A 72,089-nucleotide genomic window follows, 5' to 3' on the forward strand; every position below is an offset into this window, starting at 1 on the left:
CAGGTCACAAAAGAACGCCTACATCACGTATGTACTGTCGGGATATGAGAACTGTATGTGGTAAGGCAGTGTCCTGCTGGAAAATTGCGTTTGGGAGAGAGCGAGAAAAGGCTGAAGCAGTGATCTTAGAATGGATTCAGTAGAATATCTTGTCTTCAAAATGCCATTGGTAACCAACAGAGGTGAACGGCTGCTTTAACCAATGGATCACAATACCAGAATTTCGCGTATTAGAGTGGGATGTAGATTGTATTACCTTTTTCCCTGCGTGTCTCCAGAAGTACATACAGACGTGTCGTTGGATTTCAACCCGAAATGCATTTCATTACTACAGACGTCACAACACCATTTTTGTCCCAGGCAGCTCTCTCCTTGCACTACTGTAGACACATGATGATGGCATGGTGTGGGACAGAGACGAGGAGGTGGACTTCAAGATTAGTCCATTTCTTTCAGTTGTCCGGTAATCGAACTCCGCATAGACGGAGATGGTTGCGGTGTTGGAAATCTGGTGGATTGTGAGGGATTTGTTATCTATTGTTAGAGGGCGGATACATCAGTACTCATGTTCTGACGTTGTAATGTCACCATGCTAGCTTTTATGTGAACTCTACATTCAGTCAGTAGAAATATTAGTATTCTACTCAATGATATCAAAACTGCTGTAAGAAATTTCTCTAACTGCTTATCCACTTTAATAATCCACAAGCAATAATTCACTGCTGTTCAAAACAGCCCTGGTAAATGTGATTAACCTTTTTATTGGCCAAGGGTTTTTCCTCATGAAAAAAGATGGTTTGAATATAGATAGCTTGTAAGACTAGTAGTCTTACAAGCTATCTACCCAGCTCTACTTGGAGAATTGAAAAGTTAAATTTTCTTTCAGTGTTCCTATTACAAAACAGGGTCTAGATACTTTGAGTGGGGCAGACAGAAAGTAGATATTAAATCTACATAAAGCTATGGTAATTACAATCAAAATTATTTAGAGAATGGGTTCTGCAATTAGACCATTCTTCAGGATCACCTAGATAGAAGAGATTTGCAGAAAGAAGATGGCTTGAAGGGAAAAATATGGGTTTCCTGAGTCATTTACAGTGGAGTATTGTGAAATAAGTGAGAGAATAGGTTTTTGAATCCTGAATCCTGAAACTGAGAGCAAAACAATTTTGGTTTGCTTGGATACTTGTGATTAAAAATATGAGCGCAATTGCGAATGGTTTTCAGCACGATTGCGATATTAAAAGGAATCATTTTGAACGTATTGTGGACATCTTTTATATTTTGTCTGATTATTGTCACTGTCTTCTAGCTGAAGGACTGGAAAGTCCAGACACGGGCAGTCATAATAGTCTCATCTTTCAAGTATTTCTCTGATTAATAATATAGGATTACAGGGATACCTGATGCAGTAATGCGCTATAAGATCTGTCTAGAATCTGTCAGAATGCTTTTTTGGAGATCCAATTTGTTTGACAGTAGTGCAATATCAGGGCAATCGCTGAAAAAGCAAAGTTTGTTCATTAAGAACATTGATCTAATGAGAATGGTTGCACAGCGTAGTCTGTAATCAAGTCACAAAGGATGTTAGGCAAGCTAAGGCAGATCATAAGAAGTCTTTGCCAAAAAATCGCATTGGTCCACTTGATATCGATGATTTAACTGTTGATGATCCTGCTCGGGTTGCTGACAGATTGAATGAGTATCTTGCATCTAAATTCATAAATGAGGAATTCTTTAGGAATTGAATGCCAGAAGTTTATTAAACTCCAACGGGCAGACAAATGATTTTGTAATAACTGAGAGGAAAGTGGAGAGAAAATTGATGAAATAAAGTGCAAGAAAGGCACCTGAAGTGGGTGGATTTATCCAATTACATTAAGGGAGGCAGCAAACGAGATAAGCGAACCCTTAGCCATAATTATGAGAGCATCCTTGGATTATGGGGCAGTACCAGTGGGCTGGAGATGTCCTAATGTAATCCCAATTCACAAAGGTCAAAAATTGACATAAGTAATTTCAGACCTGTTAGCTTAACTTTCTGTTCTAGGGAAAATAATGGAGTCTTAAAGAAGTAATGGAGAACCATCTAGACAGGAGTGCAGTTTTACTTCAATCGTAGCATGAGTTTGTGAAGAGGACGATTTTGTCTGGCCAGTTTAATTGGATACTATTGTTTAATTGATACTTTTGCACATAGCAGGTTGCTGCACAGACTGGAGCAATGTAGCATCAAGGGCAAGTTACTGCTATCGATAAAGGGTTGGTTGAATGGGAGAAGACAGTTGTTATGAATGGACATTGCTCTTCGTTGACTAATGTTATTAGTGGAGTCTCCCAGGGTTTGGTGCTGGGCACATTGTTTATTAAACGATAACTTATTAAAGGTATATCAGGCTTAATGTTGGATGATACGAAGGTTGGTAGGGTGGTTAATGATTCTATGCTAATACAAAAAGATGTAGAAGAGTTAGGCAGTTGGGTTGAGAAATAGCAATTGATGTTTAACGTTGAGAAGTGTAACATACTGTACTACATTTGGGTAGCAGTAATCCAACACAGTTAATGTGGGTACTCTCAGGGTAGTGGAAAATGAAAAACACCTGGGGTAATTGTGCAATCAGATGTAAAGTTCTCTGAGCAGTGCACAAAGGCTGCCAGACAGTGCATGGGGTTTTGCCAATGATATACAGAAATTTTTCTGGTCAGACAACATCCTGAGCACCCATACAGATCTGGAGGTCTCATTTTAAGAAGGCTGTAGAGCTGCTGGAACCGGTACGGAGAAGGGTAACGAGATTGGTGAGGGAGAAGAAAAGAGGTGCTCTTATCAAGAAAGTCTGAAAATTGCACCGTCAGTAGAGGTGATTTGTTTGAGGTGTTTAAGGCTTTGAATGGTCATGGGATTCTTCCTCTTGCTCAGACAACATACATGAGGAGACAAATTCAAATTGAGGAAGGACGGTTGGAGAATAGAAGGTGTGCGGAAGTTTGCCTTTAGCCAGGGAGCGGTTGATTGTTGGTGCAAATTTCCATCTGATATTCTGGAAGTTGATATCCTGAATTCAAGGAAGAATTGGAAAAACCTTTTTGTAATGGGTGGATAGGTGAAATGGAAGATTTTTCATCTTTTTTTTTTTTTTTTTTTTTTTTTTGGCTGATGCCGTATAATTTGCATCATATTCCTGCATCATATGCCATTATTTATACTAATTGCAGAAGTTTAATTTTTTAAACGAATTTATACGCATAACATTAATGAACTTTCCATATAAAATATACCTCGATTCAGATTTATTTGTTTTTTAATAAAGAATATTTGTAAAAAAAAAATATTGAAGTTCATTCAGTATTCATCTATTAAAATTAGAACGTAACCAGGATGGTGATAAATGAGATACAAACTTCATTCTCTCCCTCCAGACAATATTCCTCAATATATCTTACGATTTTTCATCCACGTTCTGGGATTAAATAATGGGTATTTAGGGTTGTTGTCTCTTTATATCTATGTAAAGCATACAGAAAAAAAATGTTGTCCCTTCAATGATTCTCAATACCAAATAAAACCCATCCAAGTAATAATTCCTCATTACAAACAGTAACCCTAAATTTCCATTTAAAAACTTCATCAGTAGCGTGTCCCAGCTCATTGACTAAACAGAATAAACACATGATTGAGTCTGTTGTGGTGGTGGAGATTAAGAAGTTATCATATTACCAGTACATTATGTATTAAGCGCCAAAGTAACTAAGGCCATGAGAACTCAGCATATTGTGTCTGTAAATTGCACGAATTCTGTGGTCGAGGTTTTGGTCTGTTTGCTGGACGAAAAAACCAACGCAATTCTGAGACCGATTAACTTATCTACACCGTGCAAAAAAGCCCATAAACATTCCTCTTGCCATTGACTGGATTCGAATCCAGGCCTGGGTTCGAATTAATTAATTATATGAACTGTGAGGACTTAGCAGTACAAACTACTCTAACGTAGAGGAGTGATAACTGTTTGGTATCTTAAGAGTACTCCTACTTATGTGATCGAATCGATATTTAAGAATTATTTATGGCCAGAACACATTTTTTGGCAGAGAAGCCGATTTTTCAAGATGTGAATTCGATTAGATTTCAATTTGTTTGCTTATAAGGTTGTGACGAATGCAGTCTTTCAACAATGTTTCCAGTGTCTATCCTATATCTTTAAGAATTTATAATGTACAGAACACAGCCTGTTATCCACAAGAACTGGATAAATTCGGCATAAAAAAGCTGGCGCCTCCGTAGCCAGGTGGGAAGGAGCAGCAGTGCGTAGCACACGCTTCTTGATTAGACCGGTGTTCGAGCCCGTCACCACCAAATACGGAAGATGCGGAAAGGTCAGGGAATGGCCACCGCATTTCCAGGAGCAATATGGCCTTAGTTGCTAATGCTCCTATAAAAAAAAAAAAAAAAAAAAAAAAAAAAAAAGCTAGAGTTAAACACTATCTCGAAGTATTACTGGATTATAAGTTAATCCCTGTAGCCTCTCTCCGAAAGAAAGTGGCATTCACTTTTTTTTAAGAAGGGAATTTAAGAAGTTACTCGGTGAGTACATTAAGGATTCTGTCTAATACTCGTCCATCGTGATCGCTATAAACTATATAAGTTTTCCCACAACTTGCTAAGCCTGGAAGTTTTTATTGACTTTGAATCAGATAAATTAAATTACAGCTCTGGTTTTAGGAACCAAGAAACACATGTGGTGAGGTTAGCATTCTTTTTTAAGTACCTCGCCTTTGATCCTCTCTCTCTTTACTTTTCCACGTCTACGTTTTCATTTCTAAAGCTAACATACTGTACCATCGATCCATCTATTAAAGTTTTACCATTGGGTTGAAGATGAAGTGTCAGGATTCTGTCAATTCTCATGGAACCATGATTGATTACAAATAAAACATCGACAAACAGTCCCCTCGTTATCTGCCAGATAATGATGCATCATCTTATACCTTCTTATTTCATTAATCCTATCAACATAATACAGCATCACCAAGAAACCATGCTAGCTTTTATGTGAACTCTACATTCAGTCAGTAGAAATATTAGTATTCTACTCAATGATATCAAAACTGCTGTAAGAAATTTCTCTAACTGCATATCCACTTTAATAATCCACAAGCAATAATTCACTGCTGTTCAAAACAGCCCTGGTAAATGTGATTAACCTTTTTATTGGCCAAGGGTTTTTCCTCATGAAAAAATACGGTTTGAATGTAGATAGCTTGTAAGACCTCTAGTCTTATCTATCTCTACTTGGAGAATTGAAAAGTTGAGTATTCTTTCAGTGTTCCTATTACAAGACATGGTCTAGAAGCTTGGAGTAGAGCAGACAGATAGTAGACATTAAATCTACATAAAGCTATGGTAATTACACTCAAAATTATTTAGAGAATGATTTCTGCAATTAGACTATTCTTTAGTGTCACCTAGATAGAAGAGTTTCTTGAATTAGATGGAAGAAGAGATTTGCAGAAAGAAGATGGCTTAAAGGGAAAAATATGGGTTTCCTGAGTCATTCACAGTGGAGTATTGTGAAATAAGTGAGAGAATAGGTTAATGAATGAATAATACTTTAGAGTATTTCAAAGCTAATATTAAGTAGAGTGTATCATTTATTGGTTGGCTGAAATTTCAGGCTGCATACACTCGCTTGTCATAAAATTCGAAACCTTTATTCGATATGACGCAGATTCCACCAGGTGTTTTGAAGAAGTCGAGTTCCAGATTTGATTATTTGACAGCTGCAGCATTTTGTGGCCTTTAGAGCTGCGAAGCCGAACTGTCCCATTCGATATATTGCAGACAATTCTCAATTCGATTCAGATCTGGAGCATTAGGCGGCCAGAGTAGACATTGGAAATCTTGGGGATGTTCCTTGAACCATTCAGACACAACAATTGCATGATGGATGGTTGCGTTGTCGTCTTGAAAGAAAAGAATCCATCAAAATCAGAGTGGAAATGAAGCACTGTTGATCTGATAAGACAGAAGGATGTTCGCTGGAGGTAATACTACCTTCTCTTGGTATGAGCAGTCCGTATTGACAGAACATGCCCCATACCATGATGCTTGAGTGGTGGACACGATGCTAACTGGCTGCATGGCTTTGAGGTTCACGCCACACTTTCGCCATGCCGTTGGTGCAAAAATAAAAAAAAACTATACATCGAGACTCGTCAGACCACATCACCTTTTTCCACTCTTCTACAGTCCAGTCTTGGCTTTAGTGGCAGGACTCCAAAAGAATGGCTTTCGTTTGGGTACACGACTAACAATACATTTCTGAAAATTGGAAACATCACCTGTTTTATCAATCACCGATTGATGAAGAAGTCCCGGCAAAGCGTACAGTGTTTATCAGATATCAAGGCACCTGTGATCATACCATGAAACAACTTGCATTTGTATACCGTACGTTTAGCTATCTGTTTAACTATTTATCTTTATTTAACTATCTGTTAACTATCAGACATCTAGTGACACCAATTGCAATAGGTTTCCATTTTTTTCCCCTCCAGTGAGTATTTCGCTTTTGTTTTCAATACATACTAATGAATGTATGTTTTGTTTTCAAAACAATTTCTAACCTATTTTTCCTATTAGAATAAAATCGTGGCCTTCTGATGACTAATACTGGAACTGTTTTCTTTTACGAATCATTAGATTTATGTTGACTTCTAAAAAGTTTTTTTTTTTTTTTTTTTTTTTTTTACTATGAGAGTCTGCAGTCTCTAATGAAGAGGATTTCAAACATTCCTCCATTCGTGGACAGGAATCGAACCCAAAATGAGATTTCATTTTATAGTTTTTATTTTTTTTAAATAATTAAGGACTACAATTATGCTAGACATCGTATGGGTTTCCTCATCAGATGAACAAAGAGACGTCCTTTCCTCACCGCTGATCATCGTCGACGGCGAATGCTGTGGTGTCAACAACACGCTGGTTGGACGCTGGAGGGCTGCAAACAAATGTGCTGGTCTGATGAGTCCAAGCACCTGGTGCAACACACCGACGGACACCTTCGTGTGTGACTCAAGACGAGTCCATGGACCCACAGACCCATCGTGCAAGGTGCCCACTATTCAGACAGATAATGGTGGTTGCTTACCATGAGGCATGTTTTGCTGGCCAGAACTAGGACCCCTCGTGCATACGGGCCAATATTTCACTGGTGAGATCTACTTGCAGCTCTTAGGAGACTATATGCACCATGCCATGTTGCATTTTTTTCCCGGACAGGAACGGGAATGCAACCTGTCATCGGGACCACACTGTGCAGGAGTGGTTCAAGGAACACAATGAAGATGTCACCCATCTTGATTGACCTGCAATTCGCTTAACCTCATTCCGAAACATCCTACAGGATGTTTTGGAATGGGAAGTGAGGCGTATGGACGCTCAACTGTAATCTCTTCCAATACTGTGAAAAGTTTTGCAGGCAGTATGGCTGCAGATACTTATAGACATCTTCAGATCATTTAAGATCGGTTGCGAAGCTGTTGCTCAGGGAAATTCTGGAGGAGTTTTGATATTGGCTCATAAACAGTTTATCATATGGATAAACAAACTATTACTCTAATTCTTATAAAAGAGTGTTTCTGCTGTAAAAGAAATACAGCAGAAAGTTCGTTTCTCTAAGAACGAGACCGCAGGAATTATAGCAAATTGTGCACCAGAATAGAACAGGTCCAGTGTGCTGGAAATGTCAATGATTCAAAGCAACGAAAGAAATTTCCAACCAAGCTATGCGGGAGGAGTCGAAGAATCTGATGTGGTGGCCGTGTGCCAATACGAAAGCCACTTATTTCTGAAAAAAATTGAAAGATTTGGCTTTCGATATCTACAGACATTTAGACCTCATGAACCCTTGTACCGAAACTCTCGTGCTCACCATTCAAGCGGCTGGAGGTGGTATCATGGTATGGGGTATAATGAACTGGGTTCGCTCATACCGTTATTAGGTAGGTCGACTTACCTTCTAGGAATATCTTTTTGCCGTATTGGACCAACTTTACCTTGCAGTACTTAATTTTTACCCGGATTGAGATGGATTTACTTGAAGAACAACGAAACTATCCACCGTGCAAAAATTGTATCTGAATGGTTAGAGGAAAATTTCCAACATCTTCCCTAATTCTCCAGATATGAATCCAATTAAGAATATCTGGGATATTCTTAATTGGATTGGTATTAATTGATATTCTTAGTTGTTAAGCGCCATTCTTTTCTTTGCAGTTTTCTACTGACCAGAAAACCTCCGATGACAAATATCCTATTGGAAGAATGGTCAGATCTGTTGCTAGACTCTCTCAAACAACTAGTAGAATCCATGCCATAACATGCAAGGGATGTAATTTGGGAAAAAGGTGGATTATCTTGAATTAAGGTTTCGAATTTTTTGGTCACTGAGTTTAATAACATTATAGGATCTTCGGAAGTACTGAATTGGTCTAACTGCGTATATATGAAACTCTTTGGAGCTGGGTTAAACTTAATTTTGGCACATTGCCTGTATGATTTTTCAAATAAGGCTTTCTTAGTAGCTCATGGATATGACTTGCGTCAGACCTTGGACCTAGGATTGGACTTAGGACCTAGGATTTATGATTTGCGTCATGGACCTTGCGTCAGAGAGAAACATCTATGGAAGCTCACTTTTAGTATTAAAATATACATAAAAAAAAATTTAACCACACATTACATTGCACAACGGAGAATTTATTGATTTTTTTTTCCCGTGACTGTACATAATCTACAATTAATAAACATAGAACACATTATACAAAACGTAAGAACTAATTGAGACTATCAACATTGATTCTAAAATTAAACAAATCATGACTGAACGCTATAATTGAGGATTTTTGAATCACTGATTTGATCACTACTTTGTATAAAGTTTTCCAGACATCGACTTAGACTGCATTTACATTATTGGAGAAATCAATATTTTTGAAATTAATTGCAGGAGGAAAATTCAGTTGGAATTCAAATCCCGGCGCCTCCTACCAGGCCCATTAGCAAAACTGGCAGCTGTCAATCCCATCAGATGTTTGGCAGCTTGACTTCCAGAAAATCCTCTAGAGAGACCAAGATCTAGACCTCTTTTCTCACTAAAAAAATTAAAATAAACAAACCATTAAAAAATAAACAAATAATAATAAAAAAAATATATCAATTTATGAGTAAAAAAATTTAATTATAAAAAAATATGTATTTTATTTAAATTAAAAACACCATTTTGTATAACCACATGCTGTATAATTTTTATATTACAGGATTATAATTATAAAACTCTAAGCTATCTATAGAATAAAATATTTAAATGGGGTAAAGAAGCAATAAAAAAATGGATTCAAAGCAAAAAAAAAAAAAAAAACGCCCAACGTGGGGCTCGAACCCACGACCCCGAGATTAAGAGTCTCGTGCTCTACCGACTGAGCTAGCCGGGCAACTGCTTTGAAACCTCCATTAACAATTTACATAATTATCTATTTTTCTTAGTGTTTATGCATATTAGGCAAAAATGTTTATAAAAACTACATAACGAAAATTGTATTCAATATAAATAACAGATTTATTTTTATCATAATGTAAAAAAAAAATTATATTTCTTAATCTGACTAATAATTATAAGAATATAATTCAATATGATATGAATGAAACGCTATAATAGCTAAATACTATACAGACAGTTTTTAAATACATTTAAAATAATATTTATTTAAAGATATTGCCTATCTTAAATTCAAATCCTTCAGAAGTCTATCTGAAGATTTTTAATACGAAGAGAAAGCTATCCAATACAGGCTCGTTTGAAATTCTCCTCAGTTCTATCGATAATGTAGTTTGAATATAATTCCAGTCTTGAATATTCTTTCAAAATTGTATTTGGAAATTGGTTCGTGACTAACGACCATCACATTCTGTAATACCAAAATGAGATGTTGGTAATTTTAGTCTCAAATCACCAATATTCTAGAGATTCGCTGTGACATAATAAACATGGTTTGTAATTTCAATCTTGGAGCACGCTTTATGATCATTTGAATATTGAGATAATGGAAATTTTCTTGGGATAAAGAACCGGGTACTATTATTCATTTAAATATTAATCTTAAGGACGAGATATTTTAAAATAAATAAATGAAAAATGCAATACTGAGAGCTCTTCGAAATTTCAAAAGGTAATCGGTTTACGAGTGACCTTTTCATATTTTATCGAAATTAAGAATAGAATTAAAGTAATCCTCGAAGATCTGACGCAGTTTTGATAAAAATATTACGATTTAGTCAAAACTTTTAAACTCCGATTAGCAGTGATGGAAAGGTTAAAATGTATTCAAACGTAAATAGTCTAATGGTAATTCCTTAAATCCGCGTCATCTCTTGTGCACCAACACCTGCGAGACTCTGGAACCGAAAGATAAATAAAAGGAATGTTGATGCTCCTTCAAGCGCATCCGGGAAGTGCCCAAGGTAAGTTTGCACTGCTGAAATAATTTACCAAGACTTAATTTACCATGCACATTAGTAAGGTGCTCTTGTCAGTCACATTCAGCGAATGAATCAAGGGAAATTAAACCCAGATTTCTTCTTCCACGTGACAATAAGTTTTATTCCGCGATATGGAAATATGGTTAGCTGAAAATACGCATCGTTGAATATTTGGACAAATTACTGGCTTAAAAGAGATTGCAACAGTTCGAAAACTAAGTAATTGAAAAGGCGGATTCATATACTTATAATGGACAAGCCATTAGCTGTAATAACCAAAACGGCTGGAAGTAAAGAGAAGAAAAAATTTGGGATGGACAGCATTCAGGAAATATAGTCACATAATGAGGAACAATAACCAAATTTGTCTGAAACATAAAATAATAAACCAATATTCTCTTCAGCATGACTTATGGAAGTGAAACTTGGCACTCACCAAAAGAATGGAAGAGAAGCGGAGAACTACACAGCGAAGAATGGAAAGAATTATACTAGGAATCAGACTGTTAGATAAGAAGAGAAACACATGGATTAGGCAGCAAACACAAATAAAGGACATTCTTATCAAAACTAAAGAACTGAGATGGACTTGGGCAGGACACATAGCTCGAAGATATGATGACAGATGAACTAAGAAAATAACATAATGGTACCCAAGAGGAGCTAAAAGAAAACCAGGAAGACAACAACGGAGATGGGCAGATGAAATTCATGAGTTGCTGGGTAGTAAATGGATGGCAATTGCAGAAAACAGAAAGAACTGGAAAGTTGCTGGAGAGGCCTTCATCCTGTAGTGGATTGAAAATGGCTGATGATGAATAACAGATTTTATAGCAATTCTTTATTTTGGAAGGCAAAGTTTTTCTCATTTCGTAAACATCTTATCACCTTCTTGTTCAAGTATATTCCTATATAAGACTTATTTATTATCGAAGACTCGTAATGAATTTTAAATTAAAAATCATAATTTAAAAAGTCATTTGTTTAATTCCAAGCAAATGCCAAAAAGATATGCGTTAAAAAAAATAAAAAATAAAAAAAACCCCGAGATTTAAGTAATTTATTTTGATGTCTGTCCTGTTTTGAGAAGTCCTATGTAGTCAAGCCGTTAAGATATGTCCCCCACCCAGGGTTGGGATCGGGGAAATGAATTAGCTGATACCGTTGCCAAGTCAGCCATTCCCCTAGATAATTGCCTGTCAGTCCCCTATACAGACTTCTGGCAAATAGTACGTTTTAAATTATATTCCCAATCTTCCCTGTTCGTGCAAGATTCCTGGCACGAACAGGCCACAAATAAACTGCATCACATTAAGCCTGTTATTATGCAATGGCAGTCCAGTCTACGCACGGTTCGAAGAGAGGAAGTTGTTCTTGCTCTGCTCCGCATGGATCATAGTCATCTAACACATTCCTTTTTGCTGAGGGCGGATGACCCACCTATGTGTGAGATGTGTAACACTATTTGTCCTCTTTTTATAGAACCACGACGTTTATTTTTTTGAGATTTTAATAATCTGGCTGAACCATCTACACTCAGTCAGATTTTAGGTGACAGAGACAACATGTCTGACGTTTTTAACTTTTTACAGTCAATCAATTTATATAGAAAGATTTAAATTTATATTTTTTATTTACATTTATGGCAGAGTATATTATGTTTACCTTCTTGACGTGATAGCCAGTTTACAGGCTACCAAATTTTTTTGTATCGGCTTTAAAATAACCAAAAATAAAATAAAATTTGAAAGTTAACGAAACTTGTTCAGAAGGCGAATAGCAGTACTGAAAACATAGAAAGGAACTTAACACGACAGACAAGGTGAGAAAACTTAAAACTACTCTCTAATATTTACCTGTTCATAGTTTCAGCTTCCAGTATTCTGTGAGCAAGGCTACCCAGAATACGCAATGTTTCTTCAGGGTCATCAACTTCCACTAGCGACCTCTTTGTTCTATTAAATGAATTACAAAGATTAAAACAAGACTTTGACAGCGAATTTAATTTTCAAAAATCTGTATGAATTTGTCTTGATAAATTCTGTTTCTAGAAGATATATTGAATTTTTAAATTGGTCACATTTAAAACGAAACCTAAAATGCAAATATTTGGCTATTTGTACAGTCTACCTTTCTTACCTAAAGGTAAACATTTTAGGGTGTAAATTTCAATGTTTTTAAACCTCCTAACTACTGCAGTATTTAGGAGTTTTTCATCCCTGAAATCCTCTCATAACTTTAGTTTTATTTTCAGTTGAATTTATTAACTTAAAACTGTATAAAGTAGAAAATTAAATCGTATAATAAATAACATTATATAAATCAGTTATTGGATATTCGGAAAGATACTGTAAGTACACTGCCCTACCATTAATGTAAGGACATCACTCCATTGATAGCTGGTCACGTCTTACCCAATCACTACGAGCAGACAGTATTATAATTGTGAATTCAAGATGATGCTATCGATGGAGTTAACAAACCTCCAACAAGGAATGATAATAGGTGCCACATAGGCAATCTGTCTATACTCTACATTTCAACGGCACGGAAGGTCACTAAGTCAATGGTTGGTGATATGACCTGAAAATGGAAGCGGATTGGTGCTGAACCTCACAAAATGACTCGGAAAACCTCAAACTGATGGAACGTGGCAGGAGAGAGGAGAGCCCTTTGCAGGGCTTTCCTGTCTCTGTTCTGATCAAAAAGCAGGTCGACGTTATTGCAGCACACACAGGCCTTCAGTTAAGTGATTTGGACACATGTCAGCACCGGAAAAATGCGCGGATGCTGCATTATATTACCACCACTAATATCACAAACCTATGTAAGACCCAACATCCTTGGACTGTAGACTAATGGAAAGCTATGTTTTGGAGTGACGAGTCACAGATGGTCTACCAATCTGACAGTGGTCCTTAGGTATCATCCAGACAATGAAATTTGGGGCAGCCTGATGGTTTTCGTAGTTTTATCTGGGATTATTGGTTGTTTTAGACAAAACCATAAATGCTGAGGGATATCTGGACGATAATGAATTACCTATGCTATGGCAGCATGTCAGAGAAGGTCAATACCTATATCAGCAGGACAACATCATACTGCTAGCATTGTGATAGACTGGTGTGAGGACACCAGCTTTGAAAAGTTGGAGGGGCCACCCCAGATTACTGATTTCACTCCTATAGAGAACCTCTGGGATGAATTGGATTGCCGGATGCATGTGAGAAGAGACTATTCAAGAAATAGAGAAGATCTGGTAGTTGATTTTTAGGCTGTATGGTGGAAACTATCGGAGGACATTTACAAACAGCTGGTGAAGAGTGTTTGACAAAGACTGGAGGCTGTCATAAAGGTTTAAAGCACACATTATTAGCTTTCCTGTAAATAAAGGTTATTTGTTGTACGCAGGTGTCCGGATATCAATGATAGGGCAGTGTATATAAGTAATGGTAATGCAGCGTTTAAGATGTTTATCTTAGAAATCATACAAATCGATAAGTTCATCTGCAAAAAAAACCTTATTTTAAACGCTTTATTTAAAATTTCCGTTCCTATTCAAGAAGGTCAGAAAGAAAAGAAAAACTGACAGCGCTTTTACCGTTATTTCAGCTGTTAAACCTATGAAAGCCTTCACTAGACAGATAAAACTAGAACACCATTTATTCATCTACTAGCTTTCCACAACAAGAGTACAACAGTTACTCATACAAAACGGGCTGCATCCAAAATTCCACAATCCATCAGTCAGGAGCTGAGTTATTCGTTCGATAATTTAGGCAGGCGAATTAATTTTCTTCAGAGAGAAACGTTTAGGGTAAAAAAGAAGATTTTATGGAAATTTGTTATGAAACTCACTGTGGCAGCAGAGTAGAATATAAAACGAGAATTACGAGGTTCCGGTTATGTTCATATAATCCGAAAAAAAAAAAAAAGCAATAAACATAGAGTATTAAAATTGCTTTTTATGCTTTCCGCTTGTTTCGAACTTTAGGGTAGACGGCGGAAGATGAAATTTTCCATAAAATGCGGCCAATATCGATAAAAGAGCGTTAGATGCGAAGTGTTTTTCTTACTTATACCCGGCGTAAGAAATCCTTTTTTTTAATGTTTTGTTGACGGCTATGTGTCGACTTCGTGAGCATTATGGAATAGAACTGCAATTTTTACCGTGATAAGTGGCTTAGAAATGGTGTAATGTGGTATCGGTAATCGATAACAGGTATGGAGGGCACATGTACACAGAACCCTGATTGAACAAAACAGCAGAACAGATTTTCGATTTAAGTAATGCCAAAGTACACTACTTGGCCGCTTTATTAGGAGGCTGGAAGGTTGGGCTATATGTGTGACCCGGTGGAACAATTAACCTTTGAATTTAAATGAGGTTCATTACCACGCATTAGTATTCTCGCCATGGTGGAGAATCCTTAAAAAAAATGCACTACGAGAGAAAGAGACCTTCACGGAAGTGATCTCAGATGCTGGAAAATATGGCTGCTTTAGTGCCAGAAATACAGATTGCGCATATAAAGGAAGCAGGTGACATAGCGGAATAGTTCAAGCTGCTGGAGGATGTGTGATGGTATGGGGGCAAGTTGTTCTCCTGGCATATCCTTAGTCCATCTAATTCCACCAGAAGGCACCATGTATGCCAGAGCATATCCGAACATTGTGGAGGGCTAGGTACATCCTATGATGCTATATGTTTATTCACATGGACAGGAGTACTTTCAAGATGTCAACGCAACAATCACCAGCTGTCAAATGTGTGAAATTGTGATTTGAGGAACACAAGAAGATTTCAGGGGACCGTCTTGGCCAGCCCAATTTCTGAATTTCGGTCCCATTGAACATCTGTAGAGCGAATGGAAGGGTATGTTCATCAGGACAATCCCTTGCCCATTTCATTTCAGGTACTGACAGTTTTATTACACGACTAGTCCAATATTCCAAGTGTCACTTTTTATGCCTCATTGTCTTCATGATACATCGTGTATGTGTATACATGATTATCCCTTTGTATAAGGCAATGGTCAGGCCACGCCTTGAGTACTGCATACAGGGCTAGACGCCTCATTTTAGGGAGGATGTAGAGTTGCTTGAGCGAGTACAGAGAAGGGCCACATGATTTGCGAGGGGAACGAAGGGGTCCTTTACCCAAGAAAGGCTTAAGTTCTGAAAATTGGAGACTAGGCACCTGCGAGGTGATCTGATTGAGGTGTATAAGGCCTTGAATGGTTTGAACAAGCTCAATGCTAATGGGATTTTTCCTCTTGCTCAGATTAAGAACCTAAGGGAGCATAAATTCAAATTGAGGAAAGACAGTTTTTGAATAGATGTGCGGAAATTTGCCTTTAGCCAGCGGGTAGCTAATTGCTGGAACAAACTTCCATCTGTCGTTGTGGAAGTTGCTAGCTTAAATAAATTCAAGGAGGAACTGGGAATGGATATGTGAAATGGTATTCATTGTTTTTTTTTTTTTGTTGATGATACATAAGTTTGCTTTCTTGCATCATAGGCCTCTACTACGTATGTTAAGCGTCAAAAGATTGAGACATTAGTAAATTATATCTTTGAATTGCGTGTTCTCTTTTCCATTTGCTTGCTGGACGAAAAACAAGTTTCTGGGAGAAGAAACCCATATAACCCTCGCCTGAGACCCACTAACTCAGCCATGTTTTGAAAAAGGTCCATACAAATTCTTCACATTATTAACGGGATTCGAACCCTGGTCTTTTCCACCTGGTGTGGGGAGGAGGATGATTATATCCACCGCGCTACCGCGAAGGCGTGGCATGTCTTCGGGGGCCAACAGCATACAGCTATTAGCTTATGGTGTTAATAAACCGTCCAGGCAGTGTACTTCCAACATCTATATTTTAACTATCGATACAAAAAATTGGTGCATTTGTAAATAATTTTAAGCTTTTAAAATTATACTGTTGGTGATGGGCATATTCTTTAACTAGCTCCATATAAATTTTGTTCATGACCCTGGAAAAAAAAGTTAGAAAAACATTGAGAAATACAATATTACAAAACTATGAATTAAAACACTATGTGTAGAACTAGACAAAATATTAACATATTAAGCGTCTCTTCTTTTCTTTGTTTTCCAATATGAATATTAGGCATATATTTTTAAATAAAATTTATTTAAAAGCTTTGGCAACCTCTGAATTAGCTTAGCGATAGAAAGTTAATTAGTGCTATTTAAAGGCATTGCTGTAAAAATAGATGCTTCACTGGTGAGAATAGCAGATTTTCAAGGCGGTGGTAGTGGGGGGGGGGATCTAGTAACTGGGGAACAGAGAGGGTTGAATTTCGGGATGAAAACGAAACATTACAGGCGTACATGATTCGGTAAATTTCTTAACTAATCTATACCTTTTATCTTCTTTTTAAACTACCAGTGAAGCCAATCCATGCCATGAGAACATTCCCCGCACTTTCTATAGCAGGTACAGTGTAGGGTGGATCCTATGATCGTCAAAGAATGTTCTACAAAACCAATCAATAAATTAAACTTTGCAAGTTTCAATAAATACTGAATTCCTGTATTTCCCAAAATTCAACTTGGTTAACAAAATTTGCATCTGGGAGTAAGCAGCTTAGCGGCTAAGTGTCGGATCTTAGTCTCTTCTACAAGGATTGTTGAAATTCGTGTTGAGTCTGTTCACCATCCTCGTTGTCCTGTAGATAAAGCTATTTCTTGTGGTTTCCAAATAAGGCTTTGAGTTTAGAAAGTCTGGCGTTTTAAAGGGTATTCGTATGTTTTCGGTCATCACAAACGAACACAAGAATAGAAGTCATCTGATTGATGCTTATTATGGGTAGACCAGTCACTGCTGCTTCCTTGGCTAATATTGCTTATTATCCAGGACTGAAGTAGATCCACGATGCCATAACGTGTTAGTTTGTTTAGGACAATATATAGGACACAATGGGGCTTAGAGGGGAACAGGTATCCTGTGTGTTATCAGACACTCAGCCTAAAACACTGATGGATCCAATATCTCTCTATTACAGAAGATTTAGGAGAAGTCCGGTTGGCCTGCCTCCCTAAAATCCACTCATCCACACCTTCTCGATGGTAAGCCCTGTTACGTCACTTAGGTGGCAACGAACGTGTAGAGTGGTTCTCTTCAAGACGCCTGGTCAGCGTGAAGAGGAAAAGACCAAACCCTCCAGCAATGAGAGCACAACAATACAAATGGCCCTCAGTCCCCACCAGCTTTCACTCTCCCTCTTACGGCAGCGAGAGGATCAGAGTGGAAGCAGAGGGTGCTAAGAATCTCTGGGTACGACCAGGCTGCCATGCACGGAAATTGAACTTGGCCTGTTATAACGTACGATCACTCATCGGTGAAGACAGGATATTAGAGCTGGAAAAGGAATTAGAAAATGTGAATTGGAATATCATCGGTTTGGCCGAAACAACAAGAAGAAAGGAATCACTTATAAGTTTATCAAGTGGAAATCTGCTGTACACCAATGGAAACAGTGAAAGGAGTGAAGGTGGAGTTGGGTTTCTGGTCCATAAAGATTTTAAAAACAACATTTTGGAATTCAAAAGTACATCACCAAGGGTGTCAAGACTAATACTCAAGATTTCTAAGAGGTACAAGCTAAAGATTATAATGATTTATGCACCAACATCGAGCCATGATGATGAAGAGGTTGAAGAAATGTACACCGAAATTGAGAGTCTTCTAGATGAGCAGAAACCCCACTACACTATTATTATGGGGGACTTCAATGCTAAGGTTGGAAAAAGGCAAAACAGCGCAGAAAGAGGAACTATAGGAAATTTTGGAATTGGTGAAAGACATAAAAGAGGTGAAAGACTTGTGGAATTTGCAGAATCTCAAGGAATGTTAGTAATGAACACTTTTTTCAAGAAAAGGGTGAACAGAAAGTGGACATGGAAGAGTCCAAATGGATTAACAACTAATGAAATCGACTTCATCCTCACTAACAGAAGATATATTGTGAATGATGTTACCGTCCTGAATAAGGTAAATGTTGGAAGTGATCACAGAATGGTAAGATGTACACTTGATATAGATGTAGGAAAGGAAAAAACTGACTCGAGTAAATAATACAAAGGTCTTTGAGATAACAGAAGAGCAGAAAAAGCAGTATGTACTGGAACTTAAGAACAAGTATGAGCTTCTGCAAACTGCTGAGGACCAAGATATCGACGAAGAATATTACAACTTTTTGAAAGTGATAAAGCCCAAGAAACCTACAGGGAAACAGAAATCCAAAGAAGAAAAAATTAGTCAAGAAACACTTGTCATGATGAACCAAAGACGACAAATGAAGAGCAAGAAAAACACTGACAGGGAGAAAATTGAGTATACTGAGTTATGCAAAGCCATTAGAAAGAGACTCAGAGAGGACATAAGAAGATTTAACACAAGAAAAGTAGAACAAGCATTAAGGGAAAACAAAGGATTTAAATCAGCAGCCATGAGCAGTAATACAGAAAGACAAATGATACTGAAACCCAAGAATAGCGATGGTGTACTTATAAACAGCAGAGAAGGCATAATTCAAATAGCAGAAGACTACTATAGAGAATTATACAAGGAGAGAGGGAATGATACCAGCAGTGGGGAAGATGGATTGCAAAGTAGCAACACATACGACATACCCGATATTCTTCCTGATGAGGTAGAACATGCATTGAAGAAAATGAAGAATCGGAAAGCCCCGGGGGAAGATGAAGTTACTGTAGAGTTGTTAAAATTGGGAGGAAGAGACATAACACAAAAACTGGCAAGGCTCTTCACAAAGTTCATTAGAAAAGGTGCGATGCCTAAGCAGTGGAATAATGCAATCATAGTTTTGCTGCATAAAAAAGGAGATAAATCAGAAATTGGAAATTATAGACCAATTAGCTTGTTATCCCATATCTACAAGTTGTTCACAAGGGTCATTACTAACAGATTAGAAAGAATACTTGATGAGAATCAACCGAAAGAGCAAGCTGGCTTTAGGACAGGATTCTCAACTATGGATCACCTTCACGTAATATCACAGCTAATGGAGAAAGCAAATGAATATAAAACACCATTATGCCTGGCATTTGTGGATTATGAAAAGGCATTTGACTCCATACAGCATAAGGCAATGTTTCGGGCACTGGAAAGACAAGGCAAAATCATAATATACTCCATATATTATGATTTTGAAGAAAATATATGAGAGTGCTACATCCTTTATTAGACTAGACAAAGACAGTAGCAAATTTAAAATCGAGAAAGGAGTTCGACAAGGAGACACAATATCTCCGAAGCTGTTTACTGCTGCCCTTGAGGAAGCTTGAGGAAGCATTGAGGAAGCTCAATGTGAACGGAGAGTACCTAAACCATTTACGATTTGCAGATGACATTGTGGTCATAAGCCACGATCCCAAAGAATTAGAGGAAAATCTTAATCAGTTATGCACAGTTAGTAAGGATTTTGGACTAAAGATGAATATGGCTAAAACAAAAGTAATGATGAACAAGTATGCCACGGAAAGGGAAATAATGATTGAAGGAGCAGTAATTGAAAAGGTGGAGTCATATACTTATCTGGGACAAGTTATTAGCTGTAATAATGATAAATGGCTGGAAGTCAAGAGAAGAATAAATTTTGGATGGAGAGCATTCAGGAAATATAGTCACATACTGAAGAGCAATATCCCAGTTTGTCTGAAACGTAAAATAATGAACCAATGTATACTCCCCACCATGACTTATGGAAGTGAAACTTGGGCACTCACCAAAAGAATGGAAGAGAAGCTAAGAACTACACAGCGAAGAATGGAACGAATTATATTGGGAATCAGACTGTTAGATAAGAAGAGAAACATGTGGATTAGGCAGCAAACTCAAGTAAAGGACATTCTTATCAAAACTAAAGAACTAAAATGGTCTTGGGCAGGACACATAGCTCGAAGACATGATGACAGATGGACAAGAAAATAACAGAATGGTACCCAAGAGGAGCTAGAAGAAAACCTGGAAGACAAAGACGGAGATGGATAGATGAAATTCATGAGTTTGTGAGTAGTCAATGGATGGCCAGTGCTCAAAACAGAAGGAACTGGAAAGTTGCTGGAGAGGCCTTCATCCTGCAGTGGATTGAAAATGGCTGATGATGATGATGATGATAGGACACAAATGCCAATGTACTGCTGCTTTCGTGATAACCGATCTTTCCCTTGTAAAACCATGCTGACCGTTGGTTGTGAAACGATCAATGTCTGGGCTGTACTTCAGAAGATTATCTTTGGAGTCGCCTTTATATACGGGAACGTCGTCGACCTTGAAGTGAGTGGTATAAGTGTAGGTGCTCGACAAGTTGAAGGATATTGGGAATCAAAGTGTTGCACCATTTATTTCAGAATATCAGTGGAATCTAATATTAAAGTTTGATAAGGCATGTATGAAACGTCCATGCTAAGAAAATTGAGTCTATCATGTTAGTTGACTGAGAATAATGCTAGTTTGCCATATTGTTTTTAGAACAGTAGACACCTTAGAAGGGATTTGATTGAAGTGTATAATGCCTTGAGGGAATTAATAAAATGAATGAGGAGGAATATTCTCAGTGGATACTGAGGCCCGAACCAGAGGGTGCTGCCTGAAGGTGAACTTATGAAGTTCACCTTCGAGCAGCGTATTGCGGAATTTTGGAACAATTTTCTTGCAGTGGTTTGTTATCTAGTGGTATGAACTATTTTATTACTACAAAGTTTGTGAATGAATCTAAGGTTTTTAAATATATCTTCTGAAAAGAAAACGAAACCTTTAGAGATATAGTTGATGGATCTTATACCGAACTTGGATAAAAACTAATTTTACTAATGTTATTTTGCATCACACTGTTCCTAACATGCCTCGACTCTATTCGAAGCCATATTAGGGAACAGGTTCCCTTTCTTCCTAAGTAAATATTAATGTTTGTATTAGAATGACAAAATGATATAAAAACTCGAACTTTTGATCGAGCTGCCAAAAAAAAATAAAATAAAATGAAAAAATAATAAATAAATAAATAAATAAATACACAAAAAAATAAATGAAGTAAAATTCCAGTTGTTATCGTTTTCGGAAAATTAACGATACACTGTTCAAATTGGAAATTGTTTCCCACATGTCAGCTGACAATAAACACCTGCCCACTTCTTCCCTAAATTTCCTTAAGCCTTCTCGCATATTAGTTCATGGCTAATATGGTACTTCCCTTCAGTTTATACAAATCTCCCCAACTTCTCGTCCTTCTCCTCTTCTAGTAGATATATATATCACCCTCGTTCATTTTATTCATTCTCTTTTAGGGGCTTATACGCCTTAATCAGATCCCCTTCTTCCTTTCTCAGTTGCCTAATTTTAATCTTTGAAGACTACATCTTGAGCTTTTCCTCAGAGAAATATATCTTCTTACTAGTTTGACAGTTCTTTAGTACCTTTCAAGAGGTGTGTTCTTTTTCTAGGTGCGATCTAATACCAAGCCAGCTCTCCATGAGTTTGTAGAGCTCCTGTTGTAAGGTGCTTGAACACATCTGGAGCTAAGGATCCATGCCATCCATATGAAATACCATAATTTTTAAAGAATTTCTGAACATCGTTTGACCTCATCCCACAAATGTTAAATGGGATTTAAATCAGGGAAAATCTGGCCACTGGAGGAGGATAAGGTGAAGTCTTCAGAGGGTTCAGCAAAAACAGCATGAACATCGAAGCGTGTACAGTACGTGCTTGACAATGACGATACGATCAGTCTGCAAGATGCATTGCTTGCACACTACAGCTTCTTCCAGTTGTCTGTTCTCCAATCGCGGTACCAAGTTAGATGCACGTGACTGTGATGAGTTAGCAGGGGATGTCAAGTCGGCCTTCTGCTCTGATGCCCTATAGTACGATGGCGAGTATACGTCGAATAGGCCTGCTGCGAAGTGCTCTGCACTGTCCTACATTGTATTCTGTGGTCAGTTGTGCCACGTGGCCTTATAGTTTATTCGGAAGAGCCCCTGCCTCATCCAGCTCTTCCACACGTTTGAGCACACAGATTCGAACCTAGATCGAACCCAGACCTCTCCCAAGTAGCGAAACCACTATACCATCATGAGGATCTTGAAATTTTAAAATTTAGTTCTTCTTATAATTCACTAAATGTGAGAAAATCTTGGAGTTCACGATTATAGCAGATTTTAAATAAGATGTGGTAAATTTAACTTCAGAGTATTTGAACTAAGAACGGAAAATCCAACAGTTGCAAGTCACCCTAGCTATTCGATTAACAGTAAACTTAGGTGTGCTCAAGGGAGCGACAACTTGTGTAAGGAAAATGTAAATACGTGACAGTTTCCAAGCTTAAATCACCGGTAATTTCGTTACAGAATATTTTAAGAGTGACTATTCGATAAAGTTTTAACGATGCACTACTCAAGTGAGCAACTATGTTTTCCCCTAGCACACATTTTGTTAGCGTGTTTACATCAGACTTTCCAAAAGGCATGTATTGTGGGACATTAGAGTATGATGGAAGCCGCATGGATATGTAGCTTGGAATTTATGGTTAAGTTCCTTTATAAAATATGCAAGAAAATGTAAGATGCATATGTGTCGTAAGACTAGATTTACATTTTTTGCTTAAGTGTAGAAATTGTTAGCATTTAGTGAATTTGGTACAGCAGAATGAGACTTTTCTTGGCTTAGAAATTGTCCCTAAAAAGGAGAGGCTAAGCTTATAATTATTAGTATTTTTTAAAAATAGAATGATATACAGTAATTGTATATTCAACTTGAAAGTAGCGCCCTCTCTGGGTGGAAGTTAAAGTGTGTATATTTGGCAGAAGAATTGAAATCCATCTTAATTTAACGAATTCTTTCACAAAATGTAGTCCCATATGAAAATAAACTATTTTAACATTATAAACTTTACTGTTAGCGTAATTTATAGCTAAAATTTAAACGGAATTATTTATTTCGATAAAAATAAACAAGATCGAATAGGAATACATTTTTAAATAGCGTTTAGTAAAATGCCTTTCTGCGCATGCTTTGACTGCTTCACCAATGGCGATAGCTTTACCAACTGCTCCCACTACTTCAGTTACTAAAATATGACTTAAGAAAATTGCATCTGGAATGTATAAGACAATATTGAACTTAAGTTCTTTCTTAAAGAAACTCCTGTGCAAACTGTTGCTAAGATCGGCGTGTTCAAACACCGCACTCTTTGTACAGCGTATGAATACATTATAAGTGACGAGTTATTTTCCATTGTTTGAAAACAATGGCTAACTAGACAATTTTTTGAAGAAGTTTATCAATTATTTTACAAGTTAATTTGAGAGTAATAAATAATAAAATGCATACATAAAAAATAGAAAAATGTAGTATCAAATACCACAATATTACATATGATCCTAATGGTTAGTGACACTTTTAAATGAATTCGCAATTTAGCCATTTTGGCTTGAAAATAATCAAGAGAATTTTTATCAATAATACAAACAACTTTGATACCAAACTAGCTGACATATTTTTTAGAATATCTCCTTAGCCTAAGTAGTATTCGTCAGGCATATGCAACTTAATGAGCAATCTTCTCTAACCTTTAAGAGTGGAATGTGAAGTGATTCTCTTCCAATTCTGCATCCATTGCCTCCCATAAGGTTATATAATTACTTCTGTTTGCTATACTATCCATTCATTTGACCCATCTGTCCTTGTTTAATTGCATCGACCTCTCATCGAGCAGTAAATACACACCGGTGTAACTGTGTACTAACTTTGGTCGTTGCATTCTAGAATAAAGCTTCGTTTTCTCTATCCCCGATTAATGTAAAGTGTAATTAATACTGTCATTAGAGTATCTGAACTCATTATCAAATTCTGTGCGACTTATTGTAAGGTGAGCTGTATTCTGTTACTATTATTACAGTTAAATACATTATAGAGTGTTTATCATTCGTAGCTTGCCTAAGTATTTTGTTCTAAACAGTGATTATGATAAATTTTAATGAGTTTTAGGCTGTAAGTCAATTCGAGGTCAATATTTCTACACAAGCCCCGTTATCTTCTCCTCAAATGAAGTACGAAAATTGCAAATACAATGGAAAGTCACTAATAGAATTAAAAATATTGGAAATCAGATAATACAACAGGTGTGGATAAATCCATAAAATCCTAGACGCACATCCTTATAAAGGACTAACTCGTTATTAATTCCATTCTCTAATATTCTAATAAGGCATTAATGAAGTTCAATGATGAACTTCGTGATTGATGAAGAAAACAGTTGTTGTAGACAATATTAGCTCCATCTACTTTAATGTGCAGAAAGAGTTAAAAATAAATAGATCATTAATTTTTGAAAGTAATCGAATGATTTTAAATTAACGTTTATATTAACATGCAAATGAGCTCATCGAATATGTTAATAAAAATACGCTGATATAAGACAATGGAAGGATGAAGCGTATTATTTTGCATAATCTCCTATCTCTTTAAAAAGTGTCCTTTCTAATGACATTCAACAATCAAGACGATTAATTAATAGCTGATAGTGCTCATGACTTAACTGTTCCATATTATCATAATTCGTTCATTGTCAGATTTCTAATTAACCTTTCGGTCCTTGATAATCAACCGTATACGTAAGAAAAGGGCTGAAAATATACGATAACCAGGTAGGGTTAAATGCGACAATACAAGTGGGGATTCGATGGTGAAAGTTAAATGCAGATTAAGTGATCCCATAGGAGTTTGATGGTTCTTTCTAAATGGTACTTTCCACGCACTCTTTTATTTTCCTAATAAATCACGATATTAATTACTGTTAATTAACTCAAGATTGCTGCGATAATAATGAAAAATGGCCCATCAGGTCCAGGGTAAGTGACACTGCTTTTAAGTGATATCGTTAAGTAGGAAAAGGAGAGACAGAAAGTCGTCACCTATAATAATGGTGAGATTTTCTGCAATGGAAAATGTTCACCAGCTAGACCTGAAAAAGAAAAGTAGGATCAAAATCAACTTACTGTCTCGGATTGTTCATAAAAGTAGCGGACTTTTGTCTTCTTCTAAAACTTTGGCCATTCCGAAAGACATTTGAATTTTAAATTTGGAAAAGTAACAAATTTTTCAGCGAAGCATCCTTTGTAAATCTCATTTGAGCCCTCTGATTATTGTGAAAGAAACTCACCGAAACAAATTTCACTCCTGAAGCAACATCGACCCTAAATGGTATAAGTAATAAAATGTGAGTTAAGATGATTGTGTTTCTACTTACCTTTCGCTAGACTGGCTAACTGGAATGCCAGAGCAAACGACAAATAGTACGAGGAGATGAAGAACAAAAGCTATGCGGAGGGTCATAGAAGGTGTAGACTTGGACATCCTGGTACACTGAAACAAAAAAATATATATATACATTCGTAAAGCTGAATAATAATAATTAAATAAAAGGCTGGTTAAGTCTGTAAATTTCTGGAGGGAGGAGAAGTGACCCTCATTTGAGATTTAAGAGGCATATAAAAAATCAACGATTTCTGACATCATAATGGGTTCAAACCCATGCCGTTTCCAGATAGTGTGAAAGGACCGAGATCATGATCACAGTAATATTCGCAAGCTATTTAAAACAATGTTTCTCCATCTAGAATTTTTATAAATATTATTTATTCAAGTAAAGGAAAAGGAAAGGTTACATCTACCCCTAGACAGCAAACATTTGCTAGGAGGGTAAACGTAACCATAACAGATTAACAATATACACTGTGCTGCCACTTTATTAGTACACCCACCTAGTAGTGTGTTAAGCCTCCTTTAGCCTTCAAAACAGCCTGAATTCGTCTAGGCATGGATTGAACAAGATGCTGAAAACGCTGTCCAGGAATGGAGTACCGTGCGGACATGAGTGTGTTACGCAGTTCCTTGAGATTCGACGGAGGTGTAGGCCTGCAGCGAACAGCCCTTTCCAGCTCATCCCAAAGATGTTCAATAGGATTGAGATCCGTGGACTGAGCGGGCCACTGCAGCAAAGAAAAGGCATTGTCATGTTCCTGGAACCATTCCATAGTGATTCGGGCTTTGTGCACCGGCGCATTATCCTGCTGGAAGTTACCATCTGACTGAGGATAAATTGTCAACATGAACGGATGCATTTGGTCAGCAATGATGTTTAGGTACGATGTGGCATTCAGACGTGAATCTTTGAGTAACAATGGACCCAACGTGTGCCAAGAAAACATTCCCTACACCATAACACTGCCCCCACCACCTTGCACAGTAGTCGTCAGACATGACGGGTTCATGGATTCATGTTGTTTTCACCGAATTCTGAGCCTTCCGTCAATATGATGCACCGGGAACTTCGACTCGTCAGAGCAAGCAACTGTTTTGCAATCCTCGATAGTCCAGTGCTGGTGTTGCTGTGCCTACAGGAGGCGTGCTCTCTTGTCCTTCATTGATAACAAAGGTACGCGATGTGGCCGTCGGCTGTTGTAGCCCATTCGGAACAAAGTGCGACTAGTGGTCCGTTGCGATATTTTGTTCTGCGCACCAAGGTTGTATTCTGACGTGATGTGCAACATTGTGGCCCGTCTGTTTGCTTGCACAATTCTAGCCATCTTCCTCTGACCTCTCTCATCAACAAGCGATTTTTCCACACTCCCAGGAGTGCCGTTGAGAGGATGTTTTCTGTTCGTTGCACCCTTGAAACTGTGGTGCGTGAAAAGTTCAGGAGAACTGCCGTTTAAGAGATGCTTTGTCCAGCACGTCTTGCACCTACTGCCATGCCACGTTCGAAGTCCGTTAGATCACACCTTTTCCCAATTCTTTGTATGATTAACTGATACTAGAAAGGTTGTTTTGCTGCATTTATATCCATAACTGTGGTCATGTGACTTGCAACGTTGAGGGACAAACCATTTGTGTGCACAGCAGGGGTGTACCTAATAAAGTGGCAGTACAGTGTATAATAAAAGATTAGAATCGTACGAACATGTTATGAGAATGGGGGAAGAGACTACCTAAAAAAGCAATGGAATGGACACTCACCTAGAAGGAAAAGGAGAGGAAGACCTAGAAGCACATGGATATAGAAAGTGAAGGCAGCTGTGGAAAAGAAGAAAATGGAGACTGGGAGGACAGAAAAGAGTGGAGGAACAAAATTTAAATATAAAAATTAATAAATAAATAAAAGTTAGCTCGATGATTGATACCATGGAGAAATCCAAAGAAGACTTTAATTTTATGTTTCTAGCATTCTTTTTCTTAAAGTTATTCGCAATTTCGTGAGCTGCCATTTAAAATTACCAATCTGTATTAATACGATAGTAAACACATTAAGAATGGTTAAAATAGTAATAGTATTAAGAGTAGTTTTAATTTTGGCATTACCAATGTGCCCAAAAATGTAGAAGAAGATTAACAGTTTGGTTATTTCCAATAAATTTTTAATCTCATCATATGCTTTATCCACCATTCTTATACTACAAAGTTTTCACTTTTTGTCCAATAAAATATTCACTGCCAAAATTATGTTTCCCCTGAGCTCAAGAAAACGCCGTTGTCTGTAGCCAGCTGGCTGATTGAGTAGTTTCATCGAGACTCTTTCCTGCTTCTTGATGGGTTGAAAGTGGATTTTCTCTCTTAAGTGTTAAAAGCCACAAGAGCCAATGTCCATAAAGTACCAATGCATCTGGCTCCATAAAATTTATTGGTTAGCTATACCTTCCTCGACAATAGAGCCACGCGCTGATAAACTACCCATTACGACTTTATTAGAGGTCATCCAGCTTCAAAAGTGGTTTATGGAAACAGATAATATGTATTTCAGAAAAACATTTGAACCATGGATGTACGAGTGGATAGTAAAAGCGGATACTTTCGTTCCAGATATTGTAGAATAACTTCTTTGCACGCCCACTTGACTTATAGTGACGCGTGTAAACTGTACCCATAATGCATATTCCTTTCCCCAAAAATGTACAGGTGGCGCTCAGAGTGGCCAACTATTTTAGGACGCTACACACAAGATGCACTACTTTAACATTATTACTCCCAGAGGGCGAGAAATAAAGCTATTATATGCAGTTATCTGTCTCATAAAAAAGTTTTTTATTTTATTTTTTCATGTAACCAAAAAAAACAAGTCAGTGAGGATCTCATAAATCGTAACTGCTTGTACCAGGTTTCGCATCGAATATTATTCCCTAAAGCAAACTCAATGTTTTGAACAAGAGCAAATAATTGGCCCAAAAGGTCTGCAAGCTTCGAATCAGAATCCCAAGAGAAACGTATGAGATACGAGAGACTTTTTCCTGTGTTCGTATTTTACTATGCAAATTCAAGGAAGAAACACCATTAAGATATTGGTTACAACGCTTAGATCAGTGTTGTTTCTAACCGACCACAAATAAAGTTGTATTAAATAACATTAATATTTATTCATTAATATTTTAAAATAGCTTTAACATTAACTATAACTTTGTTTTTCTCAGATGCGAACTACTTTTGATTCTGAAATTTAAATTATATCAAAAACAACAAATGCAACCATAAAAAGAATATTTGATGGACCACCAGGTGATCTACATTTAATACTTGAGTTAAATATTGACAGGGCTTGTTTATTAATAACATGTTCGGGCCCCTACTTAATTAATGAAAATTTCAAAAAGAGGAGACAGCCAAAGAAACCAAAGACAGCCAAATCCAGGAACAAAATAAAACAAATAAATACTCTTTATTGCACAATGAGATAAATTGAACAGTATTATTATAGAAGCCTTTCGCAGCCACAAGACCTTAATAGTGCAAAGTAGGTTAACAGATTATAAGTTAAAGTTCATCATCAAACTCTAAAGGCTTCGCCTTGTCGCTGCAACCATCCATCTCTGTCTACTACTGAACGTTTCATTTCCTCATAAACCCTAAAGTTCATTTTCATCATTAGGTTTTCCAAAGTTTTCTTCCTTGGTCGTCCCCTTCCTTTCTTTCCCAATATTTTTCCTTCTGAGATATTCACTAAAAATTTGTTACGTCTTAGGGTGTGTCCTAAAAATTTAGATTGTCTTTTTGTCGCCGTCGTGAGTATCTGCCGCTTTTCTTGCATCTCGGTCAAGACATAGATTCATTGGATCGTCGCTCGGTCCAGCTAATCCTCAACGTCCTCCTCTAGACCCACATCTCCAATGCCTTCAGTCTCTTGATATCTTGCTTGCATAATGTCCAGGTTTCACTTCCATACAGCAGCACACTCCAAACGAATGACTTGGCAAACTTTTTCCTGGTCTTCCTGTCGATATGTCTGCTGGTTAGAATATTTGGTTGTTACTGAAAGCTTGCTTGGCAAGGGTGATTCTTCTTCTGATCTCTGTAGCGCAACGCTTGTCCTGGGTAATGAAATTCCCAAAATAACAAAACTGTTCCACTTTGTTGTTCCCCATTTTGATGTTTGTTTGAGGTTGTTCATCATTCTTGGTGACAACAAGTATTTTAGTCTTTTGTGCATTTATCTTTAGATGTGAATCTTGTAGCCTTAATGATAGCCTTTCAAACATCTTACACAGCTCCTGCTCTGAGTCAGCTAATTAAATGCTATGTCGTCCGCGAATCTGATGCAGTGAATCTGTTGTCGACTAATCTTGATACCCTTTGCTTCTTGCTTCATTTTTGTTATGGATTCCTAGATGAACATGTTGAAAAGGTACGGGGATAAAGAGCAACCCTGCCTCACACCTCTCCTGATCCTTGTCTCCTTTATGGTACCATTAATATCTGTTTCAGTATGTTGTGTCTTGTACAGATGAAGGATAAGCCTTCTGTTTCTTCAGTCCAGGCCAAAGTTTTTAATGACTCTGAACAACTTCGTAGATTGGAGTAGGAATAGAATAGTTTCACGATAATTTATTTCATCAATGAAAAATCTCTTGGGAACGCAGTTTAGCTCCAGAACTATGGGGAGAAGTTTTGATATGAACTTGACTATTATGCAGACTGTTGCTGTGACAGATAAATGCAGATTTTGACCTAAATCCAGGTGAGGGCACACACCATGTACGCTGCAGTCTACAGCTTCTATGACGCTCAGATTTCTAGACAAGGTCGCATATCTCTATTAGGGATTACCCTGACTTCTAATCTCTTTTAGCATAAGCATATCACAAATATTGCTGCTTCTGCATCTAAAAACTGGGTTTTCTCTTTCGCTCTCGGCGTTACTTTTCTTCCAGAGTTCACTCTGTACAAATCGAAATCCTCCCTACTATAGAATATTGTTACCAAATATGGGGCGGTGCCCCCAAAAGTTCTCTCAGGCTTATAATTCCGTTCAAAAGAGGGCAGTCAGGTTAATGAGCCTCTCCGTTCTGTTTCACAGACGTTCTGTTTCTTCTGCGTGCATTTTCTACAGATACTTCCATGGGCACTGTTCTTCTGAATTAGCTGCTATAATTCTCGCTCTCTCTCTCTCTCTCTCTTCCAAAGCAGTCCAGACACATGCCTCAATCAGTCAATATCCTTCTACCGTCCAAGTTCAAACTCACAGAGCCAATTTTTTTCCTTCCTCGTTTATTCATTCAACTTCCGTTTTTTGGAACAACCTTCATACGTATTTCATGAAAATTATAATCTGCAGAAGTTCAAGACTAATATCAACAAATATCTTTTTTCATTTTCTCTACCTTCAAACCATTCACGGTACTAAGTACTACAGGTTCTAATACCTTTCGTGTTTGGGGTTTTCTTAAGAAAAAGAAAAAAATTCAACAACAGCTGCCTGAAGGAAAATTTTTACACATCGATCCTACAACCATCCTTCCCTCAATTTACGTCCCCAACATGTGCGTATTATGAACAGGAGGAAGTAGTTTACCAGAATTGAGTTTACTCAATCCATTTAAGGCCTTCAGTACCTCAATGAGCTTTCGGTGACGCAAGACTCTGCAGAACTGAAGACTTTTCTGGTAAGATCATCATTTTGTTCTACTAACTAATATCGTTGCCCTTCTCTGCACATGTTCCAGCAGGTCCGTCCTTACCTAAAACGAGGCTTTCAGACCTATATGCAATATTGAAAATGTGGCATGACCATTGCCTTATACAACGGGATAATCACCTCGTTATTCCTGCTGGAAAAATTCCTCTATATCATTGACAAAAACTCCATGAGCTCTCCTAGCAGCCTGTCTGGTTCTGAGAACTAACTGACTGCACAATTATCTCTAGTTCTTTTTCATTCTGCCACTACCCTGAGCGTTACCACACAGTTGGTACATTAATCTGACGTTACTTCAGCTACCCATATGAAATACTTTGCATTTGTCAATTTAAACCTTAACTGCCATTTCTCAGTCCAACCGCATAATTTTTCTAGATCCAGTTGCAGTAGCTTACCGTCATTACTGTCATTAACACCCCCCCCACCCCACGTTATACCTTTATAAATCTCATCGATCCAAGGTGCTTTTTTGTTTTGCTTCAACAATTTCTGTTTCACTTATTACAAAATCATTCAGCTCCCTATTAGAGTTAGATAAACTTCTGGCATCTCATTCCCCGAGAATTCCCCATGTGTGAATGTAGATGCAAAATATCTCTTCAGTTTGTCAGCAGCCTGAGCCCATTCATCAACAGTTAAACCATCGACATCAAGTGAACCAATGTGATTCAATCCCTCTCTTTTATTATTAATATAAATAAAGAAGGCTTTCAGCTTTTCTTTTCCAGAGACCTCGTAATCTGCCTTAGCTTGCCTAAACTCCTTTGAGACCTGATTGCAGATTAACTTATATCTACTGCAAGTATCTGTATCAGGACGACATGACCAGTATTTCAAATTTATTTACTATACTTCTAGCATTAATGAACGCGCAAGTACTATACTTGCACCTGTTTTTCCTCTTACCAACCCTAACACAGTCCAAGAATTCGCTTATTCCATGATGATCTCCCAGCAGTCCTTGAAATCTCCGACAGCTTGCTCGCTGCATATTCCCATAGAAGCAGCAGAATTATTTACTCCTCTTCCTGCTGCTGCTTTTAATCTATTAGTTTGTGAATCCCCCCCCCCTCCCAGCTAGCAGTTTTCTGACCCATCTAACACTGCTTCGAGAGCATCAGCAAATATCTTGGCACTCCTGTTTAAATGTATCCCATCTCTGTAACAACGCTCTCTTGATAACAAGCACAGACCATTCTGTGAAAAAATTCTCCCCAATAAGCCTTGCACAATCAATCTAGGGATGAATTGATCGACTACACTCTCAACACGTACTCCCTCCTATCGTGTCTGTGCAGAATTACAAACACTTTCAAATTTTAATCCTAACTCGCGGCTTTTTCCCAACATTTCCCCGTACTTGTTAATTAACTCCTCAGATCTCCCACTCTTAATTGTTGTTAAGAGTTGCTCTCTTATTTTACTAATTTCAAACGAATGATGTCGCCAAATGACATTTGCCATTTATTTAAAAAGATGAGACAACGGCTAAATGACAGATTAACCTTTCGGCGATGTAATGACATCGGGATAAGACTAAAGTACTAATTGCACTTCTTTTACACAAATGTGTTTGAAAGTAATGCAACATCAGGGTTCAGATTTACTAATTGTGAAGGCTAGGTGTGTTCTGTGAGCATTAAGGCCATTGCATTAACTTTAAACAGTTTAACTTCTGGAACCAGGGATAAAAAAACAAACATTTTTATTATCCAAGGCAAATCTTTCACTGCCTTCAAAATGGATTATTTTTATTCCACCACGGTTGGACATTTATATTAAAGAGTCTTTACTTTCTCCACACTTGTACTATTCCAAATATTCACGATAATTGTTTTTATCCATCTATTTAGCTGTTTCCCATCACTAAAACAACAAACAGTAGTTAGACGCCATTACAGAAATTATCTGTATTCCAGTCCACTACAATCGATAAACACAGTTATTACGCATGCGTCACTTCTCTCCAATGTGCTGGCCACTACAGTTATAATTCTTAATATTTTATAAATTTAATTTTGTGGGATTCTCCTCGAAAGCCACGGTTGTAAACTAAGTTTACATCTTAAATTCTTAGCAGTGCTTGCTGTTAGTGCAATATTTTCGAATAAATTGAATTATCTATCAAATGAGGAAGTAAATTAAATTATCAAAGAAATCACGTAAGCTACTTGAAATGCAGGCACGGTCGCAAAATTATTTACGACTACAAATGGTGAATAATTATACATAAAAAAAATAATAAACTATTTCAATGATTTTAAATAATTAACTCATTACGATAATTTATTTATAATTTCCAGAAATATTATAAAAAAGATGCGAAAAATATTTCTTTTTTTGCAATTCTACTTCATCAGTAATATGATTTGTAATTTCTTTGAAAAACACTTTAATTTGACGTCATATCCGTTTTGGTATAATGACGTTAGAACAGTGAAATTATGCTTTTCTTGAACGTTGTTTTATTCGAAAACTGTAGCATAAAGGATTACTGTACATTGAAAAACTGCTCGTGTTGAGAGGATTAATTTACTTTGAAGCATCCCAAAATTCTTCAGGCAAATACGTCAACTTAATATGTAATATATAACGAATTTCTTTAGTTTTAGATATTCTGCCAATCCAGACAGCTTATTTGAAGGAAATGAAGATTCATCGATGTTGTGATAATGAACAAAAACCAGAACAGCAAAAACAGTTTCGAGGATGTTTTTTCTTACATTTTTCATCGTATATAAAACGAAGATGGATATTTCGTGCGGTGTCCTTTGAAAGAATTTATTTTTTTTTACGTCATCGAACGTTTGTTAACAGGAAAAAAAAATCTTTAATAGCATGAACAAAGAACAAAATCCAGGGTAGAATAATCTTAGATAACTTCATCAGATAACCGGAAGTGTGTTCTTTGTTTGTTGGTTGCCAAAGCAACAGGTATTAGGCGTGTCATGGAAAAGGCTTTAGATTTGGAGGAGATTGTTTTCCGATGCGGGAATGTGAAGATAATCTTCATTCTGTCCTTCTGTGGCTGATATCTGTTAAGAAGAAGAGGAAAGTAGAAATCGGAAAGAACATTTTCTCATTATTGGGGAAGATTATCCTCTCTAAAGTGAATCGATTTACTCTGGCTGTCTGCGCAATAAGCATGCGAAAGGATGGATCTGCGTGTGTAACGTCCATGAACTTTAAATTGCATGGGATTTATTAAAATCTGTACACTTTGATGAGGTAAACGTTGATATAGAAAGTAACTAAAAGATTTAGTTCGTTCTGGAAAATGCAACAAAGTGAATGCTGAAGTATTATATAGCTACAATGAATATAAATAAAAAAAAAAGTATGGCAAAGGCGAAATCCTGAGATTAACCAACCAAGAGATGTAAAACCATACATTTCTTTACAGGTTTTCTATCCTGGAAAAGAGGAATTTCATCTAGAAAAATAGGCAAAATAATCCACAGAAGGTACGTGCAATTTGCAGACACGATACACAGACTCCTCATGTCCATAGTTACCATGGCGAAATTGCTGAATTACAAACTGGAATGCAAATATTTGACAAATAGGAACCAAGGCTAAACATAAATTGAAAGGAGGATAATACGTAGTTTGTTATCTTAATTAATGAAAATAAATAGACACCATTATGCATCACTTGAAATTTATTTAAGAAATTTATAAAAATATTTATATATGCACAGATTGGCGTATTTCGAAGTTTGGTGTAACTAGTTAGCAGGTTGAGTTATTCTAATAATAATAATAATAATAAAAATGTTTCATTAACACGTAAATTGTGAATGAATGAGCAAATTTCCTTACCCTCGCAAATGACAAAAAAATATATATTGTGCAGATTCAGAAAATAAATAAAAATTAAAATTACTTTTTCACCAACGAATAAAATGCATTGAAACTGCACTGGTTTTCCATCTCACGTTTATATACAGAGATAGTAAGCCTATACTGCAGCAGCAGCATCAGTTTACTAACTTAGATTATAATTGGAATAATAATAGACGTGCATAAAATAAAATAATGAAATAAATAAAGATCATAGCAGGCAGAAGGGTAGTTTTGATTGTTTTTCTAGAATAATTCGGTTATTTGCTTCAGCCAAATGGAGATTTCACTACCTTTACTGTTATCCGAAGGTCCTATAGCACAAAAGTAGATCTTCTAAGAAAAATAAACACGTTTAAACGTAATCCAAGCTTGTATGAGACTTCGAATTATTCTGTTTATGCCTTGCTGCTGTCATTTCCAGTTGTCAAACACTAGTCTGATCTCTGGAACCTTACGCATTGTGACAGAAAACAGCCTCTGGTTCAACATGTAAAGGAATAATCTGCAGTACAAACATGTACAATGTTCTTAGCCCAAAATGATAATTAGTCCTTCGCAAGTATCTTCCTCTCTAAAGCCTCCAGACTTATTAGAATCTGTTGTCGAGAACATTTGTTGTAATTATGAAACAATTATTGTATTGGAGGAATTAACTAGAAAGGACAATATTTGATGGGCAGTTTTAGCAGGTTTTGTGAATGCTCGTGCTTATTATCAAATGAAAGTATTGCTTTTTTTTTTTTAGTATAAACATCAATGAATAACTCCTTTATCTCGAAGCCAAATTAAAAGCAAAAACAATAAAAAAATAATGATTTTGTAACATTATTTGACACAATAACTGGGGTAATGCAGCCAATCAGATACCACCCAACTTTAGTTTGATATTTGAAAGCCAAAAGAAATCATTTTTCTTTTCATGGATTGAAACAGAGTCCTTAAAGCATCTTAGATGTTCATAAATAAGCTGTTTATGTCACGTAGCGCCATGGAAACGGTTATATTGCCTTCATTAAAGTGAATTCCGATAGCACTATGGATAGGAATCGATTCTTTTGTTGGAATAAAGTTTTTCTTTGGAAACATTGGCAATAATTCTCAAAATACTGTTCTACTTTCACAGCAAATTTAAGTATTTATTATAGGAAGCATTAAAATAAATATATTTTGTTAAGTTCAGCCTTACTAACTCATTTCTGCGCAAAAATTCCCCTAAAAATAGAGCAATCGAGTTTATTAGCTTTCTCTCTAGAGAATAGAGACACTGCATATTTATGAGTATAAATAATTTTTTTTCTGCACTGTCACGTAAAGAATGTTTTCTCCATGCATTGCGTGCATATCTCTCTCTGATGACATCATTATCTTAATTCTCCTCTCTCAGTGCCATTCGTTCTTATATGAATAAACTCTCACGTAATGAACATAACTTCATCTCACGCATTCCAGCCATCCATTAATAGCATTCCTTTATTGTACGTGTGGGTTAAAATTAAGTTACTTATCCACTTCTTGGTATTTCTATATGAATCACCTAAGGAATGTTTTACATATTTGAATTACTCTAATATTAAACATTCAACGATATGTGCATGCAGTTAACATGCATAACAAATAGTGTATCTATTTAATAGCAAAGAAAAGGTACACTGACTGGACAAAAGTTTAGGAATACGTTTAGATATCTGATTATGTTTTCTCTTTCATTCATGGATGAGTGGGTAAGGGAAAAACGCCAATATTTATTGTCAGAAAGATCTCATTGATCTTCGGTTTATTGCGCCCTGTGAAATAATTGTCAACTCAAATTCCATGAGGTAGTCCGGTTGTTATTATCATCGTAATTTTCACTTAATCTAACGCTTGTGCATAATATTACGCAATGTTTGTAAATTCTAAGTAGTACTTGAAACGTTGGCTGGGAATATTCAGACCACGCAGCGAAGCATTCCGAGTTGTGTAATATCGCGTGGATCTTTGCAAAGCCCCTGTCGCTGTACACCTTCCCCGATCTGGTTCGTCACGTGGGAAACTGTGCACGTGCATTCGGAACAGGCATAGAAAATCATCGTGAAACAGAATTTACAAACAAGACGATTACTTTATATATGTATCTATCTATTTGCCTACACATGACGCCCATCTACCTCTCCTAATTCTCTAATTGTGTAAGTTTTACTCAATTCTAATGCCTCTCTTTCAGCCACATTAAACCTCATCAAATGAATACCTCCTACATCGTCAAGCCCCTAAAATAAAGAATTAAAAAAAAACAGGATTAAGCTTAAATTAGATAAATGTTAAGTGAAGCGGGGATTTATGGAGGAGAACCTTAAGATCCGAGAAGAATAATAATACAAAAAAAAAATCTTGATTATCCTTGAGGGGAGATTAATCTTCTGGTTGCCACGGTAACAGAGAATTTCAGTTTTGAAATATTGTGGCCACGAAAGCTGCTGCTTATCCACTACAAACGTTATAGGAAACAAGAATTCATATACGAAAGACCTTGAGGTAAATTAGTTGTCAGCATCTTCGAGAAACGTTCTTCAGTTTTTAAACTTGCCTAAATTAGTTGAGCTTGAAATCTGATTGGTTAACTACATGATTCATAAAGAGCAACCACGCAATTATTTTTCAAAGAAGAAATAATTAAGAACTTCTCACAGCGTAAACTTATTTGATTCCAAATAGATTCAATACTTCAAGTTCTTTGTGGATTTGTTCCTGTCCTGCTTCGTCAGTAATTTTCTCTTCAGTCTCAAAATATATAGCAATGGCATTTTGTCATTTCGGGGTATTTTTAGGGGGTGGAGAACGGAGAGAAATCACTGACGAAGCGGAAGAGAACAAATCCGCAAAACGCTCGATGTATTGAGTGTAGTTGAAGTGAAATAGGTTTGAAAATTAAGCAGGAAGAGGTACTTAATTATTTCTTCTTGAATGCAAGTGACCTTCGCATCATGCCCTTTAAAAAACCACACTGGAGGAATGAATTTTTCATTAGTGAAGAAAGATTAATTTATTGAGAGGAATATAATTTATATTGATTCTTTCAGCAGCGCATTGCAGCACTTTTAATATTATGACGATAAATATGAAATTATTGTTGTATTTATATCTTATTTCTCCATTTTAAATACTAAAAAAATAATTATATAAAAATACGTTGTATAGTGAATCAGATATCGAAGTAAGTGAAGTTATATTATCATTAATTCATTAAAAACGGGCCAATAGAAATTGGGAAATTATTGTTTATTTTTTTGTCCGTCCTCATGTAATAACTCGACTTTTAGTGCATGGTTCTTCACGAAATTTTAAATTTTATATTTGAGCCTCTGAGAAAGATTCGACCAGTCTTCTCAAATTTCATTAAGATCTGACAAATAGAAATAAAGATAGGTTCGATATTTTGTCTTTATACGAAAGATTGACAGAATAAGATTATTTCAAATCTTCAAATAACCACTCGGTTGTTAAGGCAAGTGCTATCACTTTTTTCCATCGCTGTTTCATAAAGTTTATCCTAAAAAAAGATTGAAATATTTAAGTTAACTTAGAAAAATTAAACGTAAATGCTGGTAAATTCTTACTGGGCTCGTGGAATGTGGTCCATACGAAGTACTTGATGGATATGGGCAAGGGACCTCGATGGAATTCGAAAAAAAGGTATGGGTATTGGGTACTGATTGAAGGGTTGCAGTATTATGGAGTAGATATAGAAGCAGTCACCGATTAATGGGGGGCGCCCACGCCTCATCGATGTTCGTGGTGAATGTAGGCTGTCCTGCTTCGTGAGAGATGATAGACTGTGGAAGGGCTGACCATGGGCATTGTTTGCGCTGGTGGCACAGTGGTCATAATCGCCGTCCTCTGAAGCAAATAGCTTTGAAAGCTATAAGAGCTCTAAACCTTTGTCTTCCTAGGCAATCGACCAACGCGTTGAAGGGGGCCTACCTCCTCCAGCACAACACTGCCGCCCCTGGGTAATTGCACATTTTGGGAACCCCTACCTTATAGAGTCCATGTCTTCGCCGTGCGAAGGCGGTAGTGGTGTCAAAAGGAGATCATACCTACTATTAGGTAGGTGGGCCTAATGTTTTGACTGGAAAGTGTAATTGGGCATCCAGGCTGCCTTTCAGGCTGATGTCACCATATTGCTCAGCCTCTGTGAAGAGTACCTTCATATCATAGGAATTGTTCTCGGTTTTTTAACGGAACTCCTAACAAAAAGGACTCTGCAGCTACAGATGCACAATAAAGTCTACACTTGTAGGAACATTGAGGATTCAAGGAGGGATCCTTTTCACAGCACTACTTCCACCACTAGTTTCTGAAAGAAATGATGGCGTGCTTCGGAGATGATATCAAATTGATAACTCAATTTGATATCATCGCATTAATAGATCTGACATCCCTCTACTTATCATAGAAAAGATAAACCAGCACTTAAACCAAATGGCAACTTATTTCTTCCAATTCGGCCTTCAAATCCAGTTAACTGATTTGAGCGAGATTTCCAAAAAAAAAAAAAAAAAAAAATGGAAAACATTATAACGATTTATTGTAGTTAAAATTCTAGCAGGCCCATCTCAACTCCAAATATCCGGGACCAGTGTGGTAAGCGAATTCCACCTGCACATCTCAGGCAGGTGGAATCTTCTCTCTCGCCCATCATTCTCTGCAATGAGAACTAAGCTTCACTGGACAGACAGGTTTTTGCCATACCGACTACTCCAAAGAATTCAGGACCATGATGTTGACTATGTTTTTGGCAAAATGCTGGAACACGTACAGCTGATGGATGGAAACTCCCATAAATTTATTTTCTAATATAAAATCTTGTCTTGAAGGAATCTGTACTGATATGTACTGACATTTTTTAAAAGTTTTTTTTTTTTCTTTTCCACAAGACGATCAGGTCCAGATGTGGGAGTGAGATTAATGTTTAATCCATTGTAAGATTATATTTCCATGCGACTAAACTCGAATACAAAGATTTCAAGTAAGTTGCCTTCTTCCAAAGTAAAAAAAAAACAAGATCTCCTCATTATTAGCAGCTTCTTTCGAAAATAATCGAAGAAAACATAAACCAAAGGATGTTTCAACCATTTCTTTTTCATTTGATTCTTAATTAGCGATTGCCAAAGTAATCGAAATGTAAAAATCTTTAATTCTAATTTTAGGGAATATTTATTCCTCTTACAAAACAATTCGGTTAAATCTATTCGTTGTAGCTCTTAAGTCTTTCATTAATTGAACGAGAAATAAATCTCCCTTTAATTAAAAGTCTTAAAAGAATCATTTCCAGAAAGTATTCAGATTGTTTCATTATCCAAGAAACCTTAGAAATTACTTTGTGCAACTCCCATTTGTAAAAGTAAGTGCATTTCCCCACAAAACTCAAAAAAACATTTACGTCTATTGATTCTTACAACCCACAGATGTGTCGCAACTTCTCCAACTCAAGAATTCAACCCGAAAGGCATTGACCAACAATTTTACAGCAACTTTCGAAAGTCTGATAATAATACAACAATTTGCGATCTCGATGAAGGTGTGGTTAGAACATATCCTTCGATCATACGTGGCCTGCAGCATTGCCTGACGAATTTACAGAAGTTAGCTCAACAACTGATGGATACTCCTTCAGTTGTTTGTTAATTAGGATACAATTTAAGCTTAAGAGTACGTGTTGGAGAGAAATTTCAAGAATATCTGTAAACTAATTACGAAATATACTTTATCATGATTAATTAATCACACACGAGGTCATGTGTTCATAAAGTTTGGAGATTGGACTAATATTTAGGAAACAAGCTTAGCGGCATTCCGATGGATCTCCTTCCAAGTAGTCTCCTTGGCACTGTTGTTATATCATTAAGAGGGTAGTTTGGGGTAAACAACCATCGGCAGAGCTTTTGAAATAAAGTAGCCCCCTCGCTGTCCAGATTTGAACCCTTCTGATTTCTACTTGTGGGGGTTATCTGACTACATCTACACACACGACCCAAAAGATGTCATGTAACCAGAAAGGCGATCCAAATAGAGATAATGAGTGTCTCGAGATCAGCTATCCTTCCTTCGATTCCCTTTATAATTTGTTTATTGTAATTGGAGCTGTTGAGTCTGTCTACGCGGATAGCATAATGGTATTGTCACCATCCTCCTCACACCGGGTGGAAAAGGCCCGGGTTCGAATCCCGTCAATGATGCGATTCACCATGCGCAACAACGATCCTGACCTGTATTTTTCCCGAATGGTGAATATAGATAAATCATGGACACATCACTTTGACCTAAAAACGAAACTGGTTTTAAAACAATGGAAACATTCATTATCACCAACTTCTAAAAAGGCCAGAGCGCAACCACCTACGAAGAAGGTGTTGCTATCAGTTTTCTGGGATGAGATGGGCATTATTCTCACAGATTACCTGGAGAAGGATACCACCATCAATGCACATTACTACAACAACAACAACTTACTGAAGCAATTGCATGCGCCAAAAAAAAATAACAAATAAATAAAACGACGCAGAATGCTCAGCAAATGCGTCCTATTGCTGCACGACAACGCACCAGGTCACACTGTTGTCAGAACCACTGTTCTTTTCTGGAAATTAGAACTTCATATCTTGCCACGTCCCTTATTCTCCCGATTTGGCACTTTCTGGTTGAAATCATTTTTGCGTGGAAAGCTTTTTTGTAGTGCAAAGGTAATTTGTGAGACAGAAGTTTCAAGAGCAAAGTGAGACCTACAAAAATGGGAAAAACATTTTGATATCGCCTCATATAAAAAAGTCTCGTTGATGATAGTGTTTTTATTTTTCGTTATTTAAAGGATTAGTAAAGACTAGCATGCCCCATCCCCGTTGTACATTAATCAGTTTAAGATTTCATAAGGTTTTGCAAGAGTAAGATTACTATATTTGACACTGTAGATCACATTAGCAGCAATCAGTGGATCTCTTGAGGGAGAATGTAGATAAATAAATTTCGCCTTCAGTTCTGAGTCTTAATATACAGAATCTTCGAAGATACTCAGACATCTAGACAGATTGCACGACCATCTCGCTGTTTCTCCAAGTCTCAGCTTAAGTGAATTGTTAAGCTACTGTTAGCTCCTTCTGTCATTAACAAAGCTCGATAATCCATGTTAGACTTTGGACTTGAGATGTCAGCTGCATTGGGAGACGTGTTGTGGACAACTGCAGAAGACCGGGTTAACTGGGTGCATAGGGATTTTTCCCTGGCGTCCTTGTCACAAGTTCTGAGGATTTATATCACCTAGAATCTGTATACACAGGGAAGAAATCAATCCTTCATTAAATGTTAATATTAAGGAGAAATTTTTGTATTTAGCGAATAAAGAGACGCTTTTAAGTTATCGAGAAGAAGTAAAATAAAAAAGTCACACTAGGATCACGCGAAAATACTTTCATCTTCTTAAGTGTGTTTTATTCTTGAATTGCGTGTATTCTCTGGTCGATTTGCCTGTTTGCTGGATGAAAAACCAGAGTTTCTGAAAAAAGAAAACACCTTATTTGCAGATTGACATGATTCGAACCCGGGTCTTTTCCACTCGGTGTTAGAAATTTTCAAGATCGATTCATGACCTGGAAGATCCTCGTGGGTAGCACAGCTAGTAGGCAAGGTCGGATTTAAACTTGTTGTGGTCCTAAGCCATGTATTAGGCCCTTCTGTATTATTGTGGCAATATTAAAAAACAATTTTTTTAAGACGGAGCGAGGCCCCTTGTAATATGAGGCCCTAAGCTGTAGCTTCTTTAGCTTATGTGTAAATCCGGCCCTGCTGGTAGGATTGCCATTCTGCCCACACCGGGTGGAAAAGACCTCAGTTCGAGTCCCGTAGATGTGAGGAATATTTATGGGCTTTTTTCACAACATGGCTGAGTTAATCGGTCTCAGGGGAGTGTAGCATGGTGTTTTTCTCCCATAAACTCGGGGTTTTCGTCCAGTAAACAGAAAATCGACCACAGAACCCGCGCAATTTGCAGAAAATATGTATGGAGCAATAGGCCTTAGTCGCTGATGCTCTTAAAACCCTGCTACAAGCCTACTATGTGACTTTGTGGAAAATTTTACAGAAATTACCACTTTGTGTTATATTCAGGATTTCACCGAAGCTGATTGCCCACAATGAGAAGCTTTTTGTACTTGGTTCCTACAACAGTGTGCTTGTGATCCTCTTTTTTTCTATCCTCTATTGTTTTCGGATGATGAAGTGGGCTTCGCAGGAAATGGTGTCATCAATTTTCACAACACTGCACAGAAAAGAATTCAATGCCATCATCCAGTCAAGGCACCAGCAACAATTTAGTATCAATGTACGGTTAGGAATTATTATCGACTGCTTAATCGATACTTTTATTTTGTCTGGAAGATTAACCGGCGAATCTTATTCCAATTTTTTTTTTAAAGAAATGATTTCCTTTGTTGACAACAAAGTTCATTTGTTATGGTTATGCATGAAGACATTCCACCTCATTTTAGGCTGGTAGCCAGAGACTATTGGATGCAGGGCCGTCTTTCCTCTTAGATCTTCACGACAATTCCCGGGGAAGCCATAAAAGTGCGTATTGTAGTTGACAGGTTAGGTAGCCAGTTTAGCAATCGTCCTAAGGGTAGTTTAGGGGGCCACTTAGCCGGAAGATACGCATTTCATTTTAATGTTTTCAAAAATCATAATAAGAATTTGTTTGTCCAACCATTTGGCTTTCAACACTCCTAGGTGCACCCCTGAAAGAAACCTCTCAGATCTTTTTCATACATAAATTTTAATTTGTACAGCTAACTCTCGATTTAACGGACGAAAAAAGTGACCGACCCCAAAATGTATTCGGAGGTTCTCATGAAATAAAGGAAACTGGAAACTCTTGAGTCACGAGAAAGCGTCCAATCTTTCTCCTATCGAACACGGTTAAGATGCTACACCAGATAACTCTGGGCAACAGTACTAATAATTTCAGAAATTACACCAAGTAAAAGTTTATCTATATTTAGGAAGGTCTAGAGAATTACAGATTTTTATTTTCAACCAGCAGTTAACACAGTTTCATTCTTTTTAAGAGTAACCTACAGTTGCAGAGCATACACACACTCCAGGATGAAGGCGTTTTCGCTTTCTTGTGTTGATGGAATTGTAGTTTTAATTGGTGTACGTGAATGTAGTGCTGAAATGGGTTCAGCTGGTAAGAAGCTATTTGAACGTATTGGATTACCATTCCAGACCCTGAAGGTTCACCAATATATCAACTTCGAACTCTTAGTTGTGACCTGAATAGAGCTTTCCCGATACCACTATATTGTCACGATAAATTATCTTCTGTCGACTATGTATTATGTGACAACCAATAAAGTCGATAAATTCAAACAAAACAGAAAAACTGACCATAGAATATTGATTATCCTTCCCTTTACTCTTTTAAATCTTTACTTTAGATAATGTTCCAGCTTCCATCCTGGAATTTTCCCCATCTCCTTTCAACCGATCTCTCGATGTTCGTTGGGAACATTTTCTTCTCTAGTATCGGCAGTCGCTGATAATCCTGATCTTATCCTTTACTGTCTTCTCCATTTCTCTTTCCCATTTCGTCCTGATATTCAAACATTCCTTCCCCATTCTGACTATCAAATCGTGTTCAAAGCCGCACTGGCTTTGAACACGATTTGATAGTCAGCGCCACACGTGCCGACGTAAGCATCCGTATAACGACTGTCCTTTGGGCGAAGACAGATTGTTGATATGAGAAGTTGACCGAGAGCGATGGACCACAACCAGTCTAATGAGAGCTCAGTAAAAAGGCAGTGGTGTGCAAAGGGTACATCAGAATTCAGCATCTATAGCAGAGGATAGACACTCGACGAGTGGTAAACAGTCGTCTGGTCCGACGAATCCTGGTTCCAGTTGTTCGATGCTGGTGGCAAGACCAGGATATGGTAACGGTAGCATGAATCAAGGAATTTATCATGCTATCAACAGGACAAGCTGGTGGTGGAAGAGTAATGGTGTAAGGTGTATTTAGTGTCAGACGGCATCAGGGGTTTCCCCCATCTCCGCGAGAAGAGTAATGGTGTGGGAGTGTTCTCGTAGTACGCGTTAGGGCTCCTGATAATGGCGAGTCAAAGTCTGGAAGCCAGAGCCTGCATGAACATTCGCCAACCACGTGCATCCCATTCGTGATCACAATTTATCCATTTCGTAACTGTAGAAGAAGCCTAGCCTATCACTCATTAAAGAGATATGGATTCAGGTCCATTCAGAGAAATTCTTAAAGGTCTCTTCACTCGGAGTTATAATTATCCGACCTCAGGAAGGAGTAGAGCTTTTCTCGCTGATTAATTCCATATTTTTCGAACCACACACATGAAAATCGGCCCATGGACGCTCATTTTTGTGCAGGCATAACACACTAGCACAATATGGCCTAAGATTGTGATCTCTCGTAATAAAAACCAACAAAATTAACTTGGTTCTGGTTGAATTATGAAGATGATGGAATCAGAATATTCAGAAAATGAATCCATCATGCTTGGCGATAACATTGTAGGCCAGGGTTATAATATGGGGGAATGGTTTACTCAGCAATGTTGAGTAAACCATTCCTCAGTAGTGGGCCAAATATATGGACAGCAACATGATTCGGCTGCCATGAGAGCTGCCACCTCACCCAACTTCACTGAACCATGCAGTCGCTGGATCTCTTCCTGTTTGTGACCCGAAAGCGACATCAGCTCTATGTGCCTACCGCTAATAGAGTTTCCCACTCAAGCAGCTGGAGGTAGTAGTATCATGGTATGGGTTACGTTCTTCTCATACCGTTAGAAGGTCGTATTACTTCCAGTGAATATCTTTCTGTCTTATCAGACCAATTTCAACATGCAGCGCTTCATTTTTACCCGGATTGAGATGGCTTCTTCAAGACGACAACGTAACTATTTGCCGTGCAAAAATTCCATCTGAATGGTTCGACGAACATTCCCAAGGTTTTCAACCTCTACCCTGGTTGCCTAATTCTTCAAATCTGAATCCAATTGAGAATATCTGGGATATGTTGGAAAGGGTAATTGGGCTTCACAGTTTTCTGCGGGTCAAGGCACAGCAGCTAACAAATATCTTGATTAAAGATTATGGAGCTACACCCACCTTCTCCTATGGAATCTGTGCCACGATGGGTACTGTAATTCTGGCCACGGCTGGTCTTACTCGATATTGAATAAAGGCTTCTAATTTTTGGCGTCTAGTGGGTGTATTTTGCCGGCAAGTAAAAGTCCAAGATCAGTTACAATTTCTGTCCTTCCGCAAAAACCGTGCTTAAAAGGATTGGATTCGTATCTCATCACTACACGAGGAGTTTCGATTGGCTTTTGCCCACCATGCACCGTTCTCTTTCCTCAAGTTTTTTTATCCGCCAAAATAGGCGAACTGTCACAGAATATACGTAGTTTACGTACATAATACACGGATACCTCATTGCTTTCGAGGATAAACAAATAACATTGAGGTTGTAATGATAAAAAAACATTGATTTAACGTACATACGGGGATTGTTCAAATAAAACACGTTTGCTTTTAAAAATATTTCATTAGAAAAATTAAAATAAATTATTTTTAGCATTTAGACACACATCCCATCGTTTCAATAGTCCATGTAGTTCTTCTTGAAAACATCAGCTATTGACGAAATTATTCTTCGAAGGCAGTTTTGGTTTCAAGTCCAAGTTTAAAAATTTCCCTTTAACGCTGTTTTCAAAAGACCAAAATCATAAATTCCACATGGTAACGGGTTTCTCCCAGAAGACCAGTGGAAAACAAGACGTGAATTCTTATGGCAACACACATACACACCCTTGGCTGTATGATGTCCTTTAAGCCCGCAAACATCGCACAAGTAGCACATTTTGCAAGGCCGTAGGAGAACTGTCCATTCTCTTCCGAGCCATAGCATTCCAGCTACTTTGAGTTCGTTGCTTTTCAGCTCTAGTCATGCATATCATGAAGCAGGAAGATTCCTGCTAGTTACTTGCGTTTCATGCTGAAGTGCTAGCGGTTAAAAGTTTCATCATACCGAATCGAAGACCGTTCAAACGGTCTTTGGGCGTTTTTCACTTCGTGGCTGAGTTAGTCGGTCTGAGGCATTAAAAACTTCTGTTTTTTAAATTATAAGAAGGTATTATTTTATTTATAATATAAAATGGCGTATTTTTGTTCATTTTAATTGATTTATTTTTTCCCTATTTTTAACGACATATTATTTATAACATAAGTAATCAATTTTAAATATTTTATTTTCTCCTCATCTGTCAGAACGACAAGAGCATTGCCTAGTTTTGAAATAATTCAAGATCTGTAGCATTTTTATGAATTTTAATTTTCTAATTGTGTAATCGTGAATGGAAATTACAATTTTCCACGCGTGATGACAGCTATATTCTTTAATTATGATACATTAACGGGAGGATTTAATTAACTCTAGTTAAAAGAATCCGAAATGGATATTAATAACAGATACGAAAAGGATAAAAAAGATGGAAATTATTTGCCTCAATTACAATTATTTCGAATTGCAGCGTTGCTCCTAATTTGTGTAATTAAACAGGAAAGAAAGATGAAGAGAGAATTAAAAGAAATTATCTACTTATCTTCAAGCATTGTCATTGGGAACCTTCCTCTATTGTGTGAATTATTAAAAAAAATTATTTTTAAATTTATTTTTAGAAAAAAAATGCCAAAATATAAAGACACTGGACTGAGAATATTATGTTTGCGTCAGGAGACGAATATTGTCAAAAAATTCGGTATTGGCAGCTAAGAAACTTCAAGAATAAAACATCTCTTGTGATCTGAAGATGAGAAAGTCTGGATGACACGAAAATTTATGAACACCGAGCTACACAGATAATAGTTTTTCATCCCAGTGGAATGAAAATCCATAAATAGAGACAAGGGCAATTCTTTAGCTGTTTGTAAATGTCCTCTTCAAGATCCAGTTGAATTGATAGAAATAAATCTCGCGTTATTGGCTTAAAATATCACAGAAAATACAATTATCGAATAATACTGTATTTATCTACTCAAATACTCAGAGTAAATGTTTAATTCAGTCTTAAATCCACCCTTTTTCGGTTCACTATCTTTCCATACTCTGGAATTTCTTTTCATATTCTTTTAAATGAAAAGTTTCGTTTAGAAATGATTTCATATCAAACGAAGTTAAAAGAATATCTAGAAGTATAAAGTGAATGTTGAAAGTAAAAAATAAATATTTTTATTCAAGAAAAAAGAACTTATAATCGCCTCAAGTAAAACCACGTCTTCAGATAAGATTTTGAAAAGCACAAAGGGGGAAAAAGGTGTCTGAAGTAGTTATTTAGGTGTTCGTCTACTACAAACTTTCGGTTGTTTGCCTGAAGGTGAAAGAAGACGGATCATGTGCAGGTGGAGATCTGGGACTAGTAGAGTTTGGCATTTTATATCATCCATAGAGGAGTCCTTTTGTAGTTAAAGTTCTTTTTAGATTTTATAGCTGAGGTTGAAAAGCAGAAAAAAAATTACTTATTCCAAAGCTCCAGTGATGATTGGTCTGTTGGTTCCATGAAGACAGTTCCGTGGTTTTTTTAACAGTAATATGAAAATCTCAAATCTTCCAATAGAACGGGTAAAAAAAGCATATTCGTTATGATAGGAGATCAATTATTATGAACTTCAGTGTAATTTTGAAACACTGAAATGAATGTTTTGTTTTCAGTTGCATTTTAAGCGAAAGTTTGCTTGAAATAGAAAGAAATGTCTTTCAAGATGGAAGCTGTAATGACAAACACCCCTGCTATGAGACGAAAACACTGCTATATTGATTCTTGCCAACGTTTTGGCTGGAAGTTTGAATCTTCTTTGATTTTGTTTCTGCAGATACATATTGATTCTTGCCAACGTTTTGGCTGGAAGTTTGAATCTTCTTTGATTTTGTTTCTGCAGATACATATCTATCACAGTAAAGGAATATTTCCTTATACCTCCGATGCCATCTTTGACTCAAACTTTGCAGTTATTGTATTGGACACATTGGAATAAGTTTTAATACAGTTTCTGCATAGCAACTACCAATGAGCGAAAAAAGTTGAGTTCGAGTCTCGTTGATGACGTGAGGAATTTTTATGGGCCTTTTTTACAACGTGGCTGAGGTAGTCGGTCTCAGGCGAGAGTTGCATGGTTTTATCTCCAGGGAACTCGGGTTTTTCATCCAGAAAAACAGAAAATCGACCGAAGAACATACGAAATTTACAGACAATATACACGGAGCAATATGGCTGGATTTATACTTCTAAGCAAATGTCTAGAGGGTAAAAACAACCCGTCCAGGTTTTCTTTATTAGTGATTAATTATACATTAACTTTTGAAATAAGACAAATGAAAGATGGATTTAGAACACAGTACATTCTACAGCCATTATGCTGCAGACACTGGACAAAAAATTAGTCGTTTGAGGTATTTAGGACATACAACAAATTGAAAATGTGTATCTTCCATGTTTGATTAGCTGTTGGATTTTGGAGCATCGGCGACTAAGGCCACGTTGCTCCGTGTATATTGCCTGAAAACTGCGTGTGTTGTGAGGTCGCGTATCTGTTTGAGGGACGAAAAACCCGAGTTTCCGGGAGAAAAACCGTGCTACCTCGCCTGAAACCGACTAACTCAGCTACGTTGCAAAAATTCCTCCCGTAATCGACGGGATCGAACTCAGGTCTTTTCCACCGTGTGTGGGGAGGAAGGTGATCCTACTGACTATGCTACCCACGAGGGCTGTGTCTCTATGTGTGTTTGCTAAAAGCAGTTGTTAACAGTATACGGTTAACAATTGAATTTGTTTAAAGCAATTGAATTACAGTGTACGGAAAAGGGGAGTGATCCCATTAAGCAAGTCTAAAGGACATCCAACAGGATGTCATTTAGATCGACAATGAATATTTCTTCTAGTAAACGAAAAACGATTTCAAAAATAATGGTCTTTTAAATAAACTTCCATCTTATGGAAGACTGCTTTCTGTTTTTTCTAATTGGGTATCCAGTTGTCTTTCTGACCGCTCACTGCTGGTGATGGTAGACGATTCTGTCTTCTAACTCTTCCACTAATGCTAGTTTTCCTAAAGGTTCAGTTCTTTCTCCAACTCTTATATACTGATAACCTTCTTCCTTTGACTGGAAATCCTATCCATAGTTTTGCAGATGATAATGGCATTCCATCTTCCACTTTGAAAAATCTTCCCCTCCACAAACACCTTCAACTTCTAGAATATTGACTATCAATTCCTTTAAATGCTGATATCCAGGTAATTTCAATCCTTCTGAAACTGAGTCATGTCTTATATCTCGCAAAAAGGAGTCTACAGGTTCTACGCTTATCTTCGATGACATTCACATTTATAGACAAGATTGCACATCTCTATTAGGGATTATCCTGACTTCTATCTCTCTTAGTATAAGCACATCACGAATATTGCTTTCTGCGCCTCGAAAAAACTGGATTTTATCTTTGGCTCTCGGCTTTCATTTTCTTCTAAACACTATGTGTACAAATCTCAAATGCACCCTACCATGCAATACTCTTCCCACACCTGGGAGGCGCCCCATAATCTCTCTCTCAGGTCTCAGGCTTCCATTTAAAAGCGGGCAGCTAGGTTAATAACCCACCTCTTACAAAGTCTCTCCACTCTCAGTCTCACATGCTTTCTGTTTCTGCTGCATCCCTTTGTTATAGATACTTCCATGGGCACCGTTCTTCTGAATTGGCTTCTATAATTCCTCTTCCCTCTTCCAAACCAGCTCGAACACGTGCCGCAACCAGTCTGCGCCCTTTTACTCTACAACTTCAAACTCACAGACCATCTTTCCTTCTTCCTCATTTATTCCTTCAACTTCCTTTCACGGGTATTTCCTGAAAAATATAATCTATAGAATTCCCGTCTAATGTAAATCAGTGTCTTCTTTTATCATCCGAACTTTCAACCCACGCATGGTACTAAGCACTATAGCTTCTAATACCTTTCGTGGTTAGAATTTTCATAAAAATCAAGACAAAAACTCTTGCAATCAGTTAACCAAGCACCTCATCAGACAATTTCTGAGAGAGCGAAGAGAATTGCGTAATACTGATATCGGGAGTAGGGCCCTCCAACAAAGACTAACGGCCGCACATAAAAATAGCGAGGCTAATATGGGCTAAAAGGAATAAAAACTGTTGATAATTGGAAAGTTGTGTCTAGCGGATCCAAATTTTGCTCGTAATCAATTGATGCCAGACATCCAATTCACAGGCGAAGCAATTGAGCATTTCATCCAGCCTGTGTGCAAGGTTTCGTACAATCTAGTGAAGAGGCAGTGATTCTTTCGCAATGATTCTTCTCCTCATTTCATCATTATTCAACCAGGATGAATGAAGCGCATTTTGTGTACAAAGGTATTTTAGAGGATCGGATCAGAAATTCGGAAAAAGAGTGACTATTTTTTGTAATTTTTATTATTCACTTATTACCATTATACACTGCTCGACAAAATTAATAGAACAAAATGTTTTTCATGAATATTTTATTGTGAAAAGTGTCGTATGATATGCATCCTGGCAATCAAATTCCGAATATCCAATCGAAAATGATCAACCACTTTACAGAGCCACACGTTATGCAAATTATTTATGTCTATAAACACACGGGTTATGACCACATCGCTTAATTTCCGAAGAGTTGGACAAGGTCGCCTGAGGGCTACGTCAACCAGAACAGACCCTATCTGTCTGTAAGACGGAGACCTACGATGTCCTGTCATCAACTGTTTCTTGAGGTTGCTGCAGGAACAGCTGAAAACATTTACAATCGGACTGTGTGAAGAAGGCTCAATTCAAGCGGACTCAACCCAAGGAAGCCCGTTGAATCACCGCAGAACTTGTCGAAACTTGTGCAATGAACAGGTAACTTGAAGCCCTGACAAATGGGGCACAGTTCTGCTCTCTGATGAGTCCTGTTTTAGCCCACAAACAGATTCCAGAGCAGACGTTATTTCATCTGGAGATAACGAGAAATGCGGAACCATCCCTCCGCAATCAGATTTAGGGACACTTACGGTGGAGGTGGTGTTCTCGTGTGGGGCGAATAATGATCAATGGCCACACCTCCTTCATGTTTTTGATAGGGGTACTGTAACTGCGCAGAGGTACCGAGAACAGATCCTCGAATCCGACGTGCGACTTTTAGCGATTCAGTGGGCCCAGATTTTCTTTTCATGCCCGGCAACGCCACTGCACATAGAGCTCAAGTGGTGGAGGAATATTTTGGAATGGAAGATATCCAACGACTGCTGTGGCCAGCAGAGTCACAAGACTTAAATCCGATCGAACATGTGTCGTCGAATTGCACGCCGAAAGCCAACTCCTCTGTCACTTGGTGAGCTAAGGTCTGTACTGGTGGAAGAATGGGATTTGTTGCTACCGAATCTTATAGAACCCTATATATCAAAGTGGTTCACCGCTGTCAGGCCTGTTTGATCGTTGGAAGGGATCATACGCCCTACTGATGTCATTTGACAATTTTTGAGTATCTTGTTTAGACTTCTGTAATGTGTCCGCTTTGGTAATTCTTATACAATCCCTATAAATGTCCCTTATGTCTCTCGCTGTCCCCTCATTTCATCATTATTCTATGGTACACCACCATACCAATGTCGTGCCACTTCATCGCAAGCTGCGCGGGTTACACCACCCTTTCTAGAAACGTGTTCTTTAATTTTGTCGAGCAGTGTAGTTATTATAATTATTTAAAAACATAATTTGAAAATAAAAGAATTAATAAATATTAATTATTAATATTTGGTAGCGCAAACTTTCTATCATTCTTGTACCTCCTATAGCGAGCAAATCTCATGGGATTCGTACTCATTGCTTTTCTGCCTAGTATAGGAGGACGGTGATTATACCTACTGATAACACGATATTAGTTTTCCCAGTTGTAATTTAGCTAAAACTATCCGTTGAATGTTGTGCAATACCGTGGCAACTCTCTCTGATTCATTTACATCGTTCAAAAACACCTAAATGAAGTACTAGCTTTTAAACAATTCATCAAATGACAACTTCGGATTTGGGACTCTTCGTATTAGCGAGGTTTTAACGCAATTATTTTTTTCAGATTGAACGATGACTCTCAAATATCTCTTAAAATGGAAGAATGATCTCAATAGAGATCATTAGAATTTATACGCATGATTATTCCAATTTAAAACTGCATTACCAAACAAAAATCGGATCGAAACAACTTCGAAAACGATATTTCAAAGTAGAGTCAACCAACAAAGCTTTTTTCTAACTTAACTCCACTAAGCATTCTAAATAAAAGCATTCGCTTTTCGCAGCATGCAGAATCCACAGGTGTGGAAAAGAAGGAATGTGAGAAAAATATTTTTACTCACCTGATAGAGATGCGGTGGATGAAGAGGATGGGGAGTCGGTTAGCAGCTGCAGAAATAAAGTATCGGAGAGCAAGGGTATCGCTATTCAGATAACACTGTCTATGCAAGGGGGGTCCCTCGATTTGTCTTGGTTGATCAGGTTACCTGCTCGGTCTTCAACAAGCGAAAGGATGCGTTTTATATGTCGCGCTACTATTTGAGGAGAAGCGGGAATGACGTCATGGCAACGCCAATGCTCTGCTGCCTATGATCCTTGATCACTCGCATCCTAGAGATGAGGAATAAGCGCGTGGAAGAAAAAGTAGGTGAAAGTCGCCAGGATAATAACGTGTAGTTTTGTAAGGACTTATCGACATTAAGGGGGTGTCGTAAACCCTGCGAGGGCGTTGTTTGTTTTTCGGTCATAAAATCGTAATCTCCCAAAATCGAATGATGAAAGATAGAATCATCCCAAACTTCTTATTTAGGGGTAAAGAAAGTTATTTCAAAAGACCATATAAATATAAATGATGGTGTTTTTTTTTAATTATAGATATATTAATCGTGTTTTAAGATTTTATTCTTTAATTTAAGTTTTAAATTACTAATATAACTTTATAATATTTCTAACAGTTTTTTTTTTTTAGGAAAAAATTATTAATTTAATAACAATTATTTCGGATCAGGTCAGTGATTGTTAAGTTTTTCTTAAAATTTAATCATAATCATAAATAATAATTTTAAATAATGATACATTAATAATAAACTCATATATGCTTTTAGTGGAATTCTGTTATAACGAGAACTGAGAATAGAAAGTATTCGTTATAATGGAATCTCGTTAGATACAAATTAAAGGTGGATGAAAATCTGAAGACAGATTTTCATCCAACTGAAATGATAGTTTCATGGCAAACTGAAATGATAATAATCTTTGCTTTATTCGAACAATAAGATAATGAATAAGCACAGAGTCGATGATATCAAGCGTAGAATGATACATCTTTTTGATTCTTTTCCAGTCCATAAGTTTTATCTCAAGTCAAGTAGAAATGATGAGTCATGCTTTCCAGGACATCTGCTCCAATCACAAACACTTTGAACGACTTTTAAAATTGCCCTCGTGTGTACCACAGTTGTTAGAATTGCAGTCCTCGCCACATTGGGTGGAAAAGACCCGAGTTCAAGTCGCGTCCGTGACGTGAGGAATTTTTATGGGCCTTTTTTCACAACGTGGATGAGTTAGTCGGTCTCAGGCGAGGGTAGGTACCATGGTGTTTTCTCCTGGAAATACGGAATTTACATCCGTATTTCCTAAAATCTAATGCTCCTAAAATCCTACTACACTGGTGTGCAAAATTTAAGGACCAACGCTATTTCTAAAGGTTACAACTACAAAATCTTTACTTAAGGCACTCTTTACTGACGAGAGTAGATTCAGACTCAGCAGCGAGTCTGGTCGTCAGCTAATCTGGTGAGAGGTTAGCAAATGGTATCACCCTGCAAACATCACAGAAAGGGATCAATATGGCGGTCGAGGTATTCTCGTCTGGGGATGCGTTATCTTGGATGGACGTACACAACTCCAGATACTGGAAGGCGGTACTGTACTGAGGTAATCCTTCCCCATGTGCCTCTGTTCCGAGGTGCCATTGGCCCCGAGTTCGTATTTATCGATGATAACGCCACACCATCGCACTGCAGCTGTTGTATGTTTTTGGAAAGTGAGGACATTGTTCGTATGGATTGGTCTGCCCATTCCATCGATCTAAATCCCACCAAACACATTTGGGACGCTCTGAGGTAAAGCCTAGCAGCACGCCCACCAGAAAATGTTCACCAGCTGAAGATGGCGCTGACAGAGGAATGGACGATGTTACCACAAGAACTTATCAACAACATTGTTCTAAGTATGGACAGGTGGTGCAAAGCCTGCATCGAAATAGAGGTGGCTATATCTCGTACTGAGGACCACCTCTTCCCTTTGTTCCATCTTTGGCAGTGATGCATCTGTATCATGGCAGCCAGTGCTATGTTGAATAAAGTCCCTCTGTACCGGTTTATTTCCGCTGTTGTGTCGGTGTTGTTTCCTTCATCATTTCTGTACCTCAAGAAGTTCCTTTCGTATGCTTTTCCCATATCCAGGCCACTCCTATAAGGACACTTTAAGGACCTGACTGGTCCTTAAATTTTGTACACCAGTGTGCAACTACAACCGTTAAAATTAATCACGAGACGCATATTTGAAAAAATATACTCGCCCAAAAAAATATACCCCACCCTAAAAGAGTTAATGGAACTACCTGAAAATCTGCATCGTGTACATCGTGATGCAAATGATCAAGCAGGGTTGGAAGCAAAAAGGTGATATTATTACTAACCTGAGAGGGATTAGGAAAGTGAGTACCTTTATTGCAACATTGATCACACGAAGGTACACATGAAGTTTAATAGTTTTGCTATAGTCCATCATGGTTCATAAGCTAATGGAGTTAAGGGAAACAAAATGATAGCCTAGAAAAGAATGTGGTTTGTAAAATGTCCACTGTATGAAAGGTAGGGATAATCTAGCAAATTACACCTTAATTTCATAATATCCAGATTAACTATGGAGGAGACATTAGGTCTGAGGAACAGCGATGTTAAAGAGGTTCCATGACGCAATAATCAAAACGGATTAGTGTATGAAACTTCCATAGAGATGAGTCGAGGAAGTTGTGGTATAGAAAAACTGGTGAAAGAAAGGGGCGCTTTTATGAAGCAGAGAGTATTGACCTAATATCGGTCACTGGGCTCCTCTCAGAAGGAAGGAGAGGTCAGACCAAAGATACCAATGGTCTCTTTGGTCTGACTAATTGGAATGAGTTGACTTTCTTCAATAAGTAGCGGTCATGCAAGCTGATGTTGTAGATCAAGGCTGATGTGGTAATTTAAGCTTATGATTGTCCCACCCTAAGGGCCCTCAGAAGCAAACATTTAATGCAATGGGAAGCTGTTGATCCCTACATCAACGTATTGCAAGTATTGTTTACATAACTATTTGCGTGGGGAAGCTGATTAACTTCAGAAATGACATGGTTTAAGAATGAGCAGAAAGATAACACAGGGACACGATGCAATATTCTCCAGAGTTCTACCAACTACATCTCTCATTAAAGAAGTCCCTTTAAAAGAATTTTTCCAATCTTCGAAAAGATTTAAATTCGGACTTGATCTTTTCAAAAGAATAGAAAGTAGCGAAATGAGTGTATCAGGGGGATGTCCAAACCGTTGTTCGTGAATCACATGCAGCTCTTGGACACTTGACGTTTGGCTGTTGGAGAAATACTACTTTTCATTAACAGAACATTAAAAAAATCCTCACGAAAAGAAATGAATGTCTAATGATTTTAATACCCAAGTTGCTCCTTGCCTAATTATAAAAATACTAAAAACACCAAAAACTGAACCAACTCTTTCAAAATATTTCCACGCACACTAAAAGCTCAAAACGCCTTCACATCTATTCATAACTAGCTTTGATAGAAGAGTTGATAATTGCCCAACAGCGTTTCTGTTATTTCTTCTGTCTTTTATTCTTTATCAATGTTTGCGCTTCAAAAACACTCCATAAAAATATTTCCACATGTATTGATTACCCTACATATTAACTGCGATGAGAACGAAGCTATTAATCAGTAGTGATTTTGAAATGACTGCTCTTCAGTTATTTGTCCATTGTATCCATCTTGGTTTGTTCAGTCATCTAAAGATGTCATAAGCGGTTTTCGAATTCATTAAGCTACTCCATCTGCGCGTTATCACAGAGGACTTTGATGTAATTGAGATTTTGAAACCTTTTACGAGGCTGATACGGTTATGAAAGAGATCTTACATAACCTTGTCATCTAATTACTTGGAGAGCACTTACCTAAAATGAAACGAATGAAACATAATGAATAATTACGAATTTTGTATGATAACGTGGCGATTTAAATGAAGTTTTATATCACCTTAAAAGGAATTAGTTTTCCCTAGAAATGCTGCAGCTGTTTGTGAAATTACTTTGGTCAAAGAGAACGCTAAAATTACTCATCAAGTCATTGAATGACTGAACCCGGCATCTGCAATTCCTGAGCCTTCTGTTACCTCCTTAAAGGCTTCTCCCGGTTCTTCTGTTTATAAGGGCAATGTCTTTAATTGGCTGGAATAGCTAATATGACTGAAGATGCCATTAGCTTACACTTTTACTGTTTCGTCGGACTCTGACATTTGGAGATTGTATGTAGACGTCCATAAACAACTATGGTTAGGCATAAAGAATCCCCATTAAACCAATAACTTGGACAATGATCGTTAACATGATTGTAAAATGTACAATTTAATAAAGATATGAATAGGAGCTATTTCAACTTCGCAGGAATACTGTTAATTTTCATTAGGGAGTTAAAAATAATCTCAGTTTATAGAATCCTGGAATAAAAGTTGGTAATTTGTAGCTTAGAGACAAAATTTCTCGGATATCGCAACAACTTGTGTCATTATAATGTTAATTGGGCAGATGGGTGGCAGCATGTGGGTTTCTCAGGGTGCTATGTGTTATTGAGAGAAAAAATGGGACGTTTTAGAAGTGAATACCTGCATATTTCTTTGATATACGCAGATACCCGGTTACTTTTGTTAATATTAACAGGATTTCTCAATATTTGTTAACAAATTTATTATTTGATATTTATAAATATTTGTTAACCGACATTTTTGACGTTTGTTAAGATTTTTAATATTAATATTAAAATCCCCTTAACAAATATTTTTCAATATTTGTTAACACGATATTTGTAAATATTTGTTAACAGAATGTTTATAAATGTTTCTTGACAGGATTTCCCAATATTTTTTAACAAATTTGTTATTTGATATTTATAAATATTTGTTAATCGAAATTTTCGACGTTTGTTAAGAGGATTTTTCAATATTAACAGGATTTTTTTAAAAATGTTTTTCAGCTTTGTTGTTTGTTAATATTTGTCAACGTTTTTTAACAGGATATTTTTCAATATTTGTTAATATTTGTCAACGTTTTTTAACAGGATATTTTTCAATATTTGTTAATATTTGTCAACGTTTTTTTAACAGGATATTTTTCAATATTTGTTAATATTTGTCAACGTTTTTTTAACAGGATATTTTTCAATATTTGTTAATATTTGTCAACGTTTTTTAACAGGATATTTTTCAATATTTGTTAATATTTGTCAACGTTTTTTAACAGGATATTTTTCAATATTTGTTAATATTTGTCAACGTTTTTTAACAGGATATTTTTCAATATTTGTTAATATTTTTGAACGTTTTTTAACAGGATATTTTTCAATATTTGTTAATATTTGTCAACGTTTGTTAACAAGATTTTTCAATATTTGTTAATATTTTTGAACGTTTGTTAACAAGATTTTTCAATATTTGTTAATATTTTTGAACGTTTGTTAACAGGATTTTTCAATATTTGTCAAATTTGACATTTGTAAATATATGTTAACAGAATGTTTGTGTTTCTTGACAGGATTTCTCAATATTTGTTAACAAATTTGTTATTTGATGTTTATAAATATTTGTTAATCGAAATTTTCGACGTTTGTTAAGAGGATTTTTTAATATTAACAGGATTTTTTAAAAAATATTTGTCAGCTTTGTTGTTTGTTAATATTTGTCAACGTTTTTTAACAGGATATTTTTCAATATTTGTTAATATTTTTGAACGTTTTTTAACAGGATATTTTTCAATATTTGTTAATATTTTTGAACGTTTTTTAACAGGATTTTTCAATATTTGTTAATATTTGTTAACAGGATTTTTCAATATTTGTTAATATTTGTCAACAGGATGTTTCAATATTTGTTAACGGAATTTTTCGAGGTTTGTTATCAGGATTTTTCAATATTTTTTAAGCGGATTTTTCAATATTTTTCAACGTTTGTTATTTGTTAATATTCGTTAACAGGATTTATCAATATTTGTCAATATTTGCTAACGGGATGTTTGTTAACAGGATTTGTCGATATGTGTTAATGTTTATCAATATTTGTTAACAGGATTTGTCAATTATTTGTTAATATTTATCAATATTTTGCTAACATGATGTTTATTCACTGGACTTGTCAATTATTTGTTAATATTTATCAATATTTTGCTAACAGGATGTTTATTCACTGGATTTGTCAATATTTGTTAAGAGAAAGGAAATCGTTCAGCACTATTGAATTTGTTCTGAATCAGCAGAATTTACTTCAGTAGTATTTGCTAAGTTAAAGAATGGGGACGAAGGTAAAATTATACAGGTGGAGGAGAATCCAGAGTTCTTTCATATGTTCCATGCTATAGAATATTTCTTTATTCCAATAGGTGTGATTTGCAATTGGTTTTCTGGAAACGTGACAGCTTTAGGATATGTACCATAAATAGTTTCGTCTACATCATTTTGCGGCGATCAGTGACTTGCAAAACTCCATCTAGAGATCTGTCATTACTGCCTCTACATATTTACAGTTGATCAGAGCACAATTTTTTTTCCATCGGTTAAATCTTGAGCTTATCCAGTGACGTGTTTTGTAAAATGGTAACACGTTCCAGATATGCTAATTTCTTACGCTGGCTATACTATTTTTATCGATCCCCTTGCTACTACGAAGGCATTTATTACTTTCCTTGCACGCTATCTTTTTTTTCGTGTTAGATTATCGTGTAAGTTGTTCAGGGGCCCTCGTATTCAAATATGAAGTCTAAAAACTTTGGCAACCAGTTAAAAAGGCTTTTTCTTTCAATGCCTAGGAGACGTCATTGGTTGATTCTTGAGGTTGCTTAATGGCATCGATTTATACCGCTTACATTTTTGTAATGGGGCGAAACACGACATATACGCTAGTGCTCAAAAGTTAAGGAGCAAACACAAGAACAAAATTTCATTTTAAATCCAAATAAAAATAGATAGAATCGTTCTATTTTTATTTGGTCTTTTATATGTGCTATAAAAGCTCAGCTATTCGGCCTGCATCCATTGGGAAAGTTAATGCAACTTGGCACATTAATGGTAACGAATGGGCCTGGTGTACTGGGGTCCATGGTCGAGAGAATAATATAGATACGTATAATTATAACCCTTGAATGGGCTGCGATAGCCCAATCATGTTACTGTCCAACTCATGGTCCACGTTAAAATTGATTGTGACACATGTTGTATTGTGTGGTCAGTTGTCCCACTGACTGGATCCTCCTTTCAGTCCTTTGGTCAACAGCACATGGCTGGATCATTTCTCGTTGGAAATGATCTGTCAGATCAGAATAAAAACATTATTTTATGGAACTGGTGAATTTTCCGCACATAGCACAGGAAATGAACCCTCTTTTTTACGCCTTCAACAGAGAAATACATTCGGTTCCCATTCCTGCTTCCATCTCATTATGTACTGATAGGCTTTGTTATTCCCTTATCCCTAATTGCTTCTGAACAAGATCTCAAGGGACATCCATCTAGCTTTAGATTTCAGCAATTAGATCACATGATTCCCTTCATAATTAACAACAAATTTGCCCTCCTATAACCATCACATATGGCAAGCTTTTCATTTCCATTACGATTCGAAGTTTTCTAGACCATAATTCAAGAACCCCTTCGAAAAATGTCGTCCAATTTCTACTGCATGCCTTTTCTATAGATACTTCCATGGTCACTCTTCTTCTGAATTGGCTTCTATAATTCCCGCTCTCTCTTCCAAAGCAGTCCGGTCACGTGCCACCAGCCAACATCCTTTTATTGTCCAACTTCAAACTCACAGAACCAACCTTTCTTCTTCCGCATTTATTCCTTTAACTTCTGTTGTCCTGAACAACCTTCCCTCATATGTATTTCCTGAAAATTACAGTCTACAGAAGTTCAAGTCTATTGTCAACAAATATCTTCTTTCGTACCATCGGATAACTGTTAACGATGATCACTTTGTTAATTTTTATTCCTTCTGCTCATTATACATTTATAAATTTTAAAGAAATAATACAGAATTTACTTTCGAAGAGCGAGCTGTGTCGTAAGATAAAGGTCCAGACTTTATGGCCTAAGAAAGAATCCATGTTTGTCCTACTTCTTGCTGTTACTAGGAAACGGTCTTTTTTATAGCTCAGTTAATTTATCTCGAAGGATTTATGCTGATTTGTATAAATAAGTTCTATCTTATACGTGATAGTTTCCTTAAGGAAAGAAGACAAAGTATTCTCGTAAAAATCTTTCCTCTAAGACCTCCATCAGTTTGGGTGAAATTAGATCCAAGGAGAAATTTTGCTGTGGAAGAACCAATGTAGTAAATATGAGTTATATTTACTATTTTTTTATAGAAGAAAATCTCTCATGCGTGAAAAAAATGAATAGAGAAATATTAATCTAACTTTTCATTATCCGTATTAATTAGAATCATTGAATATGAAATGAGTTAGTTATTAGATAAAAAGTTAATTACGATATTAAATTTGAAAAATATTTTAATAAAGGGAAATTCATTAAACATCTTATGTACTCTTTACACCAATTGTTCTCTAATTAATTGCAAAAATAGCAATTATGCAAACTAAACCTTCATCAGTGGAACTGAAAGAACTCAAGAGCGTGTAGTGCCACTCATGAACAGTAAACTGCGTGATGCAACAACTAACTGTTTGAAGTTGAAGCCTGTGGTTGTGATGTATGGGAACGTTGCCAACGTTTGTCAGTCATGAGGCTGGTTGCTACAATAATAGGGTGGGCACGACATCCACTGCTTCTGTTGACCGAAGTATTAGAGCATGTGATGTGCAACGACTCCAACCAGGCAGGACCGATGGACAACCATCACATTGCGGCTTGGGTCAATGTCGTGTCAGGTTGACCAGAAGTGCTCAGCAATGGCCGAGGCTAAGCGGATGGCTCTTTCGTGTTCTGAAATACGTTTGCAGAGCCTTCTGCCAGTTTCTCCGACGTAGCAACAGTGCAGTCACGACAAGAAATGCAGTAGACTAGTTCACTTTGTAGTAAGTTTCGGTAAGGTGGGAACCGAAGTTTTCCCTCTATAGATGAGGGATCGCAACTTCCTGCCCGGGAGCTGTACGCACTTTATCCCATGAGATTTTAGGACTCTAGAAACCTGCTGCGATAGGTTCGGTAGTATGGGATAAAGGCGCTCGCAGCGGAGTCGTTACCTTCAATGTTCCTGTTGGTCGCTAAGTGGTCAGGTCCTGTAGGCCACACCTGTCTAGGGTACTGATGGGATAGCCACACCTCGCAAGATCCGTCTTGACCCTAGCAATCTCGGTGCGCCTCTCATCCCTAGAGTAGGTCCAGGCGCGAGTTAACAAGGTCCGCGCAGTGCCAAGAAGATGGCTGCGCGTTTGTGCTGAACGGTAGTTGATAAATTGGCCAACACACATTGGCTTGCAATAGACTAGACATATTGCTGTCAAGCTCGCCAGATGGACTGTTCAAGAATCCTGGACTACGTCGGACCACAGAGCGATTTCATTCTCCCTGGTTCGCTCTCTGGAACGTACCCCTCCAGTCCCCAGAGATGTGATACGTTATAACGTCAAGAAGGCTGACTGGGAGCGCTTTCGAACAGAACTGTCAACGAGACTCCCTGAAGATATTCCACTCTTTGACACACTAACTCCGGATGACTGTGTAAAAAGCATTACCGCTACTATCAGAAGCGTCTGCGACCTTTCCATCCCACGCAGAAGGCCCTACAGGTATGCTGTCCCTTGGTGGAACCACCAGCTAGACGATCTAAGAAGAAGGGTCCACCATGCTAGGAAAATGTTCCAGCGGGCAAGGGCGACGATGTCCTCCCAAGAGATTACGGCAGCCAGGGAAGCTTACCGCACAGTCAGAAATGAATATACTATTTTTTTTTTTTTTTTTTTTTTTGATTTGGTAGTTGTTGGCGCATCGGCTGCTGTGGCCATATTGCACCTCCCAAGGTTTTTGCAGTACTTTGATCCAAGCCCGAGGCGAGAATCGAACCCGCGACCTTTGGGTTGCCGGGCAGGTACTTTACCCACTCGGCTAGCCCGGTCGGCTCATGAATATACTAAAGAAATTCACAAAAACAAAAAGCAATCGTGGCAAACTCTGGTGTCTATCTCCGGAAATGAGAACCCCTGGGGCATCGTTTTCAAAATTGTAACTAATAAATTACCACGTGGTGAGGTGCTTGATACAACACTGAAAATAGACGGTACTTCCACCTATACCTGGGAGGACACTATAAATAACATTCTTGATACCATTTACCCTGTTGAAGAGGCACCCTTGACGCAACAGCAACAAGAAATTATCAACCAGAATTTAGAATACCACACAGCAACGGTGGAGCCCCCGTTCACCGGCTTTGAGATGGACCTGGCCATTAACAAGATGAAAGATGGAAAAACACCAGGTGCAGACCTGCTGGAAGTAGAAGTTCTCAAAAAATTCGCTGAGGCCTGTCCAGCTATACTTCTAAGCCTACAGAATAAGTGCCTGGCAGAGGGCACCTTCCCAGCTTCATGGAAGACTGCAACCTTAAAACTAATACTGAAAAACTCGGACAAGTCACCACAGAACCCAGCCTCATATCGCCCGATTGCCTTACTCTCCGTGATGGCCAAACTACTGGAGCGTCTACTCTTGTTTCGACTTTCTGCCTGCTACGAGGAACACCAACTCTCCTCAGAAAAACAATATGGCTTTAAAAAAGGCTGCAGCACTGAAGACGCTGTCAACAATCTAATCACCCAAGCAACGCACTCAGCTTTCAAGTACTCTCTTGCTATATTGGTGGACTTTGCTGGAGCTTTCGACCGCCTGTGGTGGCCCAGCGTTCTTCGGAGACTTCGGCACTCAAATGTTTCTAAAAATCTATATAACAGTTTGAAGTCTTATCTAACCAACAGAAAAGTACGAGTTACTAACAAATATCAGACAGTTACCAGATTCATACACCGGGGTTGTCCGCAGGGCTCTGTGCTTGGCCCGTTCCTCTGGTCTATTGTCTTGGACGAGTTCCTGGGCTTGGACCTTGGGGGGGGGCTGAGCCCTTGGCCTTTGCGGACGACCTTGTCCTGTTGGTGCGTGCGGACACTAGGTCGTCCTTGGAAATTATTGCAAATGCGGCGCTTGTGAAGCTCCAGAACTGGGCAGCCTTGCACAACCTTACCATCTCGGCAGAAAAAACAAAATCCATTCTCCTCAAGGGCAGACTACAAATTAGAAGACCACCTACGATGAAATTAAACTTCACCCCCATCCGACTGTACACAGAGGTTAAATACTTAGGTATTTACATTGACTCTGGTCTTACTTTCCATAACCACCTGAAATATCTAGCCACCAAAATCCGGAAGTATGCCGCCATGATCAGGAGGGTGAGCAGATCCGACTGGGGCTTGAAGCACAAAGCTCTGACCCTCATATACAAAGCAGTATTTGTCCCGATTGTTTGCTATGGTGCCTCCACCTGGTATAGACAAGCTACACTAACAAAAAACAAACAGAAGCTGGATACAATTCAAAGGTTCATGCTGCTATCAATTAGTAGGGCGTGCCGCACTGTTAGCACCCCTGCCTTGCAAGTTCTAACAGGTTGTCAGCCACTCTACCTAGAAGTAGTCAGGCGAGGCCTATATTACCACCTTAGGAAAGGAACATCAGCTGAAATAGTAAATCTCCAGCTGGATCTTGCAAATGACCCCAAAATAGAGAAGAGGAGAATCACCCAACACCTACAAGCGATATGGCAACAGAGCTGGGAAACCACGCAGAATGGAGACATCACGAGGCGATTCCTCCCAACTATAAACCATACTCACCCAATAGCCCCTCCCTGGTTCTCACCTGGTCTGCACATGACGTTTATTATCACTGGACACGGCCCCTTCCGTCAGAAACTCACAGCTATGGGGATTGAAAGAGACCCGCGGTGCCATTGTGGAGAAGAAGAGTCCTGGGGGCATCTCATGTATGAGTGCCCTGCCTATGACAACAGTAGAATCAAGTTTGCTACCGCAATTCAAAGGAATCCACGAAACCAAGAGTCCTCGCTGCTGCTCGATGAAAACACATACAGGGCACTAACTGTGTATGCGCAGGAAATCTTCGCACTGAGGCTAGCCAAGATTGCTGAAATGAGAACAACATTGGATCATGCTGCCCAAGGCCTGAATCAGACTGGCGTGGGTTAGCTCCTTCTCTGCTAGAGGACACTGCCTTAACAACTTACAAATCCTTTAAGGGTAGGAACACTGCTGGTACCATTCTGGTGCGGGACTGCTGGCACTCATCGAGTGCGGGATACTGCTGCAAACCCCTTATAGGGTAGGATCAGCCGGCACCGTTCTGGTGCGGGATTGGTGGCACTCTGGAGAACTTCTGAGTGCGGGATACAGAGTCCATTGGCCTTTGGTGATCATGCAGGGGCACCTGTCCCCTGCTACTTTAACTCCCACCCCCAGATCCCTATTTTCACCTCACAAAGAGCGGACTGCTCCTTAACTTCAGTCCGTCCTCCTTTCCCTCTTTCTGTTCCTTCTAACTCGTACTCCTGCTCTGTTTTCTCCCCCCCCCACTTTTTTATTTATTTTTTTATTATTATTTTTTATTTTTTTATTTATTTATTTTTTTTATTATTATTATTATTTTTTTTTGTATTATTATTTTTTTTATTTTTTTTATTATTTTATTTATTTATTTATTTTTATTTATTTATTTTTTTTTTTCACTTGACCTTTGTCAGGAAGCTTAGGCAACCCTGGCAAAGGCCAGCCAGAGTATAATGGGCAGCCTGGCTCACCTCCCAGTGGTGGTGGTGGCGGGCAACGTGGGGTCCCACTAGGGGCTCTGCGGCCAAGCAGCCAGAGACACAACAACAAAACATAACACTACTCTGACAGAAACCAGAAATTACACTTTTTCTGGCTTTTACAGAGATTCTGTACTTCTTCACAAAGTACCATGGTGCAGATGTGGGAAACCACAGGTGGCGCCTTTCACAAAACACTATGCCACTATGCCACTATGTTGTCTTAAAACATGTGCCATCGCGTCGAAAAGGGTGTCTAAGTATGATAGGGTATTGCCCGACTCTAGTTCAATGGTGAATTTTATGAAACGCGACAAAGTTTCCAGAATCTCTGGTGATAACTACAAACTCATCATCCACGTAGCGACACCAAAAGGTAATGCGATCTGGCATACTCGTAATTGCACACCCCTCCAGTTCTTCCATCGCGATGTTTGCGGTGACTGAACTAACTGGAGAACCCATGGCTGTGCCATGCACCTGTTGGTAAATGGAGTCGTTGAACATAATTGAACCACCAGTTAAGCACAGTCTGAGGGCGTTGGAAATATCATCTGTTGTTATTTGGTCCTATTGCCAAGAGTCTGGTCGCTGTTCAAGAGTTCCTTAGTACATGTGATGGCAAGCTCAACTGGGATGGAAGTAAAAAAAGGGACGCTACATCAAAAGATGCCATGATTTGATCTTCTGAGATGGCAACCATTGAGGAAACCATTCTCACCACTATAAATTTTCACCACAATTCGAAACGGTGTTGGCGGTCTTGTCTGCTAGGGGAGAAAGGAGCCCGAGACAAACTTTGCCAACTCATAACTCGGTGAGTCACAACAGTGAGAACGAGAGTAGCCTTGCGCGGGCGAAGTTTTTACTGCTCCTGGAATAGAGAAGTTTTTTCTGTTTTATTAGCTTAAATTGGCATATTAACTTATTTTCTAGAGTAGGTTTATATTCCTAGTTACGATACTTAGTTTAAAGTTAGTATCGATCATTACTTAGTATCGATAAGGGTATCCAATCCACGTGTTACATGTTTTGCAGCTCCGCTGAACGAGAAGTTTTTTAGCCATATTTAGCCGATTTATTGACCAATTGTTATAATAAATTATTTTCTGTAAGTAGCTTCTAGATCTAGTCAGGATCCTTAGTTTATTCTGAATTGAGACAGCGAGATTTTGGAACTTAATTAATACTTAAGTGTCCGTAGATTTACCGTTCGTAATTTGCCGCCATTGTTATACGATACAACGTTATATTCCGAACTAGATAGCGTTAGCTTAGTACACTATAGTATATAATATTATCAATTAATCAGTAAAATCTATTAATCTTGTTGTCAATTAAATTGTACTTTTTAACTAAATACACATAACGACTTAGATTACAAACGTAACATAATTAATTAATATATAACTTGATACGGAAGTTATATAAACGGAACTCGTAGATAATACTTTTGATACTAAAAATATATATAACGTTATAACTGTGTTGGGATACAAGTTTAGAGTTATAATTTTGTACTGAAATTGAAATTAAATCGAAATCATGACTCAGACCAGAGCAGCAAATCAAAAGGCTCAGGCTAATGGGAGTGCTGTGGCTCAGGGGAGAACTGAGGGGGACAGTTGCCCTCTGAATCACAGACTTTTAAAATGCACTGCTTGCTTAATGTTTGTGGAACAATCGGGTACGGGACATGATATTGCCATGGGGGATGTCTTTGTGTGTGCGTGCGCGCGATGTAAGGAGTGTAAGGAAATCAGGAGACAACTCAGTGGTGTTATAGGCCTATATGAGAGCTTGAAGGACAGGGTGGATGTCCTCCAAGGATCTAAATTGAGGAGCCCATCAAGCTCTCAGCTGACCACATCAACGCCAGAGCTTGCACTTGATCATCACGCAACACAGCGGCAACCCCCAAGGCAGAATGCGCTAGTCCCACAGGAACTAGTAGTTGTTGGTGACTCTATTGTCAGAGAAACGGAGAACATGCTTTGTAAAAAGGATAGGTGGAATAGAACTAGGGTATGTCTGCCAGGAGCAAAGGTTGATGACGTTGTAGAGCGGATATCATATTTTAAGGGCACAAAAGGTGATATAGTTGTACACGTTGGCACTAATGACATTAAGAGTAGGAGACCAGCGGAATTACTTAACAAGTACAGGTCACTGTTGAAAAAAAGCCGTGAAGTACGGTTAAATTTGAAAGTGTCTGCAATTCTGTCCAGACACGATAGGAGGGAGTATATGATGAGAGCCCTGTCGATCAATTCGGCTCTGGAAAGATTGTGCAAGGCTCAAGGGGTAGAATTTTTTTCAGCCTGGACTGTACTTGTTGACAGGAGAGACTGCTTCTACAGGGATGGGATACACTTAAATAGAAAGGGTGCAAGAATATTTGCTGATGCTATCGAGGCAGTGTTAGGTGGGTCAGAAAACTGCTAGCTTGGGGGGTTACCAGGACTAATAGATTAACAGTAGCCACTGGCAGAGGTGAAAGTGATTCTTGCACTGCTTTTATTGGAATGAACAGCAGCCCGGAAAACAAGATGCAGGATATTTCAGAGACTTCTGGGAGTCATTGGGGTACAAGTAAACACATGGGTTGTGTTAGGGTAGTTAAGAAAATGAACAGGTGCATGTATACTTGCGTGTACATCAGTGCTGGAGTTTGGTAAATAAATTTGATGAATTTGAGGTGTTGCTCAAAACATCAAAGGCAGATATTGTTGGGATATCAGAGACGTGGTGTCACACAAATATAAGGAATGCAGAACTGGAATTTGGGGAGTACAACGTCTATAGAAAGGATAGGAAGGGAGGAGGGGTTATGCTATTAGTTAAGAAACACATAAAATCCAAGGAAGTGAAGCCAGTCGACATCGGTGGACAGTGCAGTGTCGAGTCAGTTTGGTGTGACATAAGCATTGGGAGATCAAAATTGAGAGTAGGAGTGTGTTACGGGCCTAATGACTCTGATGAGTATAATAAGAAACTGTACAGGGAAATAGAGTGGGCCAGTAAATCAGAGAGTCTTATAATGGGAGATTTTAATTTCTCAGATATTGACTGGAATTTGGGGGCTGGTTACTCACACATTAGCAGGGCTTTTGTGGATTTATTGGATGATTGTTTTCTACAGCAGCATGTTCGGGAGGCAACTAGAGGGAGTAATACTCTTGATTTGATTATCAGCAGTGATTCTTCATGCATTAAGAATCTGCAGATAAATGAACCACTAGGTGGCAGTGATCACAGTGTGCTGAAGTGGGATTTACTCAAAGAGGTAACTACCATTAGGGGTAAAAGGAAGGGTTTTTGCTTTCGTAAAGGCGACTAGGATGGACTGAGACAGTATTTAAATTCTATACAGTGGGACCAACTGATGATGTTACCAACAGCAAATTCAAAATGGGAAGCATTCAAAGAATTAATCTTGGAAGCTACTAGGCTTTACATACCAACTAAGAATTATTGTTCAAGGTTTAGGCCTAAATGGTTGTCAGATGAACTAAGGAGACATGTGGCAGAGAAGAAAAATGCATGGAATACATACAAATTAATGGGTGACATGGAAGCCTATGATAGATATAAGCTGGTCTGCAAACCAAGTCACAAAGGAGATTAGGCAGGCAAAGGCAGATTATGAGAAATCCTTGGCAAAGGATGCAAAGAAAAATAGAAAAGAGTTTTTACCTATGTAAACTCTAGAAGGAAAGGGATAAATCAGATTGGTCCACTGGATATTGATGGTTCAACAGTTGAGGATCATGCTCACGTGGCTAACAAACTAAACGAGTATTTAGCATCTACATTCACACATGAGTAGTTATTCAGGAAGGAGAATGCCACGGTGAAGTAAACTCTGGCAGTGAGCTATATGATTTTGTAATAACTGAGAGGAAAGTGGAGGAGAAATTGTTGAGGATAAACATAAAAAAGACTCTGGGGTGGATGGGATCTATCCAGTTATATTAAAGGAGGCAGCAAAGGAAGTAAGCAAACCCTTAGCCATAATTATGAGAGCTTCCTTGGACTCAGGGGAGGTACCCACGGACTGGAGATGTGCAAATGTGACCACAATTCACAAAGGAGGATCAAAAGCTGACACAAGTAATTATAGACCTGTGAGTTTAACTTGTGTTCCCGGAAAATTAATGGAGGAACTGGTTAAAGAAGCACTGCAGGATCATCTAGACAAGACATCAGTTATAGCTCGGGCACAGCATGGTTTTGTTAAGGGGAAGTCTTGCCTGACCAATTTGATTGGATTCTATGATGCAGTCACAAAAGAACTGGATGCAGGAAATAACTTTGATATTATATATTTGGATCTTAGAAAGTCTTTTGATACTGTTGCACATGGAAGACTGCTGCACAAATTGGAGCAGTGTGGCATTGGAGGCAAATTGCTGCTATGGATAAAGGGGTGGTTGAGGGGGAGAGGACAGAGAGTGGTAATCAATGGACACTGCTCATCGTGGACTAATGTTATTAGTGGAGTCCCTCAGGGTTCAGTGTTGGGTTCATTGTTGTTTTCAGTATTTATAAATGATATTGATGATGGTATATCAAGCTTAATGTCCAAGTTTGCAGACGATACAAAGGTTGGCAGGGTTGTTAAGGACACTACTGACGCTATGCTGCTGCAACAGGATCTGAAAAGGTTGAGCAGATGGACTGAGAGGTGGCAAATGAAGTTTAACATTGACAAATGTAAAGTACTACATAAGGGAAACAGTAATCCCAGAGCAACGTATCTACTGTGTGGTACTACACTGACGTGGTAGAGAATGAAAAGCACCTGGGTGTAATTGTGCAGGCAGATATGAAATTCTCTGAGCAGTGCAGACGGGCTGCAAGAGTAGCTCATGGTGTATTGTCAATGATATATAGGAATTTTTCTATTATTCCCTTGTATAAGGCAATGGTCAGGCCACACCTAGAGTACTGTATACAGGCCTGGAGGCCTCATTTCAAGAAGGATGTAGAGCTGCTGGAACGAGTACAGAGAAGGGCAACAAGATTAGTGAATGAAACACAGGGTTGCTCTTACGAAGAAAGGCTTAAGTTTTGCAAATTACAGTGTATGGAGACTAGGCACCTGCGAGGTGATCTGATAAAGGTGTATAAAGGCTTAAATGGTTTTAGTATGCTCAATGCCGATAGGATTCTTTCTCTTGCTGTGAATAATCACCTGAGAGGGCATAAATTCGAATTGAGGAAAGACAGATGTAGGATAGATGTGCGGAAATTTGCCTTTAGCCAGCGGGTAGTTGGTTGGTGGAATAGACTTCCATCCTTTGTTGTGGAAGTTGATAGCCTCAATAAATTTAAGGCTCAGCTGGACAGGTATTTCGAACGAACAGAGGGGTGAAATGGGAGTGGTTT

At 37.8% G+C, this 72,089-nt stretch overlaps 1 protein-coding gene and 1 non-coding gene across 2 annotated transcripts; both read right to left on the reverse strand.

Annotated features, from left to right (window-relative positions):
* Window positions 1-8,740: 8,740 nt before the first annotated feature.
* Window positions 8,741-54,064, reverse strand: LOC150082114 (diuretic hormone class 2-like). The gene is made up of 4 exons (XM_090379987.1): window positions 53,883-54,064; window positions 25,841-25,956; window positions 12,397-12,495; window positions 8,741-9,156 (listed from the first exon to the last, which is right to left on the reverse strand). The coding sequence occupies exons 2-4, from the start codon at window positions 25,945-25,947 to the stop codon at window positions 9,021-9,023; spliced, it is 342 nt and encodes a 113-aa protein (XP_090236113.1). The 5' UTR covers window positions 25,948-25,956; window positions 53,883-54,064; the 3' UTR covers window positions 8,741-9,020.
* On the reverse strand, window positions 9,423-9,495 carry TRNAK-CUU (transfer RNA lysine (anticodon CUU)). Its single transcript has one exon. It is a non-coding gene; the product is annotated as a tRNA-Lys (tRNA).
* Window positions 54,065-72,089: the final 18,025 nt, after the last annotated feature.

This window comes from Mastigoproctus giganteus, chromosome 8 (genome assembly GCF_048544385.1).
Source record: "Mastigoproctus giganteus isolate SK-2022 chromosome 8, ASM4854438v1, whole genome shotgun sequence".
Taxonomy (NCBI): Eukaryota; Metazoa; Arthropoda; class Arachnida; order Uropygi; family Thelyphonidae; genus Mastigoproctus; species Mastigoproctus giganteus.

Coding starts and splice junctions, on each gene's coding strand:
- LOC150082114 (XM_090379987.1), bottom strand. CDS start 25,947: ATGTCCAAGTCTACACCTTCTATGACCCTCCGCATAGCTTTTGTTCTT. Junction 12,496..25,840: donor GTTAGCCAGTCTAGCGAAAG/GTAAGTAGAAAC, acceptor TTCATTTAATAG/AACAAAGAGGTCGCTAGTGG. Junction 9,157..12,396: donor GAAGCTGAAACTATGAACAG/GTAAATATTAGA, acceptor TAATTTTTTTAG/TGAGAAAAGAGGTCTAGATC.